At 38.4% G+C, this 67,109-nt stretch overlaps 6 protein-coding genes across 7 annotated transcripts; 2 read left to right on the top strand and 4 right to left on the bottom strand.

The window, feature by feature from the left end:
• Positions 1–9,973: 9,973 nt before the first annotated feature.
• Positions 9,974–18,090, bottom strand: rcbtb1 (regulator of chromosome condensation (RCC1) and BTB (POZ) domain containing protein 1). 2 transcript variants are annotated; one of them, XM_060860139.1, is made up of 12 exons: positions 17,986–18,090; positions 16,660–16,888; positions 16,147–16,297; positions 15,083–15,249; positions 14,231–14,389; positions 13,902–14,009; positions 13,571–13,713; positions 12,978–13,168; positions 12,574–12,700; positions 11,758–11,909; positions 11,411–11,541; positions 9,974–10,461 (listed from the first exon to the last, which is right to left on the bottom strand). In XM_060860139.1, exons 2-12 carry the CDS (start codon positions 16,783–16,785, stop codon positions 10,321–10,323), a joined length of 1,596 nt encoding a protein of 531 aa, XP_060716122.1. In that variant the 5' UTR covers positions 16,786–16,888; positions 17,986–18,090; the 3' UTR covers positions 9,974–10,320. The 2 variants fall into 2 exon arrangements, with proteins under 2 accessions (XP_060716122.1, XP_060716121.1); XM_060860138.1 differs by lacking the exon at positions 17,986–18,090 and adding an exon at positions 17,865–17,972.
• Positions 18,091–18,666: 576 nt separating this feature from the next.
• arl11 (ADP-ribosylation factor-like 11) lies at positions 18,667–19,777 on the top strand. The gene has a single exon (XM_060860141.1). The coding sequence runs from the start codon at positions 18,821–18,823 to the stop codon at positions 19,364–19,366; it is 546 nt and encodes a 181-aa protein (XP_060716124.1). The 5' UTR covers positions 18,667–18,820; the 3' UTR covers positions 19,367–19,777.
• Positions 19,778–19,880: 103 nt separating this feature from the next.
• ebpl (EBP like) lies at positions 19,881–22,559 on the bottom strand. Its single transcript, XM_060860140.1, has 4 exons — positions 22,256–22,559; positions 22,107–22,176; positions 20,809–20,947; positions 19,881–20,316 (listed from the first exon to the last, which is right to left on the bottom strand). Exons 1-4 carry the CDS (start codon positions 22,427–22,429, stop codon positions 20,082–20,084), a joined length of 618 nt encoding a protein of 205 aa, XP_060716123.1. The 5' UTR covers positions 22,430–22,559; the 3' UTR covers positions 19,881–20,081.
• A 1,636-nt stretch (positions 22,560–24,195) lies between these two features.
• On the bottom strand, positions 24,196–45,811 carry kpna3 (karyopherin alpha 3 (importin alpha 4)). The gene is made up of 17 exons (XM_060860031.1): positions 45,659–45,811; positions 38,294–38,338; positions 32,405–32,494; positions 32,142–32,171; positions 31,950–32,002; positions 31,730–31,825; positions 30,682–30,767; positions 30,497–30,583; positions 30,083–30,252; positions 29,828–29,872; positions 29,591–29,722; positions 28,629–28,757; positions 28,162–28,266; positions 27,954–28,025; positions 27,697–27,859; positions 27,171–27,265; positions 24,196–27,038 (listed from the first exon to the last, which is right to left on the bottom strand). The coding sequence occupies exons 1-17, from the start codon at positions 45,725–45,727 to the stop codon at positions 26,940–26,942; spliced, it is 1,566 nt and encodes a 521-aa protein (XP_060716014.1). The 5' UTR covers positions 45,728–45,811; the 3' UTR covers positions 24,196–26,939.
• Positions 45,812–46,507: 696 nt separating this feature from the next.
• On the bottom strand, positions 46,508–50,591 carry spryd7a (SPRY domain containing 7a). Its single transcript, XM_060860839.1, has 5 exons — positions 50,334–50,591; positions 49,982–50,098; positions 49,045–49,211; positions 48,444–48,546; positions 46,508–47,320 (listed from the first exon to the last, which is right to left on the bottom strand). The coding sequence occupies exons 1-5, from the start codon at positions 50,437–50,439 to the stop codon at positions 47,223–47,225; spliced, it is 591 nt and encodes a 196-aa protein (XP_060716822.1). The 5' UTR covers positions 50,440–50,591; the 3' UTR covers positions 46,508–47,222.
• A 1,739-nt stretch (positions 50,592–52,330) lies between these two features.
• LOC132839196 (putative potassium channel regulatory protein) lies at positions 52,331–54,896 on the top strand. The gene is made up of 2 exons (XM_060860032.1): positions 52,331–53,684; positions 53,914–54,896. Exons 1-2 carry the CDS (start codon positions 53,134–53,136, stop codon positions 54,170–54,172), a joined length of 810 nt encoding a protein of 269 aa, XP_060716015.1. The 5' UTR covers positions 52,331–53,133; the 3' UTR covers positions 54,173–54,896.
• Positions 54,897–67,109: the final 12,213 nt, after the last annotated feature.

Genomic DNA, 67,109 nt, shown 5'->3' with positions numbered 1-67,109 from the left:
CCCTTTTCAGCAAAGAAGATTCTGAGACCAGGCTCTTTGATTGAATTCTAAAGCTCCTGATCTGTTCGTTTGAAGGTCTTCGCATTATCTGAGTTGTCTGACATTATATGACCTTGCAGAGTCCCTTCCTTACTCTTTAGTGCCAAAAGGTGTACTTTTGGTGTACTCTGTACTTTGACTTGAGACGCATTCCAAATATATGGCCCTAGTGACAGCACAGGTGAAAAGTGCTATGTACACTGGTGGTGAGTGCTCCTTTTTTCCCCTGTCCCCGGTTCGTAATGTGGGAGACCGTAAAAGGGACCTCGGCCTTTTTTTCCAAGCGGATCAAGGCCTCGGCTCCGTGACGACAAGGCAGTCCATGAGTGGTCCAGCAAAATCCATACCAGCTATTTCAAATGGAGGAGACTCTGTCCCTCAGTAAGGGTGCGGTGGCCTGCTGGACTGGCTTAGCCTTAAACCTCTTGCAGATGGGACACCTTCCGACTATCTGCTTAACAAGCTGTCTACCCTTTAGAATCCAAAATCTGTCTCTGACTTGCATGAGTCTCTTATACCTGAGTGCAAAACCTTTTCATGACAGCTTCAAATTAACAGTTCACAATACCGGTGTTTGGCAGCTAGTATCCATGGGTACTGCTCTCTAAAGGTGAGATCAGATCCCACCCTAATCAGGCTTTGCTCATCAAGGAATGGTTTGAGTTCTTTGATTTTTGAGTCTTTATGCACATTCTGTCCTTCACTAAGCAAATTCATCTCTCTTTCAGCATCTCCTCTTGAGTCATTCTGACCCAGTAAGTGTGTCCGTCTGTCCAGTGTGTCAGTCTGTCCAATGTGTCCGTCAGTGTGGTCAGTGTGTCCGTGCTGAGCTTGACAAGTGACACCGACAGTCGCGTACATTACTAACTTTGCGAGGACCTTCAACACACACACAGACACACACACACATATATATATAATATACATGTATATATATATATATATAACATTGTTTTTTATAAAACCTGCAGGTAAAGTGGTTTGACCAGTGTACCTGCAGGTAGACTGGTCAAAACGCCGAACGCACAAACGCTAATATTGTTTTAATGTGGATTAATAGATACTAATAAAAGATTTGTGCCCACATATGTCTTCACTTCACTTCACTTATAAGACATGTTTCACATGTATAACCATTAAAATGCTGGGTCTATGGCTAATTTGATGTCAATTTAAAAAAACTATGTAGGAATGAATTCAGATTCATTTTATAATTCTTGATATTATATGATGGTTTACGTTTTTTATAAAATTCAGATATTAAATATTTCAATCTAATAAGCACTCTTCTGTGACAGAGTTAGTGATAAAGAACATCTATGTTACAGCACTATAGTTAATTTGTTCAATATTATGGCAATTGGAGTTATAAGTTAGACTAGCAAATCAAGGTAGCTGTTGTCAGTGAAAGTGAATGTGACGTGACATGCGGCCAAGTATGGTGACCCATACTCAGAATTTGTTCTCTGTGTTCCCATCCAAAGTGCACACACACCAGTGAACACACACACCGTGAACACACACCCGGAGCAGTGGGCAGACATTTATGAAGTGGCCAGAGTAGGCACCATGTCTAAACTAAACAACATATCGCCCCATCAGTATATATATATATATATATATAAACTGATGGGGCGATATGTTGTTTAGTTCTTCAGTGTCCAACCACTGTCCTTCAGTGGTTTTCTCAGTCACAGATAAGATAAGATATACCTTTATTCATCCCACAATGGGGAAATTTCACTGTTACAGCAGCAAAGAGTAAGAAAATTTAAATATATAAAAAAGAATAGAGACATAATATAATATACAGTATATACAAACATAAAACATAAAAAATGTATAATCTGACTCCATTAGAGCTCTTTTGAGGTAGAATGAAGTTGCACCAGAAACATTGCAGACATTATGATGTATGTTATATAGTCCATGTTACATCAACATGGACCAGAATCCCAATCTCCTGGTTTTAGGGAAACCCTAGCGATTATTAGTATAGTGTTCCTAATAAGTGCACAGTGGGTACATACACACACAGAAAAACCTGCTGTATATGTTAAATGGAATGTTCAGGTGCAATTGTTTGTAAAGTGAATGCTAAAAAGCAAGTGCACAAGGGTTAAACAAAATGCTTTTAAATGGTAAGAGAAGTAATTGCACAAAGAAAAAATTTGTTATACAAATTGATGATACAAGTGCATATTATTTCATATTTTATTAGCAACTGGGTTAGAACTGAGTAATGCGTGCTTTTTATAGCATCAGTTATTAATTGTTTTTATGGCCTTGTGTGTTCAAGGTTTCAAGGTCCAGGTTTTTTTCTTCCTGTGAAGTTGTATGAGTTTGTGAAGTCTGCTGCTGAATGCTGCCTGATCCAGATGAGGATTGATCAAATTGTGAATCCCACTGATTCGTGTCAACTCTTTCCTGCCTTTTCTGCACCTGGGTGGGGTTGGACTGGCGAGCCACCTGTTGAGTGAATTCTCAGAACTTCTTATGAGCTTGAATGTGGTTGCTGTCAAACGGTAGGAGTGAAATTGCACAACAAACTTTTTACATTCACTCTATGTCCAAGCTGACATCTAAGTAGACTTCAAATTCTCTGATAATTTAAACCTCTGCATGGCAAAAACAAACACTGTACACTTTTTAGTGCCAATGAACTAATCTCACGTCCCACATTGAGTGAAATGGAGTTAATTTTAAGCACTGCTTTGTGGACATGAATGAATTTGCCCTCAACGCTGAATTTGAGGTCTGAAGTCAATGTGGAAATCAATGTGCTCTACAAGCAGAGTAACAGATATGTTAATACACTTTAGCAAGATGACACGTAGACACACAATACAGGGCTCAGCTGTGACCTGGAGAGAAGCTGAACCTCAACCGGAAAAAAAACACAGAACAATGTATTATGAAAAAAGAAAAAAAAAAAAAATCACCGCAATCATACAGTACAGTATCATGAACTGATATGCTTCTGGAATAAATATCTGATCCTCTTACATTTGGACCATGAAAAACTATTAAACAATCTCGCAGCTTCTCCAGACTCACCAATGGACAGGAGTGTTGCAAAGCAGGCAAAGACGTCGTCAGTGCAGCTGAAATGAGTTTGGTGGGGTACGACAATGGACTGGCCTCTGCACTGGCCCCACACATACTCCCAGACGGCATGGTGTTAGCTGATTTCCATTGTTCCCCACAAACCAAGCTGTCTGTAGCGGGTCCCGGCTAGGTCTCCACTGGCAGATATATAGATAATCCTCTGATAGGAGTGCTCTGGAAATATTAGAAATATTACAGAGAAATCAGCGACGCAGGACAACAGTTGCTCATTCTCCATTCACTCGGATTATGAGCTCATCTTGCCCTGCGCACCGCTAAATGTCCCAGTGTAACACTGTTCGTGGTTACTGCCACCCTGTGTCCATTTGATGAAATACATGTCATTGTGTGTTTTTCCCCATTATCTCTCATTAGTATTCAATTATATAAATCAGAGTAAAATAAAATACCGTTGTAATAGAAGGAAAGGAAACAAAAAGAAATAATCTCAACAAATCCTATTTTGTGAGTGTCACATGTCCATTACCATTATATCCCCAACCGTACACCTAAAACACTCAGGCACACACTTAAGGAGCCAAACGTACAATGAATATGAACACGAACAAAACAGACATAATAGAATTGTAAGGATGACTTCACAAAAAATTGATGACTGTATTATATTTGTTACAGGCCCCGTGCAGGAGGCCGTTGTTGGCAGATTTATCATATCAAAATATATATATATATATATTTTTTGCTTATTAATGCACAATGCACATTTAACATTTACACTTTTTTCTTATTTCACAAACATTTGAGCTTTTCACTTTTCTTCTTTAAATCTACTCATACAATTCAAAAGTTATTTTTATGCATTTAAATCATCATACATGACTGAACATATAAGGCCTATGAACCTGAGAAATATATGTAAACCATACACATTTAAAATGATTTTATAATCAGGTTTGCCATGTTATATTTAACATTAAATTTTCTTTCTGCATTAGCAGCAAATATCTGTATTACACTTGATTGCACAGAAATGTCTGTTTAGAACATTTACCGGAGAAGTGCATGAACATTTGTGTCATACATGAACTCTGATTAACCAAACAATAATATATTGTAAATATATATACTATTGAACATATTATCCTGGTAACTGGAGCCTGTATAAATCAAATTAGATGTATTTCTGGAGCACATCTGAGCATTTCACGGCGTTTACAAAATAGCGGATCATCTACACTAATATAAAAATCATCTATTTTTAATAACTTCACAACCCATAATTTTCTACACACTAAATTTGCAAAACAAACTTACATATATGAATTAAATAACTTGTGTGCATAACGGTGTGCTATTGTGCAAGTCATACCTGAAAAAAAAACAGGAAAAATTGAGGATACAGGAACCGACACGTGTCGCACTTAATCCCCAGCAATTGTGAGGGCACCAGCGCACAATGCTCCTGTGTGAGAGTCATCAGCTCATTTTCAAAATAAAGGTCCCGATCTCACTCAGCAAAAGACAATGGCATTTATTTTACATTTTTTTCGGCTTTCACTTGAAATATAAAATATAAGCAAAAAAAACGAAAAAATATATTAAAAATAAAACTTTTCCTTTCAAAAATCACAACCAAAATGTGTACATACTTTAGGGTGTCACATATTGTATGTCTTTATTGTCCACCAAGGTGGAAATGTTTTCTTTGCCTCACCATCATTAAAAAAAGAAAAAAGGACCTGGAAAATAACACATAAAAACAAAGACCAATATCCATTAGAATATCACATTATCACATCATTTATCATAACAGCACTTGTTTTATCAATCGCTTGAGAAATTCAGAAACTTAATAGCATTTGGGATAAAATACCTCTTAAACACGTTTTTATGTGCTAAGGGAACCCTATATCGCCTGCCAGATTTCATAGGCTCAAACTGACCAAAGAGAGGGTGAGAAGCATCTGCTAGAATGTCATCTGCTAGAATTGCCATCAATTTTGCTTGCCATTGACACAAATCTGGAGAGCTTATTCTTCAATTTAGAGTTTAAATGCTCATACCAGAAGTCTGACCACAGGCTATGCTGACCACTACTTTGTTAAGGAGGCAGCTGGAGACCCTGCGTGGTGTGGGCTGGTTGGCCGTGGAACCTGATCCTACTTGACCGCAGTTATTATAGCCCCAAGCAAACATCTGAGTGACCAACCATTTGAAATGATAAGTGTTGTACAAACCAATAAATAATCAACAACTATAAAATACTTGTTTTATTAAGTATTGCTAAAAAAATGTCTTTTACATACTTAAACCAAAAACATTTCATGACATAGTAGAATTTTTGCAGAGGGACGGGGCCAGAACCGTTCCCTGTGGGGCTCAAGTGTTGCAGACAACCATGTCAGATTCACAGTCACAAGTCCTCACATACTGTGGTCAGTCTGTGATGTAGTCCAATATCCAGGCAGACAGATGATGGTCCACTCCCATGTACACCATATTATCTCATAGGAGCACAGGTTGGATGGTGTTAAAAGCACTAGAGAAGTCAAAAAACATGACTCTCACTGTGCTCCCAGCCTTTTCCACTTGCAAAATAGCCCGATTTAGGAGGAAGATAACAGCGTCTTTCACTCCAATGCCAGGTTGGTAGGCAAACTGAAGTGGATCCATTGATGGGCTCACCAGAGGTCGGAGATGAGTGAGCACCAGCCTCTCCAATGTCTTCATCAGATGCGAGGTCAGTGCTACTTGTCAGTAGTCCCCAAAGTCTTTTGGGCGTGATGTCTTTGGTACAGGCACCATGCAGGATGTTTTCCATATCTGTGGCACCTTCCCCAGCTTCAGGCACAGGTCAAACATGTACAGCAATATGCCACACAGCTGGTCTGCACAGGTCTTTAGGACACATACCACTGACGTTGTTCTGCTGCAGCTGATTTTCCATCTTTCTCCTGTAGCATCCTTTTCCTTCCCTGATCTTTCTCAGTTCTCTCTGGACAGTTTTCAGCTCTTCCTTGTTTTCCGATTTAAAATCCCACTTCTTCTATTTAAGGACAGTCTTTATATTGATATTTATATATGTAATTATCAATATAATTATATATATACTTTATCTTTATATTGACAGGGTTGATCCATGGTTTGTTGTTGGGAAAACACCATACAGTCCTGGTAGGTACAGTATTCTCCACACAGAAGTTGATATAGTCAGTAATTATCAGTGAGCAGTATGGAGGTGCTAGGGAGGAACCCAAATGCAGGACAATATCCAAAGAAGATAATTTAATGAATAATATGATAACAATTCAACATAGGACACAGTTCAGGTGTGAATCACACGGGATGTGCAGAAAACAAAGAGGCATAAGCAGGGCAATGTCTCAGCACAAACCTCACAGGTGCAGGTCTTTAATCCACGGACGTTACAGTCCACAATCAGGAAATAATCCACACACGGGCAATGACAATCCACACACAGGCAATGATAATCCACGGGGAAAAAAGGGAGAGCAAAAATCGTGACAAAAATCAAACCCGAAAAATACAATCCTACCAGCAGGAAAATCGCCAGAGCACAAAAACCGGAACAAAGCACTGGCAGCAAAGTGCACAATGATTGCAACGTAACTGGAGAGAGATCATCTGGCGAAAATCTAGCATGAAGGGCGTGCTTAAATAGCGCTGCCAGGAATAAAATATCTTGCAACCCGGAAGTGACGTCACCAGTGAGCGCCGCAAACTGGAACTCCGGAGGAATACGCTGACAGTAATACAGACTGTTAGATTGTCAATATCCTCCCCATGAGTATAGCCTCACTGGTCTCATCAGACCATGTCCTCACTGTGCGGGAGGCAGCTGGTTTCCTGCCTACAAGGGGTTTGTACAGAGGTTGGAGATAAACCAGGTTGTTATCTGATCTTCCCAAGGGGGGGAGGGGTGCTGAAGTGTAAGCCTCCTTTGAGTTTGCATAAAATAAATCCAGTGTTCTATTGTCTCTGGTGTGGCATGAAACATACTGGGTGAACCAGCATACAGGCCTGGACAAGTTTAAGTTTGAGGATTTATCACCTGGGATATAGGGAAAAGACCAACAAACTGGGGGGCAAGCTTCCTGCATGCCAGCATCAATGGAAGGTCCTTAGTGAAAAGCCACACCTTTGTGTGCCTGCGGTTGGCCCAGCAAGAGTAACTTTGGAGGACTTAAGCAAGGCGAGGCAAGCTCTCTTCCAGACATGATGACAGCCTCTCACAAGGAACCGAGGCTTCCAGATCCTGAGTCGAGTACAATGGGGGTTGATAGCCATAGGCAGCCTGAAAAGGGTACAGAACCATGGCAGCAGAGGGCAAGGAGTTGTGGGCAAATTCGACCCATACCAAGTTGGATTCCCAGGAAGAATGATCCTCGGCACAGAGGAGGCAAAGTCCCATCTCCACCTTCTGGTTAAGCTGCTCCGTCTGGCCACTGAATCCCCAAGGAGAGGCTAATGGAGATGCCTAAGAGCTGGCAAAATTCCCTCCAAAAGTTGGAGGTAAACTGGGGTCCTCTGTCTGAGACTATGTTCCAGGGAATGCCATGGAGTCGATAAACATGCTGAAGGAGGAGCAAAGCCATTTCTTTGGACGAAAGAAGTTTGGTCAGGGGAACAAAATAGGTGAGCTTAGAAAAGCGATCGACCACAGAGAGAATAGTGGAGTAGCCATCAGAGAGAAGGAGACCGGTGACGAAATCTAATGAAATATGTGACCATGGTCAGCAAGGAATCGGCAGGGGCCAAAGGAGACCGGATGGGAGAGATCGGGAGCTCTTGTGTTGAGCGCATACAAAGTCTGAGTGAGGGCCACCAGAACCGTTGCTGGAGAACCGATCAGGTCTGAGGGTTCACGGGGTGACAGAAAAACCGGGAATTGTGACACCACTGGAGAACTTGGGACCGGAGGTGATCTGGAACATAAGAGTTTGCCCTCCGGACAGTCAGTAGGAATAGGCAGGTTAGACATGGCTTGCTGAACTCTTCTCTTTATCCCCAGTCAAAAGGCCAGAATAGCGATGGAGTGAGGAAATATGTGTTCAGCGGCGGCCTTGACGGGATTGTGGGAGAACTGACGAGAGAGAGCATTCGGCTTTCCGTCCTTCGTTCCCGGCCGGTAGGTCAGCGCAAAGTTGAACCTCCCAAAGAAGAGGGCCAAACGAGCCTGTCGGGGCTTCAGCCTCTTGGCTGTCCGAAGGTACTCGAGGTTCTTGTGGTCCGTCCAGACCAAAAAAGGTTGTTCAGCCCCCTCCAACCAGTGGCGCCATTCCAGGGCGGGGTTTACAGCCAGTAACTCACGTTCGCCAATGGTGTAGTTCCGTTTGGATGGGGAGAGACAACAAGAAAAGAATGCACAAGGGTGAAGTTTATTGTCCTTGGGGTCCCTCTGAGACAAAACAGCCCCAACACTGGTATCTAACGCATCAACCTCCACCACAAATTGTCGAGTGGAATCCGGCAAGGTGAGGATGGGGGCAGAGGTGAAGAGCTGCTTAAGTTGTTTGAAGGCTTGCTCGGCTTGAGGTCTACAAGAGTAGGATTGAAGGGGGGAAGTTAGCTGGTGCAGGGGTGCTGCGACTGAACTATAGCCAAGAATGAATCGCCGATAAAAGTTGGCAAATCCCAAGAACTGCTGGAGGTGCCTACGTGTCCTGGGGTGAGGCCAATGCCTAACAGCCTTGATTCTGTCTGGATTCACCAGAAAGTTCCCTGCTGCCAACATGAAGCCCAAGAAGGTGGTTTTCGTAACATGGAACTCACATTTTTCAGATTTAACGTATAATTGGTTCTGTAAGAGGGGGCACGGTGGCTTAGTGGTTAGCACGTTCGCCTCACACCTCCAGGGTTGGAGGTTCGATTCCCGCCTCCGCCTTGTGTGTGTGGAGTTTGCATGTTCTCCCCGTGCCTCGGGGGTTTCCTTCGGGTACTCCGGTTTCCTCCCCCGGTCCAAAGACATGCATGGTAGGTTGATTGGCATCTTTGGAAAATTGTCCGTAGTGTGTGATTGCGTGAGTGAATGAGAGTGTGTGTGCCCTGCGATGGGTTGGCACTCCGTCCAGGGTGTATCCTGCCTTGATGCCCAATGACGCCTGAGATAGGCACAGGCTCCCCGTGACCCAAGGTAGTTCGGATAAGCGGTAGAAAATGAATGAGTGAGTGAGAGAGTGGTTCTGTAAGAGCCTCTGAAGCACCTCTTAGCTTGGTTAGCCATGACTCCGTGAACAGCATGATGCTACACTCCCGCAATTCCCTCTGATGCCGGGTAATTCCTCCAGGCTGCTAGCTAGCCACTAACTCGTCCATCTTGCTGGGTAAAGATCTCACATTTCCCATAACAATAGACAGGAGAGTTGGTCTGTAACGTCTCCTTTTAGTCCGACACAGCGCCCCAACACAGCTCCCCCGTCGTCTCCTTCTTAGCTCGTGGGGAATATACGGGTTTTCCTGTAGTAGCATCGCCATGTTTTCAATTGGAATTTATTCTTAAAGGATATCAGCTGCTTCGCTGACCAAAACAAATGACTTCAGCTGTATTAGTGCAGAACATGTTAAATGACTAAATTTACATCCCAATGAAGTCTCGAGTTTATGGTACTATTATGACTTCATAAATTCACATTCGTTTCCTAAAATAGCTTCTAAAAGTCGATATTTTCAAAGACTAAGTGACTTTAAACGCAATATTTTTCCTGACTTACACAAAAAAAGGTTAACAAATCAACATTACTGTAAACGTGGAAAAAGAAAACTCAATGCAAACACACACAATATTTAACAAAACTCATTCCTTGATTTATGTTTAATTTATTCGATTTTAATGACAATTAATAACTTACATCACTGCAGCCTGGATAAATCACTTCACTTTAAATTTATTGCAAAACCTATACAATATATACATTTCACAAAAAAGGAAACTTTTTGCTTTTTCTTTTTTTTAAACACATTCACAAGCATTTACCATAAACACAAGGTAAGTCATACAAAATGAAAATGATGTCTGTGCAGTCATGAACTATTCTATTAAATAGAACAAAAACAAAAATTCTCCTTCGCAGATATCTGTAATAAAGCAAAAGGGCTCAAAGTGCAGGCGGTAACAGTCGAGCAGAGTGCCCTCTAGTGGTGCGGATGAGTTTGTAGTAACAGCTGCACTCATGGGAAAATTTAGCTGATTATTTAGTTTTTAAAAGCTCCACAGCGGCTGGCTCTACAGATAAACTCCTTCAGCATGTTCCCATCAAACTGCCAGAATGCTGCAGTCTGAGTCACCTCAGTCAGATGGTCCACACAGAACTTAAAGCAGAATTCTTCAAGATCCTAATCGAGAAGGAGAGAGAGAGAGAGATTATGACTGATTAGAAGAAGTAGAAGCCTCTATTTGTCACATATATATTACAGTACAGTGAGATTATTTATTTGCATATCCCCTTGTTAGAAAGTTGGGGTCAGTGCAGAGAGAGACAGACATGATACAGCACCACTGTAGAAGGGCTTGAACCCCTGATCTTCTGATCAGTAACCCAGAGCCTTTACATATCCTTTAAACACCACTGCCCAAAATAGATTGATTAGTGTAATTACAGTAAGATAAATACTGAAATTGCCTTCACTCAAAACTAGTTCTCCATTACCTGGAACCCTGGTAAAAAGTGGTAGTGAACAAGTTTACGATTATTTTTCTCTTTTAACTAAATTTAATCTCAGCTTTGACGTGGTGCCCTGCCCTCAGGTTGCACGTAACAGACATGTGAGTGGTTAGTGTCTTTATTTTCTCTCTAAATGTGAGGTGACTGTAACATAACTGTCGTGATAGCAACAGAGGTTGTCATTGTTTCCACAAATCTGCATGCTTCCCATTGTGGAAAGATCATCGTTTCCCCTCAGTCTGATGTGTGCAGTACAGCACACGATGGAATTCTGAACAAACAATATTGAGGTCTCTTATGTGCTTTACGCTTAAATAAACATACCGAATAAAAAGCTTTTATTCTCAAGCTAATACAGCGACCCAATTTAGAATAAATCTCTAGGATAACAGTGAAAATCTATCATCACAGGGCGAAAGGAACAAGAGCTGGGCAAATGATTTTCTTATCATCAAAATGAAACCCAGTGCTTATTTAATGGCTCACTCACATTTCCACACACACATAACAGTTCTACCTGTGCATTTTTTAAAGCTTTAGACAACCCAGACCTAGAAAGTTAAACTTGTCATGAGCCAGAAGTTTTATGTGTCCTGTAAGAGCAGGTGGGTCATTTGTACCTCAGCGTCGTATCTGACTGCAGCAGAAAGCAGGGAGAAAGCATTTTCCACAGTGATGCCCCGCTTTATGATGTGCTGACATAGCCGCTTTAGCCTGTTCTCACAGTACGAAGTTGCCAGATCCAGCAGTCCTGCACAGAAAATAAACAAAAGGGAAAAAAATGACCAGTGAACAGTGATGTAATGATCAATGCTTAATAACTTTTTTTTATTTGCTGGTTATAGCCAGTTAAGAAAACAGAAATATTGTATACTGATTATTATTCTAACATTTTTTTTTTTTGTCATGTACATATTAATTGTGTGTAGATGGACTAGAACCTTTTCATGCTCCATGTTGCACTCACCAATAGCATCCTCTGGAGGAAGATCTACTGTGTCCGTGTAGAGGAACTTGAGGAAGGACCTGTACACTGGGTAGGAGAACTGATCGATCTCAATCACCTCTTTCATATTTTCATTCCAATGGGATTGAAACATGGATCTGAAGTATTCACATCTGTGAAAGCAATATTATGGTACAAATTTTAAATAATTAAATAATAACAAACACATGATAAGTCTGACAAGTGTTTGTACTCTACATCTGTACTATGTATACTGTATCAGATCATTAAGAAGTATTAAACCTACATCATTTGGTTTGGTTACTTTAAATCATGGTGTATTTGTATGTCAGGTGTGACAGCTGAGCAGGTTCATTCAAACTCAGATCAAATCAAACATACAAGAACCAAACAAAGACATGATTGCAGTGTGGTAGCAAATCTGAAATGTGTTTTGCGTGTATAAAGTTCTAAGTGTTGTAATGTTACCAAGTTAAATGTGTTGTAGCTGGAAACGAGGGCTTCTTGTAACAATTTGAGTAATAATTTTATATGCAAAATGCTTGCTAAACCCTTGTACTGAATCTTCTCTATTGCCCTTTCAAAAAACATCACAGAAATGTAAATAATAAAAACATGAGGTACAACTGTAATAATATTTTGCAAAACTATTCTTCACGAGATTTGAAGCTCAAGTCAGACCATGACTCCATGTCCAAGCTGACATCTAAGTAGCTTCAAATTCTCTGAAAATAACAACCTCTGTACTGTACACTTTTTAGTGCCAATGAACAAATCTCACTTCCCACATTGAGTGTAATGGAGTGAAGCATGCACCTAATTTTAAGCACGGCCTTGTGGACATGAATGAATTTGCCCTCAACGCTGAATTTGAGGTCTGAAGTCTCAGGGCTGTCAAACTCTTTCTTCAGAGACTCGGCCACGGTCAGGAAATCATCGTGCTCTACAAGCAGAGTAACAGATATGTTAATACACTTTAGCAAGATGACATGTAGACACACAATACAGGGCTCAGCTGTGACCTGGAGAGAAGCTGAACCTTAACTGGAAAAAAAAACACAGAACAATGTATTTTGAAAAAGAAAAAAAATCACTGCAATCATACAGTACAGTATCATGAACTGATATGCTTCTGGAATAAATCTCTGATCCTCTTACATTTGGACCATAAAAAACTATTTAACAAATCTCGCAGTAATATTAAGCTTCTCCAGACTCACCCACGGACAGGAGTCTCCACATGACAGATGGTGTTGCAAAGCAGGCAAAGACGTCGTCAGTGCAGCTGAAATGAGTGTGGTGGGGTAAGACAATGGACTGGCCTCTGCACTGGCCCCACACATACACCCGGCCACTCTGCGTCTTCGCTGCCGAGGTGTGTGTGGAGTGACAGGCTGCTACCTCCACAATCCTAAAGAATAATCAAAGGAAAGGGAGGGAACAGATAAGGAAACTCATCAGAGGCTAAAAACCAACTGAGGAACCATATTAAAGCATTCCTGAACAGACTAGAGGTCCAAAATTCATCTCAGTAAATTTTTTCTTTTTATAAAATTCTATCTTCCTGCAACTGCAGGAAGCGGAGGAAAAACAAGAGCAAGCTGACAGGAAAGGGATCCAAGACACAACAATGTGGAGAAGTACTGGCATGCTGACCATCCACACACACACAAACACACACACTCTGTCATTAACTCAATGTGCCACACCCAGTATTTAGTCATAATAGCCTGACATGTGCACTTAGAAAAATAGAAAACAAAAATAAGTGCAAGCAAAAAGTAGTCAAAACTACAAATCCACCCCGTCATACCTCTCTTTCTCAGCCATGACCTGAACAGGGCTAAGCTGATTGCTCTTGTTGCCTGTGCCAAGCTGGCCATAAGTGTTGGCTCCCCATGCGTATAACAGTCCCTCGTCTGTTAGTGCAAGTGAGTGGGCATAACCACAGGCTATCTGAAACACATGGCAAAACCATTATCTCAATACAATAAGCTAAATGACATTTATCTTTACATCAACATCAACTGGACATCAACTGTTTCATTACAATAAACTAAAGATTGAATTGTTGTTTACAACTAAAAATTTCAGTACATTTGTGGATTTTGGATAGTGGCTGGTATAAAATGAGCATAAATGACCTGCATGATGCAAACACTCTGCAGCCCTGCTAGACGACATGGTGTCAGCTGATTTCCATTGTTCCCCAAACCAAGCTGTCCATTACCATTGTATCCCCAACCGTACACCTAAAACACACAGGCACACACTTAAGGAGCCAAACGTACAAAGAATATAAAATAGAACAAAGCCGACATGAGTGAAGTAAGAATGACTTCACAAAAAGTTGATGATGTGGTCTGTCACTGAGATTATGATTGAACCAGATGCTGTTCAAAATCTGACAAATGAAAATATGTATATCTCTGGACTAAGCGAAGGAGTAATGCTATGGCATGTTCGCTTTTACCTCTCCGTTGTCTGTTACCGCCATGGAAGAAGTCTGACCACAGGCTATGCTGACCACTACTTTGTTAAGGAGGCAGCTGGAGACCCTGCGTGGTGTGGGCTGGTTGGACGTAGAACCTGATCCTACTTGACCGCAGTTATTATAGCCCCAAGCAAACACCTAAGTGACCAACCATTTGAAATGATAAGTGATGTACAAACCAATTAATAATCAACAACTATTAAATACTTGTTTTATTAAGTATTGCCTTGAAATTTTTAAAAAATTGTCTTTTACATACTTAAACCAAAAACATTTCAAGGCATTTAGGATAAAAAACTGTTTTATTAGTACATTCCTATTGAAAAGTAAACTTATTAATTGCAATAAAGAAATTGCAAACAGCTATAATATTGGCCTTATTTATAAACAGAACTAAAGCGATAACCTTTACAGACTCTAGCGTGAATTTCCTTCTGTTGATACAAATTACAGACAAAAAACCACACACAATGTTTTCAAATAAAATAAGAACTATTGATTTACAAACAAGCACATAGACAAATGCAAACTACCTGGTTTAGCTGGAGCCTAAAGGAGAACAATGACCCTTCAAGCCTACAGTCGTGTATCACAAGTTCCTGCTTACAGTAAGCACAATGTCGCTAAACAGCCAAGCTGACAGATATCTGAAGCAGTTAAGTAATTTATTACTATCTAATGATTTTTAACATGCATTGACCTATGAATGAAATGAACACTAAGATCATGTGGGTTTATTCGACAACCTGGATTTACCACCCATGCCAAAAAAAAAAAGAAAAAAGAAAAAAATTCATATTAAAAAAGGCAGCTCAGACTTCAGACTCTCACCTCTCCATCATGGGTCAGGGCGACTGAATGGTGTGATCCACAAGCCACCTCGATCACCCTCTTGCTCTGGAGGTTAGTAGATACAAGCACAGGAGACACTCCCTGATTGGTGGTACCGTTCCCTAGCTGACTGTATCCGTTATGTCCCCATGCGTACAGCTGGCCTTCTGCAAAGGCAAACAATGCACTGATCAGAAAAGACAATATACTGGCACTAGAATATCTCACAATTTTGGATGTGCTTGGGTGATACAGATATCTTTATATAGACATTTTCATGACTGATCCACATGTGATAAAATGGACTCAAAAGTCTTTATCACAGACAATTTGAGTTCAATGTGGTAAAAGTAAGGGATTTGTACTCTTCCTTCTTTCATTTCTGACTTTCCTGAAACTAAGTCTAGACCCAAATTACAAAACAACCCTAAAATTTCACAACAGTTTGCTTTACAGTTGACATTACATATTGTATTGTATTGTAAATCAGGAAAATGTGAATAGATTGAGCAAATATGGCAACCTGAGTATATTCAGAATAGCAACAAAATCATGATGAGCAGAGCAGGTAAAGCTTATTTTATAGATAATAAATATAACTTAGTATATGTACATTTATGAGAATTGGTTCCCAGACGTTTTGGACAGCTTGTTTTGTCCCTTGGAAAACATTCCATAGTGATGAGAACCTCAAGTAGTGCTTGTGGTCTTTATGCAATACACAATTGTGTCTTTAATGTAGTTGCTGGTGTAACCTAATTGAAACCGGCGGTTGAAGACCTACTTTTTCAGGAAACACTTCAACTAGCACTTCTTTCCTTATCTTTCGCATTTTTAAAAAATAAAAAATAAAAAATAAAAACACCTTTGACACTTTTTCATTGTAACTTTGAACAAATGTTTTAAACTCATGGTATCTTAAGTATGAAACTTAGTGAGCCAGCATTAATGTATTCAATGTTAGAGATTTAAGCACTTATGTACGGCGCTCTGGATAAGGGTGTCTGCCAAATGCTGTAAATGTAAATGTAATTCCTTAGCGAGAATCTTAGTAACAGTCTTACCATCTGTTGTGAGCAGCACATGTGGCCCACTGCCATAGCTTAGACTGACCACCTTCTTCCCACTCAGACAGTTTAGCTTTTTAGGGACGATGGTGCTTGTGCTGTCCCCTGTGCCCAGGCAGTTGCTGCAGTTCAGCCCAAAGACGTACACCTGTACAATAAAACAACAAGAATACACAGGATTCCTCCATATAAGCTCAATATCAACAGAACTGAATGTAGTTTGAGACTTTATATTACATTAAGAACTAGAATGAACTGGGTAAATACGATGAAACCCATATTCAGGTCAACAAATTAATTGTAATTAATTGATTTACAGTCCAAGCTAAATGTATAGTATAGTGTCATTTATGTCTGTATTTTTCAGAATCACCAACAGCTGGAACCAAATTCCTTGTGCGTGTCAACACACTTGACCAATAAACCTGATTCTGATACCAATCTGGTACTGCTTAGCCTCCTTCTAACTGACTGGGTTATGAATCCTACTGCACATCACATCACACTCACCTCGTTATCATGGGTGATGTAGATCGCCTCATTGGCAGATGTTCCAAACACGCACGCCTGACGTATTGAAGCAGTGTCCTGTGCACTCAGGATGCTAAACAGGGGCCATTTGCTTACATCCACCATTGCTGTACAGTTGAAGCTCCAGGGTAAAGGGGAAACAGGTTTGGGTGGGGCAGAAGCAGATACAACACTAGAAGAGGCACTGTGGCTACCGCCACTGCTAACACTAAACACACAAAAGTTACATGTAAGTACAGACAGAACAGCAGAACTACAATCATAACCAGACATTTACAGAATAACATACATTCCAGTCAGTACATCCTACATCATTACATGTTTTTTTCATGTTAATGGCTGCCAAAGGCTCTGATGGAATTTTTTGTTAAAGGGTCAACCACAGAAAGATGATTTCCAGAGCACATTAATATAGAAATTAGCCCTTATATCTGGGAGACAACTGATAGCTGTACGTATCTGTGACAACGAGGGGTGGTTATTTAGAGGGCAGATAGCTTTCCTCTGGATGTGTTTGGTTGCTCTGTGATATTGCATGAGCAGCAATTCCATAAGATACAGTGGTTGTTTTAAATCTCTACATATGTGACACTGACACAAGCACAATGACACATTCTGACTTTTGTCAATCAAATAAAACATAAGTTATATTTATAGTAATGTTACTGTGATCACGTTTTTGTTCTGGTCACTTTTACATTAGATTTCTACACAGTACAGAAACTGAACTCTTACACAATAAACACATTGTCCAATATCCATGGAAATCTATGCAAAGATGAATAGACACCAAAGTGCAGTATTATCTCTTATCTATATGCCTTTGTTTAGAGAACAGTAATATAAATGTGGTGTAATCCTGTTAGCTTTCTGACCTGACGTTGCTAGAAAACACTGAAAGCTTATTATTGATAAAGTCTAGAAGTCCATATGTGATGAGCTAGTGAAGGAAGTGAGGATACAACCGAAAAACAACAATAATGTGTCAAATATATCAACAGCTAACACAAGCTACTAGCTAACTGAATAACAGAGTTAGCACGCGCTGTGTACGTTAGCATTAGCAAACATATTAGCTACTACATTAGCTCATTAACTAGCCAGCTTTATAAATGTCCAGAAAGACAATTGTTAGCTAAGACAGCTATTAGCTATCATAACCCGTATAGTACTGAGGTACTGACCTACAGCATCGCTCCATCAGCAAACTGGATAGAACTGAGAGAGAGAGAGAGAGAGAGAGAGAGAGAGAGAGAGAGAGAGAGAGAGAGAGAGAGAGAGAGAGAGAGAGAGAGAGAGACCTACCAAACAACGAAAGCAGATTGTTTCAGATAATATTACCGACTGGAGCTTCTAGTTTTCAGCGTTCTAATGTTATCAGTTCTCTCTCTCTCTCTCTCTCTCTCTCTCTCTCTCTCTCTCTCTCTGTTGTGACGTCATTCAGTAATACCACCACCACCCACTCCGTCTGACTGTACAAAAGAAAAGACCATGAAGTGCATTTACAGCAGACGCTCTTATATCCATAGCGACTTTATCAAATTTTTTTTTTATATACAACTGAGCAATTGAGGGTTAAGGGCCTTGCTCAGGGGCCCAACAGTGGACCTGGGATTCAAACGTACAACCTTCTGATGGGTAGCCCAACACCTTAACCACTAGGCTACCCCAAATTACTTCAATTCAATTACTTACCCTGTAAACTAATTTAATAGTTTTAATTAATTTGCATTGAAGGTATAGTTTATTCTACATTGTTTACAATACCAAACTAAAGAGCTTTAATATTTTGTTTACTCGATCATCAATCGATTGTTTAATTCAATATAAAAATCATTTAATGCAAAGTGAATATTCAGATAATTTATCGAGCGATTCCCGTCATTTTAAATGAAAGGTTACACCCTTTGTCCAGAGGAATGCTGACTAACTTGAAGTCATGTGGTATGTTGCAATAACTGCCGTGTATATATATATATGACAACAGACTGTGGCTTTTCAGTGCAGCTCTTTACTCGTGTTTGGTTTCCTCTGAACAACTCCTTTCTGAAGACTGTTGACATATTCCTCCTGTGGGCAAAAGGTAGGTGTTCCTCTCAAACAAAACAGGTCATTGACATCGTATCAAGGAATACATACAATGGGGTCCAATCTTCAGAAGCAGTCCAAGGACAAAAAGTTCAAAAAGGTGCCCCATGTGGTCTTAATGGGCCTGGACTCTGCTGGGAAATCCACTCTGCTCTACAGGCTCCACCGAGGGGTCATCATGGAAACATCACCTACCATTGGCTTCAACGTGGTCACTTTAGAGCTGAACAAGAAGACAATGCTGACTGTTTGGGATGTAGGAGGACAAGGTAGTCTGAGGTCTAACTGGAGGTACTATCTGGAAGGATGCAAGGCGCTGGTGTTCGTGGTAGATTCCAGTGACAGGCCTCGCATGGAGGAAGCAAAAATGGCTTTGAAGACCATTTTAAGTGACCAGCACCTGGAAGATGTTCCACTGATGATCTTGGCTAATAAAACAGACCTACCAAACTCAATGGAGTTAAATGAGGTGTGCCAACAGCTGGACTTAGAGAGCTGCACCAAAAGGATTTGGGAGATCCAGGCATGTAGTGCTTTAAAAGGACTGGGACTGCACCAGGCTTTCCTGTCTGTGGCCAATCTGATTCAGAAACAGTGAGGGAATATAGCTTCAATAAACATGTCTAATGTTAAATATAAGGTGTTAGAATAACCAGAATTCTGAATTCCAAAAAAAAGGATGGTAGAGACATGGCACCAAAAACGTGTAATAAGCAATGTCTGATTTATTTACGTGAATAGCTTAGGATAAACTGAAATGCACATATTAATGCATTATACTAACTAGGTAGTTTAAATAAATTATTCTAGACTGTAGCAATACAAAGATCATAATATAAAAAAATCATTACTTCACTGTGTTGACATGTTGCTGTGTTGTGTGTGTTTCTGCGGTAGAGGTAACTTCATGGGTGTGTTTCAGGTACACCTTGTCATTTACTTAGTCATACACTTTGTCTTTTGTTCACCAAAGCAAGCATTTATTAAACAACTATTTATTAAAATGTAATCAAGTTCATAACGAGTTCATGTGCATCAACAATCTGTGCAATTATTTTACAAAAAAAAACAAAAAACAAAAAAACCACAATTGTTAAGATCTATTAAATGAACTGCCAAATAATCCACTTACTGTTAGGACTGGGTAATTAGTGCAAAAATCACTGTGTGGTACACTTACAATTGATAAAGAGCATTAGTATCTGACAAAAATCACAAAAATAAACAATATAGTGAATCACTTCTGAATCTGCTCACTGTCACTGTTCTGTCTCTCAATGTTTCTGTCTAAACAAACAGACAAACCTGCATATCTACTTCTTCTTATTCTTCTTCATATATTGATGTGATTTCTGTAGATCTTTCCATGACTGCCAAAGCAAGAGTCCAGGCACCACAACCCACACTCCATTAAAGAAGACCAGGTAGACCCAGAGGTAGAGCCAATTCTTGGTATTCAGATTGGGACTTCCTATAAGCCAGTCTGGGCAGAAGGTCATCCAGCCTCCATATAGCTCACACACACACAGGCTGATTTGAACAAAGTGCCTTAAGTATAGAAAGAGCAGACAGTGATGGTGTTACACAGATGTATGGTGATGACACAAGGCGGCTCACTTTGTGTTTTACTTTTTTCACCCATAGAGATGACTGGGATTTTACTCCATAGTTTTGTTATTTTTTGTAAAGAATTCAGTTTAAGTGCATATCAGTCTTTCTACAAGAGTGTGCAATTTACTAATTAAAACAAAACTAACACAGATACCTGAATCTGATTTCAATAATCAAAAATGTTAACATTTTTTCAATGAAAATAATATAATAAACATACCAATATTTTACAAATGATCTTGAGTGTTAAAAAAAAAAAGGGACAGCGATACTATTTGAGAATATTTATATGATAGCCAAAAATAGAAAAACATTTTAAGACCTACAATTGTTTTCTTCTAGAAGAGGATGCTAACTTTTGTGCTGAATTTTAGCTTAAGGCCAAATTTTGTATTAGGTTTGTATTAGAAATTCTGCTGCCATTTGTACCTGTAATGCTTGTCTTTAATAATAGCGTAGACCAAAACCAGTGCTAGAAACCCATCCAAGACGACAGTCAGCAGCTCCAAGGATACGATGGTTGGGTCTGAATGAAGCCAGCGCTGATCTGCCTTCCCGTATTCTTTCCCTACAAGATATGATATACAGCAAACGCCCTCATTCCTGCATTCAGGGAGTCCCAGCCAGTCCATATCCTATTCTGTACCAACACTAAAGCCACCTTAAACAGGTCATCACTAATCAAGAAAGGTGATTATCAATGGTAACTGGTCAGTAAGGCACAGATAAAGCTATCAATGTATTCTTTGTTAAAACATATTTTTTTTGTGTGTGTGTGTCTGCAAAAGCATCTGCTGTTTCTGGCTTAAAATGACACACTAAAGAGCAACACACAGGATTCCAGTCAAAGTTAATTTAGCGTACATATAAAATACACACTCAAACACAAAGCTCTTTTTCACCGAATTTTAACAAATTTTTCTTGCGATAATAATCAGCCCATCTGCTATATTTAGACAATACAGGATGTACAGGAAAAACTTTAACCTTGGCAATTACAACATGCCTTATTTATTTTTAATATACATATATATATATATATATGTATATGCATGTTCCTATATATACATATAAGAAGTTGATTAATCAATTTGTAGCTGTAACTAAAAATGATTTAGTAATGACACACACACGGACTATGTAGGTGTACAGACTATGTTTTCTTAATAGACCTCTCTACAGCTTGTGTACATGATGCTGGGGTCATGAGGGTGAAGTGTGGAGGGATGGAGGATTGCATTTGTTAAAGTAAAATCCTTCACTTTCTCCTGTTAAACGATTACCATGTAGTTTTACTATCTAAAGTTTTAAATGTTTTATGGATTTGTTTCTTTTTTTTTCCAAAATTTTCAGTTTGTTTAAAAGTTTGGTGAGATTTAGTTGTAAATATCTCCATACATTTCATTACAATTTTGACTCACTGTATCTGTACTTTCACTTTAAATCTAATCTCTTCCATGCTCTTCAAAGCCTAGGTCTCATTTCTTCTGTATGAATAATGTCCTAAAGCCACAGAAACACTTTTTTTGGAAAGATTCTATAAGCTTACCTTTTACCCACTCGCACACTACCATTATTCACCACTAGATGGCGCCCAAATCACTTTTCTTATTTTAACACGTGGACTAAACTACTATAGCTTCATCCGAACAGGTTTATTTAAACTTAAGACAATAAAAAACAGACCTTGCACATTTTATGTAAAAAGCATGCGATATAACACTTACACAACTCGGCAAAAATACCATCTGATGTTGCAACAGTTCCGACCAGTGACATGTAAACAAACGAACCCTCCTGAAAAAACCCCAAAAACAAAACATGTGACTGACGTCCTCTCTAATTCCTGATCTAAACACTACACACACCTACTTACCAGAGTGAAGTGCACGATGGCATCGTAGAACAACCAGACCAGGACCCACCTATCGGTTGCTGAACATTTCTTGCCGCAGATTTGCGCCAAAATCAAACCGACGCCAAACTGTGCGGCGCAAGCGAGAAGAGAAACGACTGTGACTGGGGTAAAAAGTGCAGGATCCTCTGTCATCGCGGCTCCAGGCGTTTTACATCAAACAAAACTTAAGCAGAAGTTGCAGGGACGTGATATGAGGAATCAACGAATGAACTTTCTTCTCTCTTCTTGGTTGGTTCAACCATCTTGCGACTTTAAGCTCCTCCCAAAAAAAAAAAGATGGTCAGAGTCCAAAATTCAGTTCCATTCATTTCTAATTAAAAATGTCTCAAAGCAGCTTTTACAGAATATAAACATAGAACAAAAGGTTATTATAAAGAATAATATAAAGATTAATATAATACATATATTCAAGATTGTTTGTATTTATCCCCAATGAGCAAGTCTGAGGTGACTCAGGTGACTGTGGGGAGGAAAAACTCTCTTGAATAATAAAGGAAGAAACCTTGAGAGGAACCAGACACAAAGGGGAACCTCGTCGTCATATGGGTTACACTGAAGGGTGTGATTATAAATATACAGTCTGATAAATGTTGTATTGATGCAAAAGACCACATGGAGTTGATGTCACCTCTTTAGTATAGCAGAGTCCTAACTGGAGCTGGAACATCTCTAGATGCCTCAGGATCCTCACAGAGTCACCCTCATCTCAGTGGAGGTCCAAAATCTTCATCGCATGGAAGACAGTTGGAGCTGGTACAATTTCTGGATGCCTCAGGATGGGTCGAAAGAGAGAAGCAGTGGAGAGGGATTAACGTAGCTGCTGTTCCTAATATTAGCAAGTAGTAGATGATAATGTGCAAAATCTGAAGGTACAAGAGAAAAACTTTGTTCCAAAAGCCATATTTGGTTTGGATTTTTTTTTTCCGCAGAGAATATTTTAGAGCGAAACACAAAAATAGGTTATCATTGTTTATTTTGGATTTGTTCAAATCAGAGACGAGTCCAAAAGGTCCTGAATAAACAACCATTTATTTTCCTTGACCATCTTTATTACCAAGGACCTTTTATATCCAGCTTCCCAGTATGGGGTGATGTCGGCTTCAGGGTCCCAGGTTCAATCCTGAGCTCACAGCCTGGGTTTCCTCTCACCTCATAAATGATACTGATAATTAGACCAGTTACTGTAAACTGCTCATACATATGAGAGTGCATGAATGTGTGCACAGTGACCTGTGATGAACTGCCATCATCCTCTGTTGTATTTCTGCCTCAAACCAAATAGGCTAAACTCTGAACAGGATGTGCAGTACATCGAGAAGCCGGAGGTTCGTTGCGTTGGGTGTAGCGAGAATTTTGTTCCCTCTACACTTGACTATGATGATCTTTATTCCTTGGGCAATCATCCACACACATTCCTGGTACCACCGCAGGGACCCAAAAGGAACTAGAAAATGAAATTATCTGGGGCTCACGGCACAGTTAATAACCTGTCAAAGGGGCAAACACACACTCAGGCTACAAGATGGAGCTTGTCACAATGTACAGCATCATTAATGCACCATATCCTTTGGTCAAAAACCTGTAAATATTTATAGACTTGGGTCGTTTGGGGAATATATTGATACACCAATTGTAAGAATCATGGGCCATATTGTTTGAGAGGAAAATATAGGTCAGGACCCTGGACAGCAGCCATGTCACCTCATAACATTGGATCATTAAATGCAACAAACACTGAAGGACTAGAAAAAGAAAAATCATTTCCTACTTTTGGAGAGGTTCCACATTGTGTACAGTTGTAACTGATTGTTAAGACACAGTTAAAAACTCCACATGCAAACACAGGAAAGAGAAAGAGTGCAGTGCAACTATTGAACATATGAAACAGGACAGCGCAATAAAGAACAGATGGCTAACAGCAAGTTTATTTTGGTTAGAATAATCGATACATAAAGCACGTCCTGAGGGAGTGAGGAGTGAAATATGTCGTGTTGCCATGGAGAATTGTAAAAGTGGTGAAGTGGATAGCAGTGGAATTGTGGGCCGTGGAAGTGCATAGGGGAAAACGTGTGAATGAAGGAGGAGAGTGAAAGGGAACAATTACAAGTCAGCCAGGAGAATCAGCATAGAATTGAAATAGAATTACTGTATAGTCCAGAGCACAGCAAAGAGCCTCGCTGTAAAGTGGCTCAATGGAAGAAGAAAAGAAAAAAAAACAGATGACAAAGATGACACCCGACAAACCCCATTTTTTTAAAAACACCTCCACTGCTTAGCACTACTAAGATTTGCTCTGCTTTTAGTCCTTTTAATCAAAATGAAAGAAAAAGGCACAATGAATTTCAACTCGTTCATCTTTAATATGCACAGGAGTTGAAAAAATACGATGAGCCACCTTAAAGAGTGTTTCAATGCTAAAATTTATAAAAAGATACAAACAATCGGAGGCCAAAATGCGATCTGTCGCAGTTTTTTTTCATAGTTTTTTCCCCATATTTTCTTAAGCAAGTAAAAATCTTGCAACCAGCAATAAGCTTGTATTCATTTCTGATACAAGACAAAAAAAATCTTTAAAGTGGCTCGTTTTTTTTTTTGTTTTTTTTTAAATAAGTGTCTACATAAGTTCATGAATTTCACACCTATGCAGGCCTTTGTTCATCAATAATAAATGAATAATTTCCCCCCCCCAAAAAAAAACAAACAAAAAACCAGGGCTGCTCTTTGTCCTCATATCCTCTTCAGTAGTCTGCAGCCAAACCACAACTACATTAGTCCAAATGTAAATGTTTGTTTTTCCATATATCCCTTTACAATTACATGCCAAGGGACAAAAACACATAACTGTCCAGTCACAAAAGTTAAAAAGCCCATTCCAACACAAAAATGTTTGCCCTCACAAAGTGAATCTTAAAACAAAAAGACAAAAAAAAAAAATTTAACAAAAAATAAAAAAGTCCCCAATTAACTGTGAATGAGTAACACAATGTTATTATTGTTCTCACGTGTCCCATCAAACGTCTAACGTGTGGCAGCTTTTTCTGTGATACTTTACACAAGAAAGATACTTTTTTTTTTTTTTTTTTTTTTTTTAAGTTTTGTACAGTTATGTTTTGTAGCAAATAAATCTAGCAAACAGAAACTGCACTGCCGTGGAGCTCCACTTTCCTTTGCTTGTGTATACATATTAAGCGAATGTCGCTTTCCAAGTACATTTAGCCAAAATAATATTAATAATAATATTCATATAAGGATGACAAAAATGTGCATAAGACAGAATCAAAGCTGCAAACGTGGAAGCTCCACCACAGAAAACGAAAGAATAATCACAGTTCAATCACTTCTGCAAAGATTCTCTCTGCTGATTTAAGCCCATGGTGGTGTTTTATTTTTAAACAGAGATAATATATACTCTCCATGTGTGATGGAGGGGAGAACTGTTAAAATTGCGTATGAACATGTCGATCTTTTGGCATTTGTCCTTATTATGAACTTCTGTTGGTTTCTGAAGCAGAAAAATTGAAGAATTAATCCTGAATCGTCAAGAGAGCGATACTGTACTTAAAAATCGAGAACCTCATCACTGTTGTAAAAGTCCACAAACACTTTGAACAGGGACTGTAGCATCCCTCAAAATTGCTAGGTTTAATGTTGACTCAACCTGCCACCAGTTCCTCTTCTCACATGGCACTGTTTACCATGCCATGATTTGATTATTTAAAAAAAAAAAAAAAAAAAAAAATTGTTTATATTTTAAGCGTTTTTTAAACGTTTAAACGTTTATATTTTAAGTTAATCCGCTTGGGGTAAACTAAAATATGTACATTGTTGTGTGCGATTTCTTGATTTTTGTTACTTTCACTTTCCATCACGCATTGTTTCATGATGACTTCATAAAAGAAAAAGAAAAGAAAAAGACAGATCAGTGCTAGCGTACATGCCATTTGCACACAATTTAACAAAAGAAAAAAAATTTATATATATATATATATTGACCCCTGCTTGCTGAATGAACTGCACCACAGACTAGTCCATAGACGCCTCAGAAGGAGGGGACACATGTTCCACATGGCTAAGCAGAGCAGAGGCTGGATGTCTTAATGTGGGGTGTCTGTCCTAGTGCTCTGGAATTAACATCGACTGCGACATCAGGGCTGTGATGTGAAATTTGCTGGAAGGAGAGAAATAATTACTGACGAAAAGAAAAAGAAAAAAAATGGGTTTGTCTTTTTTTTCCCCCTCTCTCATTTTTCAAATCGGTTGATATGATGGCTGGTAGAAGAACAATATAAAGTTCTAGTAATGTTGATACACATATGACTCAAGTCTGTTTTTGTGTATGTGCGAGTGAGCAGAACAGCAGAAATTTTTTTTTCCTTTTGGCAATTGCAGTGTGACTAAAAGAGGTCGTCTCCTCCCTCTTCTTGCGAAATGTGTAGACTTCACTCTGACTTCGGGTGATGTTCAAGAGAGATATTCGTATCCTTCAGTGCAAGTTACACCTGTAGTTTTTTTATGCATCGTGATTTGTTTTGTCAGGTTAGTGAGTTGCAGGTTGATAGGTGATGGCTGGATCGTGGTGGGGGGTGGCGGGGAAGGACAGCAGCAGGAGATCCCGCCTGATTCGAGTTCTAACTTGGCTCGATTAGAACTTAAACTCCTTGGTTTGGAGGTTGGATGTCGGGTCAAAGTTGAACGTGCCTCCTTGTGTGGCTTCAGGGATCAGACTCGGATCCTCGTCAATCTAATCAAATAAAGAGACGAAGAGGAATATTTCAGGGTTATGAGAATGGAATGGAAAGCTGGTCATGTATCCGACTCGTCATCAAAGAAAATAAAGATTCGTTTAAATAAAACGCCACATTGAGATACTCACGTCGTCCCCTGAAAAGTACTGATCGATGATTTCAAACGCTAGTTTGTAAATGTCCTCATTTTCATGCTGTTGCAGGTTTTCAATCTTTTCCAGTCCTGATGAACAAAGATAAGGTTTAAACCTTGCATGAGTTTTACACATGGCAGCAGACAGTAGGAATAATTTCATTAAGCTTCAGGAACATTTTAAGGAACTTCCTGGTCCAGCAGGTGTACCACAGCATACATGAAGGCTGAGAATCAGGATGTGGTGGTTAACATTTTACTTACTGGCTAAAATGAATATATAAACTGCAGGGGAAGATTGGGGATGACCAATAGGTGATGTTTAATAAAACAAACTGCCACAATTGTCCCTGATTTATTAAAAAACAAACTAAAGTTTAAAAAAAAAAAAAAACTCCTTAAACTAGGACCCAACAACTAACATGGGTTCTGATGCCTTATTGAAAGCTTCTTGAAATGAAAAATAGTGTTGGCTTTAACCCTTAAACCAGCCTGTAGTCTGTCCTCTGTGCTCCATTTACCTCCGCATTCCTCAATGATCTCAGCGATGGTGCTCGCCTCCTCGCCGGCCATGATCAGGATGTTCTTCAGCCCGTCTAGGACCACCTGCACCACCTGTGAATCCTTCACTGCGAGCAGACTGCAGAAAGGCGGGATCACATTCTGCTGCACCAAATACTCCACCTGTTAATCATGGCACATAGGAACAGGAACTGATCTAGTGTTCGTTCTGATACAACGTGCTTTATAAATCACTGTGCATTAAGTTAACACAAACCTGATCCTTCCTTCCGCTTATTGTTAAGTTGCTGATGGCCCACGCGGCCTCTTTCTGTGTGCCAAAATCTCCCTGGAAAGAAAAACGTGATTGTTTTATTATTCATCGGTATCATGGAATACAAACTGCACCTTTGTAGCATCCGATGTTAGATTATTACGAGAACGGCACGGTTGTAGATTCGGTGAAGGATAATTATGTCTCTTACTTTGGCCAGCTGGTGGATGATCATGGGGATGAGCCCTGCATCTATCACAGCCTGCACCTGCTGCTGGTTCCCTGCAGTGATGTTGGACAGGAACCACACGGCCTCCTGTTGGAGAATACCAGAGTGTAAAGAGACGCAGTCAGATCATTTGCATCCTTAGATGAGATCTTTAAAAACATGAACTATGATTAGGATTTTTGGCCCCATGTGTTTAAAGTATTAGAATAATCTTCATAAAAAAATAAATGAAAATAAAAAAATATTTCAAATACTGGCTAATAACTGGACGTGTCTCTAGAGAGTGACCTGCAGCTCTCAGTCAAATAATAAAGTTGGAGGAAAGAAAGCCAGTGTTCAAATATAAGGATTCATAGGCTAGATGAAAGAAGGGTTATCTCCTACTGCAGGTTATATTGCATTGTATACATGCGTGGTGTTCATACTGTTTGTGCTGTGTGTGTAAGCACCTTGTTGATCTTCTCTTTGGGGTGTGTGAGCAGATTGGGGAAATGGGAGAGCACGTCACAGTTGAGCACCACCTGAGTCTGCTCGTCCGTCCCTGTCACAATGTTACCCACTGCCCTCAGTGCAGCCGTCTGAGGGAGAGAACAATTTATCCTAAGCATGCAGACAAGTGTCACTGTGCAATTTCTTTAAACAACAAAAAGACACAAACCCTTTACTCATTTTTGTTACACAGCGTCTTTCTAGCATGTTTACATTACACGGTTACATAATTACGCATTAATTTACCAACAGCAGTCGTATTTGTATTCGTGACATTACTGTAGAACTGTTTATACAAAATAAATATTATAAAGGTTACCGATTCTATTATTTGATTTCACAGGATAAAAACTAAATAGTGGAAATAGCAAGCTGCACTTGTATCAGGGAAAACAGTTGCCTATACCAGGAGCTCGCAACTCTCTTGACCCTGAGGAAAGTGTGTGTGATGCCAAATACTTCCATCAATATTTCTCCCCTAAACAACATCCCAAAACACTATCTCAGGCTAAAAGCTCTAAATGCTACAGCAAGGTGGAGTTTCTGAAATAACAGGCAACATGATCTGATGTTGGGAACCAAATCCACCTATTTACAGAGTCTTGGGCACCAGAAAAATTGGAGAAATTACATCACTGTATGTGAGAAAATCATTGACACATTAATCTCAATTAAAAATCTGTAACCGGCATTCAAATGATAAATAAATGCAATTTTGTTTTTCGCTGTACTAACATCCCTATGTAAGGGATTTAATCTCACAGTTTTGCCTAAGTATCAAGCCTGAGGATCTGTTCCTCAACATAGACTTTGCACTTCTTTAAGTCACAAAATGTGAAGGCATCTAATTTCTTTTGTTTTTTAATTTTTTTTACATTTTTTAGATCGTACTACAAATGTAATCGTTTCTCTGTTTATTTACCTGAACTTTGACCTCTTGGTGGCTAAGCAGGGGGACAAGGAAGGGGACGACACCTGAGTCTATGACCATTTGTATCTGCTCGTTCCCTCCGTCTGTTAGGTATGATAAAGCCCATACTGTATCTACAAGAATCTGAACAGAAAAAGAAAGTGATTTCAACAAAAAAAAAACCTCAGTATTCAATTAGTCTGGTCAAAACCTGTCATTTTTTTTTTTTAAACCAATGAGCGTACTTACATTTATATCTGTGTGGTATATGAGGACACAAAGGGCAGGAAGGATCTGTTCAAGAGAAAGACCGATATATTAATCTGACTAGTCTTTATAGATCGACACCTAACAAGTTATAAACAGGAAGTGGTTTGATAACGCTCGTCTCGTCTCTAAAGAGGATAACAGCATGAGATAACACAGAGCACGACCCATATTACAATAAATATTAAAGACCAAACAGACTCTCTCTCTCTCTCTCTCTCTCACACACACACACACCTCCTGTACTGTTTCCATGGGTGGGGGCGGGTCTTTGTTTCGGCACAGGTTGACAATGACCCAGGTGACGTTCCTCAGGAAAGTGATGGGGATGGAGGGATTGATGAACGACAAGAGGGGTTTGACCACGCCCAGTGAAATGACATAGTCTCGACACTGTGGCCCATCACCTATACAGGTCAAACACACGTGCACAAATTTGCACTCTTCATTCAGTTAGGTTCCCAAGTCTGGTTTTATGTAAACTAATTAATTTGTTTAACACAATTTAAAAACAAGACAAATATACTATGCTAGACTCAAACCCCTGTGCTGTTAGATTCTTCATACGAACAAATGATCTACTAGCTAGCTGAATATTTAATCTACTGTCGGTCCCCTAAAGTACAAGGCATCCGAGATGTGATAACTTACCAATGATGTTGCCCAGAGCCCACACGGCCTGCTCACACACATTCTGATGAGGGGAATGCAGCAGTCTCAAAAACAAGGGGACAGCATCTAAACACACAATGAAAAAGAAGGCATGAGAGGTCAGCTGAATCGAAAGTTCACATAGCTGAGTGAAACGCTCAGAGCCTGGAAAGCAGCCATCTTACTGGATTTGACTACAGCCTGCGTCTGTGCCGAGGTCCCTGACGCGATGTTAGTCAAAGCCCAGGCAGCCTCAAACTGCAACGAGGGACTGGAGAGATATGAGAAAAATTAAGAAATGACTTAATGATTTTTTAATGTTTGAGAAATGACCCAATGAAAGAGATCAAAGGATCAGTAGCAGCTCCAGACTCCCTACAAACCCAAAAACAATATGAGAATCGAGAATACCTTTTACTAAAATCCCTTAATCCTAGAATCTAACAGAAAACCTATTCTCCATCACGGTTTTGTAACGGTGATGTATTCGTCTTCTGATATTAGACATAATGAGGATCCTATTATAGATGCTAATTAATGCTCGGTGTTCACACAAGCCACCGTACAGGAAGTAGCAGTAGTAGGTTGAGAGCTGTGCATGAGGCATCGTCATGCTGGACTCCGCCATATTTGGGTTTCTTAGTTCTACTGAAGGCAAACTGTGATACTAAATCATACAAAGACATCATATACAATTGTGTGCTTTGAACTTTGTGGAACCAGTTAAGGGAACGACTGGTTTCTCTGCTAAACAATGGTCTGGAAGGACAGACTACATATTAGCATTATGCTATATTTATGATAATATACTTTTTCTTCATTAAACTGTCAAACTGGTGATAGAGAATATACATATATACTATGATACCTATTCAAAACAAGAGACATTAAAACACACACACAGAGAGAGAGAGAGAGAGAGAGAGAGAGAGAGAGAGAGAGAGAGAGAGAGAGAGAGAGAGAGAGAGAGAGAGAGAGAGAGAGAGAGAGAGAGAGAGAGAGAGAGAGAGAGAGAGAGAGAGAGAGAGAGAGAGAGAGAGAGAGAGAGAGAGAGATGGGGGAGAGAAAAGCCTGAAAAACACTATAGAATGAAGAGTACTCAATCTCCTTCACGCTCCAAATGCACTCTCTCTCTCATAGTATTCACTGTTTTACTTGCCCGTTCTTCCATCTATCCATCTCATTTGACCAAATCATCCTGATATGTTGGAATGGTGTATTTGGGAAACTTACTTGTCGTCCCTCTCCAGGCATTTGACGAGGATGGGTAGGATCCCAGATTTTATCAAGTCATCGATGGGAGGGTTTCTGTCGCTCGAGAGTAGTTTTCTGCTCACAGAAAGATGACATTCTTCTGAAGATGGTATAGGCACTAAAATAGCCCGCTTGTGACATTCACATCAGCATTTGATCCTCCAATTAGCAAGGTTTGTCAAAGAAACTCAATTCTTACCTGGCTGCTTGTACAGCGCTGAGCTGTACCACTGCGTTGTCACTGGTGGCATTCTAAAGGAAAGAGGGAAAGCAGGTGAGGCAGAAAGAGAGCAAAAGGTTGAGCTACAGAGGTAGAGACTACAGCCTGTGCTGCATTTATCACGTTCCACCATCCATCAACTGGCTCAACCAAAACTCTTGAAGCACTTACCTGTAAGATGGCATCTAGTGTTACATTTTGCTAAAATACAGAAAAGGAGAAAAACAAAACAGGGAGAAATATTATGATTAGGTATAAAGATTTCAGACAAACATCTAGGGTCACAAAAGGATTAAACATATCACAAGATTAATGTAACCTTTACTGCCATCAGCTTGCAGACAGAAAACGAACCGGAAGAGGAAACCAGTGACAAGAGGATAAAATTGCAGAAAGTGAAAGGAAAGAGTCGAGTGTGAGAAAAAGATCCTCACCCCCTTGAAGTCTGCGTCTACGTCCGAGTCCTCGAGACTTTCGTCCTGTGGAACGTTGCGTTTCTTCAGTAGGTGCTCATCTCTCTTGTTCTGTAAAGGAGAAAGGCAGAACACATGTGATGATTAATGGGATACTTACAATGCTGATCAAATATGTGCACATTTATATGGTCACTGATCTACTGAAACAATTAATCAGTCAAACCTCACTGGTATAAATGGAATGAACTTCCAACACTGATCCATTGATCATAACAGGTTTTCCTATCGCTGCTTTCTAAATTAAAAATAAATGCAAACCCAGCACAATATTATTTATATTTCACCACAAGACTGAATTTCCTCCAAGCAGCCAGCTTAATATACTCAGGCCATTAAGAATCACCAATAACTTTAGCTGCAAAGATTTTTTAATTCTATGGCCAAAGAATTAAGCCCCTAATATCCGAAATAAACAAGTTGTTATATAACAAGTGTTCTTTGTATTAAAAAAAAAAAAACCAAAACATTAACTGGTTTATTGGCACAAACGACACTGATGCAGATTAATACTTAGTATGGGTTGCTTTTATTGGCCAATAACAATTACTTTATTCGCCATTCTTTCAGGGTGCGTTGTTGGGTCTACTGTATGGTATGTGATCTCACTGCTGTTGGGAATCTGAGCTTGGAGGACAGTTCCTTCCTCTGTACTACACACGCAAAGCCTCCATATTCCCTTTCCTTCATCCAAACATCCTTTTATAGCCAGAAACCACTGCTTCACAGATCTGCTGTTAGCCTCAACACTGCCTGGTTGCTGTTCAAAATCCTGCTTCCTGTCAAAACATGCTCCAGCAACGATTAGTCCAACATCCGAAACAGCTGCAAGATTGGAACGGTTCTGTGGGCTGCAGATTCAGGACACTACTGTACTCACAGCGGGTGAGTTCAATGAAGCGGCAGTCATTTTTCTCTCGTCTGTATGCCCTGGTAAGGCCTATGTTGGAACAATGAAATCCCCCACCCCAACTTTGGTCAATCAGGACACCCCTGTTTTTGCAGCTCCATCACTTGTAGTCTACAGGCAAGACTGTGAAGGCTTGGACCTGAACCTGTCCTTGAGGAATGGAAATTGTTCAAAGAGGCTGCTAGCCAGGGTTGCATTAACTTTATCGAGTATACTTTACTTCTTACTTCGTTGACAAATGTATATGACAATTTTACTGACTGAAAGAAAAGTGAAGTCTGGAAAATCATTGGAGCTTCACAAAACTGGCAATGAAAAAGAGCTTGAAACAGCAAACAAACATCTAAAACAAGGTCTGCAAAGAGCTACAGCTTGGAGACTCCTTCAAGTCTGATTCATGGCTCATGGCTGAATGAACTCAAAACATTCTAGGCAGGCTTTGATTCCAACAGCCATAAGATCCTCTGATGTTTCCACTGTCCACATATAAGAAGAGCCTGAGGACAATAAGCACATAGAAGGCTGGAACAAGCACAGAACAGCTAGAAGGCTTTGATGATAAACATCTATATGGCCGACGCTACGGTTCCCATCAAACAAGTCTGCTGTATGAATGACCAGCACTCAAATCACATGAAGCAGAGATTAAGTCATGACACACATCATCGTCAGCATACCTGGCTGTCATTGATTCGCTTCAGTTTGTCTGACAGAAGACAACCTCAGCAAAACTCAACCATTTTACAAGTGTAATGTTTATGCAAAAAGGTTTATGCCTTGATGTATTCTGGTTCTTAAACATATTCAGTGGCAGCAACCAGTCTGTCATGATGGCTGACCACACGTCCACCACTCATCCTGAATTCTCAGGCTGTGTACTCGGTTCACTCATGTTCTGTGATGAGCCCACCTACAGGAAGGAAGTAGAACCTCTAGTAAAATGGTGTGCTGAGAATAACTTGCAACCTTAACCCAGCTCAGCAAGATTTTAGGTTGATCAGTGAGTGTGTGAAGCACAGAGATGAAACAGCTTCCTGCTTAAGGTTCATGTAACTCAAGGCTTCTCATGGCCTGTCTTCATCTTCACCGTTACCTTGACAGCTCACCAAGGGCATCATTTCCTTAGGAGGATATGGAAGATCAAACTACAGACCACATCCTCACCAATTTCTTTTGATGTGGAGAACACATTGACCAACTACAACAGAATTGTACAGCAACTCCACTGTCTCTAACCACAATGCTCTGCACTGCGTAGCCCGCTGCATCATCTGGTAAGCTCTATCAGCCATAAAGAACATTTACACACACTGGTTTTTAAAATGTCAAGCTGCTGGTTTCCACTCTACACACATTTCTACTCAGAATTAGAACTGTTGCAATATTGTCACCCACTTAGCCAAGATTGTGCAATATGTTTGTCATTCATGCAATCGGTGCTGTAAGCGATGATCATGCCTGAATAACCCAGACTGTTTTCACCATGTGTCACGAAACAGTTTTACCTCCACCCCCTTCTGAATACACAATGTACACGCACTTTTTAAATATTCATGTATAGTTATGTACTGATGTCACCGTCTGGTATTGCACTTGTTGCACTACAGTAATGCATCCAGGATATCATGTGCTGTTTGAGTTTAAGATGCATACTGCATCAAAGAGAGCAGCAAGGAGGCTTTTCATTACATTGTACTGGTATAATAACAAATTTGTATTGAAGTGAACAATAGAGAGCATCAAATACCCCCATGAGGCATTGCAAGGGTCCTCGTTCTGGCTTTAGACCAAGAACAAGTACCCAAGTACTCCAATAGCAACAGTGCTAAAGAGGCCTGGGCTGGGAAGGGAATACATCAAGGAGAAAAATATTCACAGTGGAAGGAGAACAGGAGAACTCCAGAAGGTACCAGAATAGTGTTGGGTATCAAAAGAAAGTTTCCGGTTCCGATTCCGGTTCCAGTTCTGCCTTACGATTCCCGGTTCTGATTCCGATTCCATAATAAAAGAAATGTGAAAAATAATGCACAATTCCATTTGTGTTTATTAAATCACTCTTTAAATATTTTAAACAGAACATTTCAATTTCACATCAATTTAAATGTAAATAAATCCAACATCAAATTTAACATCCAGAATTAAAACTTAGCAAAACAGTTTTTTCTGAAGAAAAATTAACATGTCTGCGTTCCCTGGGAGAAGACGAGACCTTTCCTGGCTTATTGTATCTCCAGCTGTGGAGAAAACCCTCTCAGAGGGGGTAGATTTGCTTCATTGTTGTAGCTTTGGAAATGAATCCACACTTTAGACTTTTTTTAGACATGTTTAACACAAAGCGTACCTCAGCACAGCAGCGCAAGCCCGTCATCACATCGGAACCGCGTTTGGAACCGAAACTTAAATTCCGTGCGGTTCCGGTTCCTGTTAAAAAACAGAACCGGTTCTGAATAAGAACCAGTTCTCGGTTCCCAACCCTATGCCAGAAACAGAAAGATGTAAAATGCCACCATAAGGATATAAAGGTTCGGAATAAGAAAACGCTTTATTTCAGTAAGCCTCGACAAATCTGGTTTAATTCAAAACAAGTTTTCCAGACTCAGGCTATGTCCATGTTAATCTGAATGATTAAAGTTAATGTTAACCTGAATATTTGGCCTTTCAACCACAATGCTGCAGCTTTTTTGTTCACCAAAACTCTTCCAAGTAGACAAAGTTGTAAGTGTAGCATTTGCATCATAGTGTGGACTGAGAAAACAGAGATATTTCCAAAACAAAGATGCATTGTTAACCATGTGATGCAGACATTCAACTCAAAACAACTTTATAGCCTTAGTTTACCTTCAGCAATATCTCCAGCTCGGTATTTGTTTTAAAAACTCTGCTTTTTCTCAACATTGCTGAACCAGTTCAAAGGAGATTAAACGTATAAACGCCTGACAGAAACAAAGCAGCCAGAACTTTAAAAACTAATTTTCAAAACCTTTCAATATGCCATTGTGCAGGGAGAGCGTTTTAAAATTGAAAATCAAGTTTTCAGATCTATAATCTATCACTATTATCATGGATGCACTGTACTGAACTGAGCTGTGTCACTACAGCTTAATACAAATAGTCAAAAAAAAAGTGAAGTAAAATAACACTGCAGTAAACAAAAAGAAAGAACTGAAGAGACCTTGAAAACCTTCAAGATCTTAAAACAATTGCCTCGTCTCAAAACACACAAAAGTAAGATGTCTAATCATTTTACTGCAGTCTGATTAAAGGAGCGGTCTGAGGTGAACTGTGATTGCGATTAAAGGGAGACGCTGATAAACCATGACGCTGATCAAACTCCGCGTCCTGAGACCAGTTACTGCACGTGGATGAATGAGAATGACGTTTTTACGCCAGTCTAGTTACTCTTCTTGCCACACTGTGCTATAATTATTTTTAATAATTAACTGAGTTCGGTCTTGTCATCTTTCTGACATGATCCCCCGCTGCGGTGGGTCTGAAGTCAATGACAGAAAAACGTACACAAAACGTCTTAATGAAAAAGAAAGAAAAACAAATTCCAGATCACTTGAGGTTGAGAATAATTAGGCAAAAGGATAAAAAAAAAAAAAAAAGAGAAACACCTTACACCTACAACCTAATGTTCTATTATTCTATCTATTCTATTGTTATATATAAGTGTCTAGATCACAAGTGTTATATACAAGTGTCTAGATCGTAGCACTAGCTTGGTGTAAACCTGTTTATCTGAATTAAAACTGCAACTAAAACAGCACTCTGGGGAAGGATTTGGAGTCATATAACCAACAAACAGCACAGCTCACAACACTATACCATGATAAGCACAACATATTAACGTAATGATATAAAATCATCAGACCGTACTGAGCAAAAGAACTCTTCACAGAGAAATCTTAACCCTTTACATCTTTTCGTTGTCTCCAGAACTCACTTTGGCCATTTTCTTTCCTGGACCCTTTTCTTTTCCACAGTACTCATCGTTCTCTCGTCAGCTTCTTAGAAGTCATGGATAATCGCAGCGGACCTGAAAGCTGCGTCTGAATATCGGCCGTCTTTACTGTAGCCTCCAGAAATTATATCAAGAAATCTGCTTAAATACTCGTCTCATCTCTTACTTAATAAAACAAGCCAATAATCAATAGAAATGAAGCCTCCCAAATGAAACAATCCTGTGTGTTTTTGTAATCTCTCTCAGGCAAAGTTAAGACCCAAGATTGTCGCGTCAAAACTGCTTATAGCCCCTTTAATGTCAGACGTGAAATCGCTTCACAGACTTTTACTTAAAAAAAAAAAAAATCAACATAACATTTTATTGTGAGCCTGAAATAAAGCACAAACTCCAGACAACACCACACAGTCTGTTGTCACAAACCGAAGTGTATGAGATACCTGAGGAGACTCATGCTGAGCTCAGATTAAAAGGACCCTATGTGGTCTCTCCTATTTCACCCACCTACACATCCACCCACACACGCCTCCACCCAAATGGAGCTGAACTGAATCACAAATTCTCTGATCAGCCTTAAAAAAAAAACCTTCAAACCTGCGTCAGTTTAATTAAGCTAACTAATTAAACACAGGGCTGATGAGACGTGGAAGGATTTTGGAGAAAGAAAGAAAAATCTGTGATCCGCCTCAGGTTCCCAACCTCAGGCTCGCAAATAACATCCGAGGTCATTTTTGCTCTCAGAAACAGTTAATGATTCACTGCTATTACATCAACAAGGGTAGGTCACAACATGCTCTATTTTTACCCAGAGTCGTGGGGCAACTAGCATCAAACAGACTTCGGTGCACTCGGATCAGCCTGACATTTATGAGAAAAATAAATAAACATAGCCAGAATATCAGGAGTTTACATTTGCGCTCGATAGTAAGGCTAATCATTTCTGAACCTTGTTGAGGAAGCTGCATGGTTTACTTACCTTTCTTAGTTCGACTGTTACTTCGTTACGATGTCTTCGCATAGTCTGAAAGAGAAGAAACAGCAGCGCGTTAATGCTAAGACATCAACAAAACGGAAGCTTAATTTCTACATGGAATTTCAGTACATAAATCTCTGCTTCGTTTAGCAGATAAGAGAAGAGCAGAGCGGAAAAGCGGAAAGGGAATTACTTATTTTTCAGAGTGATTCATGATATAAAATATCGACACTTCTAATCCGCCATAAAACTCTACTGTCCAGTCTGTAAACCAACAAGAGACACGTTTCTAGCAGGTTCCCCTTCCTACAAACCTGGACATTTGTCTGGTTACTTTCTCCTGATAGTAGATCATTTATTTACAGCAGAGCGTGCGGTGATATTCTAACATGATGTTCATCTAATCAATGAAATAAACTGCAGTTTAGGTCAGTCTCCTCGTTGAATGATGTATTTCCACACTGACCAAATAAAAGAACTAAAAACAATACGGGAAAAAAAACCCCACCACATTATGGACTGCTCAGAGTTGAAGAGGGGATAAAACGCTCAGTCGTACAATTATGACTTAGTAAATGAAGTGCCCAGGGAAAGCTTTGCTATTCGGGTGGAGAGAATTTTTACAGAGCAGCGCTTTCATAATATGCATGAATCACTAGAACCGTTCCAGGCCGGGGCGAGAGCGGCTTATAACAAATGAGGTGTAAAGCTGCATCCACAACGAGATGAAAAACAAGTCCCAGACTGGCTACTTCACAGAACAAAGAGGCAACCGGCCGCCGTAGTCATAGCAACCCGAGAAGCCCCACAGTCACGCAAGTCTGGATAAACTGAGCAGCTACTATTGCACCAATCACATGTTGAGCACAACCGGTCAGAAACCTCACACTCACTAGTGAGTTGCTGGGTTCACTCAGTATTCATGCTCACATGTGACTTCGCTCCATGTGCGTGTCTCGAGGCTGGGTAGTGAGTGTTACTCCTGGCGCTCGTCCATCTTTTACACATTTCCTATAAGAACTGGAAAGCAGCAAACTGCACAGTGCCTACTGGACTTGTTATACACACACACACACATCAGTATGCCTCTTTTCTTAAAAAAATAAATAAAAAAAAACAACTTTGGGGACGTTGAACATCCTGCGCTACAGAACTGCTCTCAGACACACGTGCGCATGAGATTCAAATCTAAGTCTGCATCCAGCATCATCCTCACCACCTGATGGCAGCGTCTGATAGTTTCTACATTTTTTTGGCATCAAGCTTCATTGTAAACTTGATGATTCTGCACTTCTTTATGAAGCTTGTTCGTGCACAGAAAGCTTTACAGCATTGTGTACTTAAAAGTTGGTAGTTTGAGGGCGACATCGCAAAAACAAAAACAAGCCCCATGTATGCTTTAATTGAAAATTTTACAAAATGCAACTGAAAGATTATTTATTCAATTATTTCTAAACGTTTTTCATTAGACTCATATTTGGACAATGTAGACGTGCAAAAAATGGTAAAAATGTGCAAACAGATTTTTCTGTTATAAAGTTTGCACTCTGTTACAAATGGTGTCATTGCTGCTTTTGCGCAACTTGGCGAATCTTTTTCTCGACAGAGTAAATACTGCATCAGAGAAGTCTAACGTGAAGTGCTCTTCTCAAATTCCATTTCCTTCCTCTTTTTTAGGAGTGACAAAGTCGGCACAGCATCCGATACAAACAAAACTTCCTAGTTTTTCTGTATACACAAGCATGATCTTTAAGTTATGATTTAGAACACAGACATATTTATTTAAGTTTAAAACACTTGACTGTAGAGTTTGCTGTTTGAGAAAGAAAATACACATCATTCATCTGAGAGAGCAGCCAAGCTTGTTGCTAACAAATTATGAGCACAGGGACATCGTGGAAATCGTGGATTTTCCCCACTTCATCGGTCAATAGTGCAGACTTTTTTTTAACTTGGGGTTATAGTTACACCTTTCTTTACTCCAAGGCTCGGTCTATGATGCAGCTGCCGGTTTATCTTGACCCAGTTTTATTTTTTATGTATGCATGGATTTATGGACAGATGGATGGATGGCATTTATATGAATTAATCATGAAAATTGAGCAGCACTTTTTAGTGGTGAATAAACAATATCAGTCCATGTTTGCTGACATGGCTCTGGGGTAAAATGTGGCTTTGTCCGGTGAATGCATTTCTCATGACAGTCCTCAATCGTTCTCTAGAGAGTTTTGACTTAAGACTAGTCCTGAATTCGAATGTAGCCCATCACAGTGTTGCTGGAATGACAGCTCTGCATCGCAGAAAATGAATAACATCTCCTGTCAGCTTCAATTCACACGACCCGGCGACAAACTAAGCACTTCACTACACATTTAAAATGTTTCTTTATTTATTTTAAAGCTCCATTTGGCAAAGACAAGGTGGCTGATGACAACCTAGTGTACGAGCTTATCAACAATGTACAGTTGTTGAGAACCGAAGAGAAAGAGCAAAGGGGGTGGCAGGGGGTATTAGGTGCTGGTTCAGGGGGGAGAACTCTGGAATGAACACGTGGAGATTCCACACAAGGGGGATGGAGGGAGAGATCGAGTTTTGGTCTTATGACTGGGCATCTTAGTTCAGGTTACAGCACTGGAGCCCAAGCACTTAAGCAATCCAAATGCCATGAACACAGAAAGAAAGAAACAGACCAGAAGTGAGGGGGGGGGAAAAAATCAAAGAAAGACAGAAAGACAAGAAATAAAGACAAAGAAAGAAAGAAATAGAAAGAAAGGAATAGAAAGAAAGAAAGACAGACAGACAAAGTAATAGAAAGAAAGACAAAGTTATAGAAAGACAGACAGAAAAACAAAAAGACAGACAGAAAGAAAAGTAGCATGTGGGCATCTTCAGGAGCATTACAATGAAATGTCCAGCTGCATGAAGAGAAGAGTGTCATACAGGAGCAGAAGTGTGTTAGCATTAATCTGTGTTGTAGTAAAAAGCACAGAACGGCCATTCGCTCGGTTCATTAATCACAAACTGCAGCCTTTCAACAACCACAAAAACAAAACAAAAAAACGCTTAATTGAATTTGTGTTTTCTAAGTAGAAATGAAAAACAAACTGGCTGGTCAAGTAGTTAAAAGTTGTGAGAACACGGTTGCTAGGCAACTGTGAAACGTGAACCCAGGGGCTAAGGCTAGCTAACTAGCACATCTTCGATACTGTAAAGGCACCATGCTTGCTCATTAGAAATAAAAATCATTTTACATTATTATTTATATTCTAAATTTCTTTATTGCTATTAAAGCTAATAATATCCATTGTAGCAATTGTTATAGAAATAATATTAAATTGAATACATTTCTTCCTTTAGATACAACCTGAGATCTGATGACTAAAATAACACTGAAAGAGAGATACCAGAACATTTAAGGAAATCGTTTGCAATACAGTGATATAAATGCATCTGTTATTTAAAAAACAAAACAACAAAAAACAAAAGGAAAGCAGATTGTTAAGAAGTCAGAGTAAAAAACTGAACATGTTTACTGAGAATTCCACACATAACTCCCAGTCATGACTAGGGTCACTACAACAGAGATGTGTTTTAGCTTGAAGAGATGTCATGTGAGTACAGTCCATAGCTCCAACCAACTGAGTGGCTCATTTATGGAAATGAAGTAAATACAGACCATGAATATAACGATATTTAGCAGAGCTTATTTAGAGAGCTGCAAAGCATTTACAAAGCATCAGTGCAGCCCTTCAGCCTGGCATGATGTTTAAATACTGTATATAGCCGTGTGTGTGTGCGCGAGTGAGATGAGTCAGACTGAGAAGTGGGCTGAAAGCAGGGCAAAGCATTTGGGAAACACTCCATAAGCCAGAAGCCTGAAGCTTCCCCTAGTGACATGACAGCTTGGCACTGCTGAGCTGTACATAATGGCACAGTGTGTGTATCTGTGCGTGTTTGAGAGAATGAACGTGAGTGTTTGAGACTGCTGATCGTTTGTGAACACACGCCTGATGTGCTAATCAAGATGTGAATCTTGTATCATTTGCTTATGGCTTATACATAAAAGCTTTCTCTGCTCCTGAACATCACCTTATGGGTCCTTCGTAACCCCGGCCATTACAAGCACTAAGGGTGGTGCTCTGTTGTGATTTCCACCTTGTTAGCAACACAACAGCAATAAATATGGGGCAGTCTATGCAATATTGCAGAAGAGTTGACTGTAGACTGACTTAGCTGACTGTAAATCCATTTGTCTCATGATTTGCTTGATTTGACTCAATTTGAAAAAGATTCGTCCATCAATTAATTACCACCAATGTGGGTGCAACGGGAGAAAATCTTTCTTTTAATGTTTTACCTTTAATATAATTAGCAAAATTAAAAAAGCACCAGCTTCTCATGCATTTCTGTTACCAGCCTTAATGTAAAATTGTCATAGAGTTCAGTTTAAAAGTATTTGACAGGCTTTAAGGTTTTGGTTCACCACTCACTGGCATCAGCGCCATAACTTGCTTGAGTTCTCCACATTCAGAGATTTGCAAGACGTCCTGTTTGTTTTTGAACCGAGGAACTAGTACACAAGGATGGCATTATACTGGATTGTGAAAAATGGCACACTTAGTATAAGGTTTGGTTTTTAAACCCCTGTAGCCTCACCTCTCCTCATCTGTAATAAAGTGGCAGGATAATTGTGGGATTGATTAAGTTTAAATGTTTATTTCACCTTACATAATACGAGCGGTATTAAGACAAACAGCCTACTAGATTATGCAGCCTTCTGAATATATTGTTCAATATTATACAGATAAAATAAAATATTACAATGCTACTTCCTAATCGAAACAAGTCTCCACATACAGCCAATCATCAGTTAATTATTGTTTGTTCAGCTAAAGCGTTATTTCATAATTACGTAAGCGATTCTCAACCAGGCTGTCAACGTGATCTCAACAAGGCTGCTCACACGGTGAAAATGCTAGCTTGTGAACTCCGGGTGCTCGGATTAAAGAGCAAAGTAATAATGAGCTTTCACAGAGAAATTTCCTCGAGCATCTTGACGTGACTTGTGTGAGAACTGTGGACTGCAACTTGAATGGAATAGCTGAAACAAGAGGAAGAGTGATTTTTTTTGCTTCATAGTGCATAGTAGCTTGTGCACATCATAAAACAACAAACCCCTCTATGTTTGTTACCTCAGACAGAAACAATACACAAATATACACATATACAGATACACATAAGAATACAGCTAATCCCCTTTTAGTGCATTTGCAGCTTGTGTGATTGCTACCAGCAAGAAACCTGACATGGCGATGATTTAATTTTTATTATTTTAATAATGAAGGGAATTATTGCAAAATATTCCATGCTGCAGAACATGTTTATAAACTCTTCATAAATCCAAAATGTATTTGTAACTTTGTATTTGTAAGCTCTACAGTGTACGTATGCGTCTTTATGAGGAATAAATTATTACACACGGGAATGTGTTTATGGTATCAACATAAGTGAAGGGCTTTGTGATGTACAGATACTATAAAACCTTTTGGAAACAATTAAGAACCAGATTTCTCTCCAGTGCTGAAAGATAAGATATTTCAAACTATTACAGATAACTTTGACTGTACAGCCACTGTATAGACACTCAAACAACTAATGAGAGGTTTTGCGCTCCCTCTCTCTCACACTGTAGAGAAATGGGGAGAAATTATTGCCCTTTTCTAGTCATATTTAAACTTGCTATACAATAGACGGGAATTGTAGTTGTATGCCTTCGTGCCCGTAAGCTGTACTGATACTTGCTGAGGTTGTGCACACGATTGATGATGTTTACTTCCTGTGGAAACACACTGTCCATATTATGTAGCATGTAGAGCCACCAATACTCAAGATGCTCAGTCGAACTAACCTGAAGATACTAAAAATAGAAAACAAGGACATTACATCAGGTTCAAATCTCCTTAATCTACGTTCTTACTAGCAAAAGACAAGTTGCTTGCGGTTTCTCTCACAGGTGTGTAGAGACTACGAATGTAGAGCGAAAATTAGTTGTTTGATAAACGTTACATAACTAACCAACTCTGCTACTTCTTTTAAAGCTTTATTTTTCTTCAGAATGATTCTACATAGGACATCTTGGATAAGATAAAAACTATGGGTTGTATGTTTTCAATCCCATTTAAATGTTCAATACCAAAGCTCTGTCTGGAAACGTCGGACCACATGGCACAGGATTGGTCTGATGAATCATTTGAGTCATTCTCTCAGATTGGTTGCTTTACTGTGTCATTTACATGGAACTGCTACATCAATTCAAATCCATGTTTATTACAGTTCTTACACTAAAAAAATGAACCTGTCACGTGTTAGTGTAAATGTAGGGTCTGGTGTAATTATGATGATGTTAACCAGCTAAATATGTAAGCTGTTCTACTACAGAAAACACGTTTGGGCTGCAAAGCAAAGCTGGATCATATCGAGTCTTTAAAACAAAAATAACGCCAGTTTGATTCTTACTAGATACACGGACACAAAATACAACTCATCTGAAAGCATGCCGTCCATCGCATCCTCTGTTATTTTCCATATCTCGGCGACAGAAGATTGCAAAGAGTCGCTCGGTTCCTTCGAATCAAAATCGCCTCATCGGTAAAAGCCTGATATTTATTCATTTGTCAGACGGTTAGGTTTCATCCGGAGCGACTTACGAGAGAACACGATCTAAGCACCGAGGAGATTTGTGACCGTAGCTGTCTGGCAGTGTCGACTCTTAAGCTTTTGATGACTAGCACTGAATCATTACAGCTGGGCCACTAACTTCCCCAAGCCGCTCATTTCATTAAGCTAACGGTACTAGTTAGTAACTGCTAACAGGTTAGCTACTAAGCTCACCGGCTCAAACGCTTTCCTTCTCATATCTGCTTCGGTGTTATTATGAAAACCTCGACATGTTGAATAACTACACGGTTTGTAAATCACTCACACTAACTCTCTCTTTCTCGCTAACCACGTAACCGGCTACGAGGTAAACTAGCTAATCTGCGTTAGCCGCTTTAAGCTAAACTCGGTCTCAACGGTCACTGCGAACGCAGCTCGAGCTCAACGGTCACACACAAACCGACAAAATAACGACTTATTCCGTTTTAATAACCTTCTTTAACAACAAATGGTCCTGGTTGTGCACGTCTAGAGATGTATGATTAGTGTAAATGAGGCCTTTCCGTGTAGGCCGCGTGTTACACTCAAGCAGATTCCGGATTCAAGCTCAAAAAATCAGCTCAGAATCTGAGTAAAAAAAATGCTAATGCTAATCAGTACTGCGGTGAATCAGATCAGTTAGCAGCAGCAGCAACAAGGTTTCTGACTCACCTCGACATCTCGGCCCTTGTTTTTAAAGCTCTTGATGCGATGATTTTCCAAGCCGGCGTTTTCTGCCATGGCTGTGTGCGTCTTCTCCGTGTGTAAGTCCGACTGGCGGAGCTCCGCTCAGACACCCAACTCGAGAAGTGAACCACGGGCGAATAGACGTGACAGCGTTGTTTTTTTCTTCCCACCGCTTTTCCGTGAAGTCCCGCCTTCTTCCACGTTAATTGGGTGCAGCAAGCTGAATTCGATTGGACCGTTCACTTTCGTGCGTAGATGTATAAACCGGTAGCCAATTAAAACGCAGGAAGTGGAATAGCAACTCCAATCCTGGTTTAGGAGGCGGGATTAGTCGGAATGTATTGGGAAAAGAAAAATAACTCGACGTAACAACGTTATGGGGCTGAAGCAGAGGAGTAAAGAGGAGGAGCAAAGCGCTGAAACCGTGAAACTTTTTCAGAATAATAAATAACTCCCTTTTTAATGAGTTGTCAGGATAATATATACACAGTTACTATTATACTCTGTAGCGTAAATATAGTCAAAGTTATGCCACGATAGATAAACGTTAGAGGTTAGCAACGATGCTAAAAGCGGTACAGCACGTCGTTTACGTCAGTCCTGCGTAGATGTTGCGCATGTTTTACAGGATGACTCGTTTATCCAGTGTTGTGTGTTCATGCGCCAAAAATGTGGAAGAGGATGCGTCAAAACGCAATATCAATAGTTCAATATCCTGCACATGGCAAAATCAAGGATAAATGTATTAGTTAAAAATCTTGATCTAACAAGTGATATGCAAATGATAAGTTTAACTGATGCGTATGTATGTAAGAATGATTGGCAAACACTAACAAACATTAATATTTTTATTACTGTCCCAACAAACAATCACAAACATCATCTGACTAATCAGTGCACACAATATAGACTTTAAAATAACTTAAAACCAAATATAGTAGACAATATAATATATAGGCAAACCGATACTACCATCTTATGACATTATATGACTCTCACACATGTACTATTCAAGAAGAAGTAAGTCATGGCTTGTTTTGTACTAACACAGTACAAATATTTGTGTTCAAAAATATTCAATAATCCATAAATAGGCACAACGTATGATTCCACATTTGGAAACTTTCCTAACATTGCAAATACAATTCACATTTGACTTCCAGTTAGTTTTAATGTCTCATGTCAGTTGACAAAATTATACTAAAACCAGATTAGCTTAGTGTTCATTATTTGTAATGCAAAAAGTATGAAGAATTTGGAAGATTTTGTGCAGATACGTAATTGGAGTCCTAATAACGATTAAATACATAAATTAGGGCAAAGTTGGAGTGTTCTGACCGCCAACATGGATAGATTTTACATCACCAAAGAAATTACTGAAGATATAACACTGTTCAATTGCACTTTTGAAACTGCTAGAGTAAAGAATCATCTGCATAATCGTAGGAGCACGTCGTTTTCACCGCTGGACTTCCCCAGAGACGTAGTAGTGGGAGTAGACACGATGATTGCTGTCTGGAAAGCTTACGTGCTCAGAGTCGCCTGAGGATCAGAAGATCTGCTGCTCAAAAAGAATTTTTTGGTAGCCTTGAGGAGGAGGATGGTAGAAGTCACTAAACTGACAATCCAAAATTGCACTGTCGTCCACTGCATGATGGGGGAGCAGAAACACAAAATGAAATCATTTACAAATTACATCAACACGTCATTCATGCTACAGAAATAACATATATAGAGTAATAAAGGGTTCATACGGTCTTATACCAGTTCTTAATTCTGATTGGCCAGATGGTGTAGAGTCATTTTCTTTAACAGCAACTCTGATAACTGACAGTGACAGACAACTTATAATATTTAATGTACTCTTTAATATTTAATTGTAAGCTGTCATCATTTCTATAGTAACAGCTCATTCATGGGGACTTTTATAGTTTGATGCAAATAATATACGCTAAGGCCATCCTTAAAAATATTTTGGTTTGCAGTAACAGTAAAAAAAAAAAAAAGGGTCGGTAGGTAGGTCTATATATTTTTTTTTCAAGTTTCAATGTAAAAAAAAAAAGTAAAATTTTAGTGATGGTGATTACGTAGGTATGACTTTAAACAAATTAGCATATCGTGACGTCACTGACTGGGTCTTCAACCCGTGCCTTCGGGCGCATCATTGCAGACTTTATTTTGATGCTGGGCACAGTTTTTCCAAAACTTCGTGCCAAGTTAAAGCGGTGTCGAGCTGTTTTAATGAATTTTGTAGATGTATTATGGTGCCCGAACCTGTTAATATTATTTTATTGCTTTTGTATTAGTTGTTTGAAGAGTAAAAAAAAAGGTCGGTCTTAACGCAAACCAAAAAAAAAAAATAAATGGAGTCGGTCCTAAATTGACAGGGTCGGTCGGGTTACGGCAAACAAGAATATTTTTAAGGATGGCCTAATGTAAGTGAGATTCAAACATGTGCTAATTAACAAAGAAAATATATAATTGTTGACATGCTGATGATTTCTGGAAAAAGACTTTTATATCCATAACATTTATGGAATCCATAACATTTATGGAAGCGTTCTCAAGTTTAAGAACTGATTTGCTTGTACAGTAAATATTGAGCATTTACGAATGAACTGGTCACCTCTCTTTCAGAGCACCGAAACAAAATACAACACTTGTTAAAGGAATTCATGCTTGACTGTATGTGTGAAAAAGATTACTAATGCATATATGGCGAACTGCATTTCGTAGAAAAACCATCTGCTTCTACAACATGCTGCCTCACCATATACTACTGGGAAAACAGTTCCTCGAATGCCTAATGCTGGACAGTTCATGTTCTTCCCGTTCAGGTATAAATTCATCTCCACATGGTCATACGAAACGCCCTGCAAATAAACAGAAAAATATAAATGAGGTAGAGGGAAAAACATGGCATCATTTTAAAAAAAAAAGAACTTTTTTTATATATTTCTTTTTTATATATTATAGATATAGTATATTATTAGCAAATTGTTGTGGTGTAAGAGGAATAAAAACACCTGAGGATACACTGAATAATGTGCAACATAATCAGCTTCAGAGTAGTAACAGGAACCTCATGCTGGGCTGCACTGATTAATTTCCGCTCCCAGGACACCCTGTTGTATTTTATTTCTTACTGATATTCCTGAAGTTCTGAAGTCAATGAATTGTCTGTTATTATGTTATGAAATAACAAAAACTATATGTATATTAATCTTAGGATGCCATAAATTTTGACAAAATGCATCGTCTTGAAAAATGTGGCTCTCTGATTCATAGTTGTTCATAGAGAATTAGGCGCATGGCATCACTGCAGTCAGCTTTAATTATCTCGTACCAGCCTTGTTGCCTCAGAAACTCACCACTACATCTCCTTCCTGCGGTAAGCTGTTAGCCGGTAACCGATTCTTCTCCTCGTTATTATGATACACGGTTCCGTCTTGCCGAAGCACCAGGCTGTGTGCGTCTCTGCCCATTGGGACCTGGTTAAGGTTAACTTTCTGTGTAGCCACCCCTACACCCCAAACACCTGAAGGAGCCAAAGGTGAAATAATTACCACCAAACTAGCAGGTGAGTTAATAACATTTGAAATAATTAAAACTATTGACAATTATGCATCACTGTTAAAAAGATTTTTTGTCAAATACACACTGCTACGGAATTTTTTCAATCTATGGTTGAGTAATGAAATCTCATGGCCAATGTCATCTCTATTATTTTATAATATCTATTATTTTATATCAAACATTTAACATTTTAAATTTAATTGTCACATGCAAAGTGTGTAACACGTGTAGCACATGTAACAGGTGTAACGCGTAATAAGTGTAACAGGAGTAACAGGTGTAACAGGAGTAACAGGTGTAACACATGTAACAGGTGTAACACATGTAACAGGTGTAACACATGTAACAGGTGTAACACATGTAACAGGTGTAACACATGTAACAGGTGCAACAGGTGTAACATGTGTAACGTGTGTAAACGGGTGTAAAAGGGTGTAAACAGGTGTAAACAGGTGTAACAGGTATAACGTGTAAATAGGCATAACGTGTAAATAGGCGTAACGTGTGTAAACTGCAAATAGGTGTAACATGTACTACATTTACAGCATTTAGCAGACGCCCTTATCAAGAGCGACTTACATTTTTATACAACCGAGCAATTGAGGGTTAAGGGCCTTGCTCAGGGGCCCAGCAGTGGGAACCTGGTGGACGTAAGAATCAAACTCAGAACTTTCCGATTGGTAACACTTTAACCACTAGGCAACAGGTGTAACTTGTGTACTTTAAACTTACCTGTGGACTGAATCTTAAACTCAAAGTAGCTCTTGTTTTGATGAAGAGGGGCGTTTGCGAGACAGGCCCCTGTACCACATATTCTTCTCCCACTTTTTACAATAACAACATCAGTGCCTGGGGTATAAGCAGACATATATAAACGGAAATAAGAAAATATATATATATAAAATATGTGTGTGTGTGTGTGTGTGTGTGTGTGTGTGTGTGTGTGTGTGTGTGTGTGTGTGTGTGTGTGTGTGCACAAATCTACCTACATAGTGCACTTACAGGCCAGGCATCTCTGTGTGATGTTTATGTCTCATGTGTGATTTCTCCTGTATAATGTTCTGTCACTCAACACATGTCTTACCCATGTGACTGGTGTCCAGCTGAACCGTTGGCATTTCTTTCAGTGCGACGTGTCCAGAGCTTCCGCCATCACAGCAATCAAAACAACACGAAAATAAACCCGCCATGATGGTTTTAAAAGCGCTCACCGGTTAATACCACGTGGATTCGTCCTTAATCTGCGGCACTTAAAATATATAAACAAAAATCTATTTCTTTATCGCTCTAACGGAGGTCATTTTGCTCCCCGGATTCACATCCGTGCTTGTAAATACACGGAAATGACGTCAATGCGGTGCAAAGTCAAGAGAAGACAAACAGCGACCTCTAGTGTCCATTGTGATTGTTGGACTCATTTATTTTTATTCTTGTTTTGTGCTTCTGCTATTATTATTATTATTATTATTATTATTATTATTATTATTATTATTATTATTATGTTACAAATTCGCATAAACTCCATACAAACAAAATCAGTATTATTTATTAGTTAATGATTATTTATGTGCAGAAAACACAAATAAATCCTTCCAGAAGTGTAAACATTGGTGGATATATTAGAAATAGTTTAGTTGTTTTTATTTGACCAAACTGTCGTATCTGTTGGAGGTACGTTAACAATGAATCAAATGAATCAAACAATGAATCAAATTCACATTAAAATCTGTGACGTCACAGGATTTGACTCCCAATGCTAAGTTTTGCATAGCAACACCTCTTATTGAATCGCAGAGAAAAAATAGAACGTTTTGGGGCCTGTTTAATGCGCTGCTTTAGAGCTCACTTACTTGTTTGTGTCGTATCCGAGTGTTCGGAGTGTTTTAAAGCAATAGTTTGGGCGAACTTCACTCAATAATATGTTTGAAATCTGCACAGCAACAGTCGCCATGATGACGCTCGTGAAGCGCCTTAGTAACTGGCGCGCGCCGTTTCTGTCCAATAGCAGCGCGCTGCGCTTCACCCCGCGCGCACACCGAGCCTCAAACTGGAACCAGTGCTGTTTTTACACCAATTCTTTCAGGATTTCTTTTTATAGTTTTAACCCACCGTTCCATGCATATATCATTTCGGGCTAGCTGTAAACAGAAGACAAGGTAAACGGACAAGAAAAAGGTACAGTAGGTTGATGCTGTGTGATTGTGAAGATGTGTCTGCCCTTAAGAGTTTCATCTATTTCCAGGTTGTGCCTTTGTTCCAGGGCTGATCTTTGCTTCTTTATATCAGCAATTTGGTCAGAGATTTGGAATAACATCAGACAACTTTTTTGCACCAATGTTTAGGTGATGATGCACGAGCAAAATGCAGCTGTGGGATGTTGTGAAGTCTTTACTTTGATGTCAGACGCGGCGGCTTCTTCAAACGATCGAGAAAGTCGATTTGGAAAAAAAACAAAACACTGATTTGCTAAGAAGCTTTGTCTTTTGAATTGTAGTCGAGCTGCTGTCGTTTTTGAAGATCACTATCTAGATGTCGCATCTGTATATACCCTAAGGTTGGGCTGCAGATGCACTTCTTTGCCCTTTACCCAATGCACAGTCACAGACCTTTACAGACCAAAACATCTTTTTATGAGCTATGTACATTTAACAGCTGTATTTCTTGCTATTTGCTGTAAATACATATAACTAGGGGAACATGACAGTATGCATTTTGCAGGTATGGAGTGACAGTGCACACAACTATCCAGTGTTCCTGTCCTAAAAGTTGCAGGCAGGGACATGGCACAAATATATGCACCGACTTTTGTGTGTGTGTGTATATATATCTTTAGTGTTTCGGCATCCAAGTACTGAATTAAAACGCGCGCGCAATCAGAACCCCTTGCGCGCGCATTTCTTCTCTCTTGCTGTGTGTGTATGTGTGTGAGCTGAGTCATCATCTCTGAAACGAGGACATGTCATTTTCCTCTCTGCAACCATTATTAATTTTCTTGACACAAAAAAAACATCTCATCACATAAAAAGAAATGAGAATTAAAATCATGGCATTCTCAAAAAAAAAAAAAAAACAAACAAAAAAAAAAATAGATACTGAACTATACTTTACCTGGTCGCTAAGGTGGTTCCTTATATTTTATACCATTAATATGTAGCTTTCACATGGAAGATTTTTTTTGCAGCGGTTGCAGTAAACATTGAAAGCTAAAGCTGGCATCTTTCTAGGTAAATGGTGTGTAATAGAGGATGCTACTTAATCAGCCACAAGAAAAGTAATTCAGTACTTTTATTTCTGAGAGTGCATGAGGTTATAGGACGTACACACAGCAATATCTTTAGATATTATTAAAATAAGCACAAAGTCTTAACAATGTCCATCCTGGACACGACAAAGTTGTACACACATTCCTGAGTATTGTCCTGTCACTTAAACAGATCTGAGTCCAATCAAAGTGACAGCATTTAAAAAATCATTAATCCAGTGACTAATTCAATGTTTGATTTGTACAGTTTTACAGAGTACAAAACTAAACCTTTACTTGTTATTTGGTGTGATGCACTTATTCTTTGTATCTCTAAGGTATGTTAAATCTATACAAAAGTTTATAAGGACAATATTTCAGCAAAATGACCTTTGCAATGTAAAACATCGAAATGTACACAATATGAGATCCATAGTAAATGTACTATATGTAGTAGGAGAGTGTACCTAAAAATCAGGGTAATTAATGATCACAATAACTTGATCCTCATTCGTCACTGCTGTTGATACGGTGTTTATCCTGTCCGTACTGTTGCTAGGTAATGGATAAACAATACAACACCTACCCAGTACATTAGCTTATGGCAGGCTGGTAGTGCTCAAAAATCAAATACTCTGTAAAAATGAAAGGCCAGGATTTTATTACATTTAACGTTGGAGGGCAAATTTTCATCACAAAGGTGTCAACGATTAGAAGACATCCACAGTCAAGATTTGCACACATGCTAGATGAAACAGATCCTGAGTTTAAAGTTGTAAATAGCCAGGTGTTCATTGACAGAGACTGGGGGCTGTTTCGGTTTATAATGGAGTATCTGCGGACCGGCCGAATCACTTTATCAGGTGAATTTGAGACTGATGGACTGTTGCGTGAAGCAGAATTTTACAACATCAGCGCTCTTTCTGATTTTCTGCGCAGCAACAACTGCTATGCAAAGAGCGAAATCCTTGAACTTCGCTTTGTCATTCAAGATGCTCAAAGTTTCTTTAAGGTGTTCAGTTCCAAGAGCACAACTCTTGATGTGCTGGCTTCAAGAATATCCGTGTTCATTGAACAACCCAAAAATCTCACTCAGAATTTGATGGAATGTCTTCCAGTGCGTCGACCCTCGCACCATGACCTCGTTTTTCAGTGCGGTGCTGATTGTTCTGATGGAAAACAGTTGTCTGCAAGGTGAGGCGAGAAAATAAAAACTAGCATTGCATACAATCTAGTATAAGTGTTATGATGCACTTTACTATATTTTATTTAAATGAATATATGACAGAAGTCAGCATCTTATTTATGTTTATTTGACATTTCAATAAAGTTAACCAAGTCGATGTACGCTGGTGACAGATATCATGTGCAAGCACATCTGTTTTCCCATCTCGTTTTTGTTGTTCATTTCTTTTCTTTACAGATATGTCACCATTGAACCAGACGAACGAAAACTTGTCAATGCCACAAATGTTCTTGGCCTGCTGGTTGACACGATTCTGAGGGACGGCTTTCGCCTGATCAGCACACGCACAGTTTCTCCGGAAGAAAAAATTGAGTGTTACACTTTTGAGAGAAATGAGACTCAAAATATTCTTATCAACGACCTCTGTAAAGCAGATGGATCGCATGTATCAAAACAAACAGAGAAAAGTACAAAAAAGGCCAAATCACAGAAGTGATTAAACCAAAATTTCACATGCATGTGGAAAAATCCCCAATAAGAAAAAAACAACAAACAACAAAAAAAACAATAATAATAAATAAATAAAAATCAGCCAAAGTGAGAACCTGAGGCAATTTGAGGTTTCCCAGAAGATGGCGATGCTGTGTTAGTTAGGGCATGATGCATTTGTAAAAAACAATATATATATATATATATATATATATATATATATATATATATATATATATATATATATATATATATATATATATTAGATATTTTATTATTTGAGACAATAATGTCATGTGTTAAACAATCACCAGCAATGTATATTTAAAACATTATTGATATGTTATTTGCTCAAACAGACTGACCATTTTTTGCCTGTTATGTTCATGTCCAGAAAGGCCTTTAAATGTCTGCTTTTTTTTGACCATTTATTCTTCTGTTAATATGAATGATAGCCTACCGCATAGTATGTAGATGTTTGTAATACCATTGTAGTGTATTCTATAATCTACACAGTAAAACAACCAGTTCTAAATATCTTCATCTTTATTTGAATGTAACTTTCTTTTTGTACACAATAAATCATCTGTATAAATTCCTTGCAATTTGTCACTGAATTATAAACCCACAGTAATCTTTTCTGCCACATAAAAAGGTTAAGGTTATATATATATATATATATATATATATATATATATATATATATATATATATATATATATATATATATATGTGTATAAATAATACTTCCAATCAATTTTGAACCAAGGGTCATTGTAGAAAGAAATGTTATGTGAAGTAGAACCACTACATGCTTTAAGACCCCGGCAGTGATCAGAGTGCTGAAGGAGGTGGTCGGACTTAATATTTCAGGGTTGTTGGCAGACTGTAGTGAGAGATGACCTACCTCACCTCACCTCACCTCACCTCCCCTTCTCCGTGCCTGAGACTTGTGCAGCGCGAGGAGACCCAGAACGGAGACGGTAAACGGCCCGCCTAACTTCAGCAGCACGGTCAATACTGGAGGATTCACTATTGGTTTAACTCCAATATTTACGTGCTGCTACAGCCAGGCAGCCAGTCGCGGCGATGGTCAGGAGAACCCCCCCGCCTCTCCCATGCACACGCACACACACACTACCGTTTTTGTATATACTTTCCTTTTATTCCCGGAACGCGTTTGTCCCGGTGTTGCTGCCGCAGCACAGCACGGCCTGCACCCTCTTTTAAAAAAACTCACAAACCATTCTGTGCTGCTACGGCACCGCCAGGCCCCCCGTGCAAGCGCGCGCAAGCGCAAACGCACTCGCGCGCGACCGAAACCCGAAAGCGCGCGCGCAACCGGACAGGATTCCAACCCTGCAAGCACAAAGACCAAAGAGAACTTTTTTCTTCTCTTTTAAACCGCCGATGTCAGGGTGAATAATAATAATAATAATAATAATAATAATAATAATAATAATAATAATAATGACATGGAACAACCGAATTTGCGCGTGAAAATACCGGAGACCAAATATGAGACCATCAAGAAAAAACCCCCACTGTGTTATCATGGTGGTGATGCTGCTATTAAAACACCCCTTAAAGTTAAACACCACAAGCACATTTATATATTAAGGTAATCTTTTACACACACACACACACACACACACACACACACAAACAATTATTTATAAGGTTAATTCACTACCTTTTTTCTTAGGACTATTTCATACTTTTTTAAAACACTGTATTGAAATATAAAGGTGTGGTCTGTACATCATATGGTAAAAGAAAAAAAAAATCTTCTGCCTTTAAAATTCATCCACTGCTTTTTATTATTTTTTTGTGTGCATGTACATGAGTCAGAATGAGCCAGAGCTCATGCAAGTAATATAAAAAACCCTTGACCACTAGACTTGATCTGAACCCGTTTTGAATCCGTGTATTAGTCCTCACCACCTTCTACACACTCGAACTGTACTGAAAGTGAAATAAACTCTAACCAACTCCAGTACAGGTTAGAAAGTGGAATTAAAAAAGATGATGGATCTCTCCTTTAATGACTAAATCGAAATAAAAGCTCTTCTTCACCTAAAAAGGATAAAGTAAGCCTATTAAAAACCTACACAGGATACTCTGAACCCTTTTACAATTAGACCCATGTTTAAAACAATAATATTCATATTTTTAATAACCGGTTACAAGTAGTTACAGCGAATAAGTTAGTGCTTTATATCAGGCACAACTCTAAAATGGTGACTCTCTATTTATCAGTACTGCCTTCACATATCATGTAAATACCTGATAAACACACACACACACAGACACGCACACACAGCCTCTTTGCCTAAAGGCATTCCCCACTCCTCAGCAAGCCTATTGTACACAACACCTTACAGCTTACCAACTGTTCACTTCCACAGAAATAACAAAGGCACACAAGAGCACACCTGTAGTTAAAATATTATTTTATTTTGCCTCACTAACTCACAAAACTAACTAAACAAGACTGACAGGTTTCCCCACACTGTGGTGTCACAGTGTCGAAAAGTTTAAACTTTAATTACTAATGGAAAATTTCTAAATTTTAGCAGAATCTTAATATTGAAGCGATATTGCATGTATTATTGCTCACGCTCTGAGTGATCTGATCAATCTTGCATCTGTTTCTTTGTGTGAGTGACGGTTGTGTAATACCGACGTGTGGTTGTGGAGTGAAGTCAGACAGGGAAATGCACTGTCAACTGTATAAAGAGGACAAAAAAAGGGGCTAATGTGGTCGGTTTTAGGTGCTGCTCTACGATACAGATAAATTACAGCATTTACCCTGACTTGCCTTTTCCCCCCTGCCTCCTTGAGACAGCAGCAATTACTATTACATAATCTATTCTGTGGATAATCTTTATACTCCAACATACATCAGATATCCAATCTCACTCGCTTTTCATTGATAGCTGTTGATGTATTGTTTAAGTATATTTTTGTACACACTATTCTTGGACGTGGGGCATCCCAGACATAAACCCTTGAACAATGTGTGCTTGCTCAGGAGCCTCTCTCTCTCTCTCACACACACACACATACACACCAACATATGATTTAGAGAAATTAAATAATCTTACCATGGCATGGTTCAGAGATGCCGCTGTCTTTGGCTGGCATTGTGTGTTTAACTGTGCACTTTAATTGTTCTGTGGAAAAAAAACAAAAATAAAAAACCCACATTACTGGAATGCATGGACTCACATCACTGGCTTGTCTTTCTGCTACCATTCAGTGACTGGTTTATATCTGTTTTAACTACTTTTACAGCTACACGTGGCAATAACACATGAGCTAAATTGTTTCAACGATTGTTAAGATTAATCATGGTTTTATAGTTTCTATGTGCCTCTGTGTGTGTGGAGAAAGTTTTTTCTGCACTTGAAAACTGTTCCTTGTTTTTGTATATGTGTGTGTGTGTGTGTGTTAGGTTTGGTTTAGTAGAAATATAATTAAAAAAAAATCCTAAAATTTACAGATTTATTTTAGTCAAAATTCTGCTGCTGAAATACTTTCTTAAGGTGACACGGCCATATCGATGGCTGGAGAAACTTTAAACAGACTAACTTTGAACAGAAGATTTATTTGACTTTTTTCTCAATGAGCAAAAAGGAATACAAATCTGGTACAAGCGGATGCACCAGAGCAAACTTCTGTTCTTTTCTTTTTATCTGTTTAGATAAAAAGAATCATATAGAAAACCGGTGCGTCATCATTCTGACCTTAACAGCAGCACTTTTAACATGACCCTGGTTAAAAACTACTAGTTTTAAACAATTTAGTTATACTCATGTGGATTAAATGCTGTGTTCGTGCATTTATTAACCAGCAGCAGTGAAACCCAACCGTTAAGACAAACATCAGGGTGCGAAAATGTGTTGCGAGGTATTTCACCACCATATCAAAGTAATCCGCAACCAGAGTACAAAAATAAAATAAAATAAAATAAAATAAAATGTAATTAAATTAGTCACGCTAAAATCCTTTTGCAATTTGGGTGGATTGTAAAAATTAAAATGTTTTCTTCTTACATCATGCTGCAGTGTAACTTTTTGGGTGCTGAGAGAGTGGTGTAAGTGTGTTCAGGTTTGTAACTGTATATGTCAAAGCTTACAGACAAAAAAAAAACAACAAAAAAACATTTTACTTCCTACCACAAAAAGGGAAGTATTTTTTTTTACTAAAGTCATAAGCAAGGGGGACGACATGTTACAAAGTACTGAGTGTGTCAGAGTGTAACTTTTGCATGATGTGTATATGAGTGTGTGTGTGGCATCAGAGATTTTTTTTTATTTTTTATTTTTAGTATTAACAATTATCAGACTGTAGTGCACCATAATGTCCAAACACACCATCCACAAAGGTTTCTGCAACTTCCTATTTATTCTAATCATTTCTCAAACTGCACCACTTCCACTTTATCACACAACACCAGAAACCCTTCAGTTATAAAAAAAAAAAAAAAAAAAAAAAAAAAAAAGGCAAGGAAACATTAAACTCAAATGAAACTACTATTAGGTCTAAAAAATAAAATAAATTACTTGTATTAGCATTAAAAAGTGTGCAAATCAGGAATTAGAGGGTACATACAGGCCTCTCTGGAGCTTTCAGTCCCAGCAGTCATCAGACACACACACACACACACACACACACACACACACACACTCCTCAAAGGTAAAGCCAGTCTAAGTACCAAGTACCGTTTACCTTAATAACATCAGAGAAGAGGGGGAGTCCTGACAGACAACACGTGCTGTACTGAGGACAGCTCTAACGCAGCATGCTTACATCAGAGCCACATGTTCCTCAGAGCACACGCAGCTCTGTAATTGGCAATCACGTCGAGACTTTCACTGCTGCACTTCACTCGCCGAAAACACACTCGAAGGGCCAAAACCTCTGAAGCAAATGATGAGTTCACAGACAACCAACTTGTGCAACCGAGCCCCACCCCCACACTGCTGACCTTCAAAGGCTTCCTACTCTCGACACTTTATGGCCTTAAAAATAACATGCAAATCTTTTTAATGTTCAAACTACTTTTAACCAACTTCCTCGAATTTTACATGCATGCTTACTTGAAAAATACTTTTTAAATTAGAGAGTGAAATTTTCTTTATTTTATTTTATTTTTTTTACAGATTTGACTAGTGATAAACTGTAAGAAAATGGGTAGATATAAACTGTTTATGGACACTTAATAAAAAAAATAATAATAATAAAAAAGACAATGATAGAACTCAAATCAAAAGGCTTGCTTGGACAGTCTGTATTATTTACAAGAGAAGCTTCCTCTCAAAGGGAGATTATAACGTGATCCCTTTGAAGTGAACACAGCCCTTAGAACTTGAACCCCACGTCACAATCCAGAGAGCTGTATACATTTTGTAAGCGGCGCTTTACTAACAGCAAATCTTTTCTATTAGAAATATTTGTTACGATGGGTGTAAATGGATATAGTTTGATTATATATATATATAATATAATGGATATAGTTTGATATAGTTATAAATGGATATAGTTTGATTATATATATATGTGTGTGTGTGTGTGTGTGTATATATATATATATATATATATATATATATATATATATATATATATATATATATATATAAAACAAAAGTATATCATTGTCCTACATAATCTCCATTTTATTCAATACGAGTGTCCGAATTTCAGAAAAATATTTCAGTCAATTTATGTCACACTATTCGTGTTGTCAATTTACTCACTCATGCTCATAAAAAACAAAAACAAAAAACAAACAAAAAAAACCACCTACGAATAGAAGTACAATGCCAAGATTTAAGGTCACAGAATTTTTTGAGTCATATTTCGGCTACTAGCAATACAGAAATGACTGAACGGCAGCAGAAAAGTGAGTGACGGTTGTGACCTAAACAACAAATCTGTCAAACATTAATAGCCTCTCTGTAATTTTGAGAGACACTTGAGTCAAACCCAATATTGTATAGCTTATATGTAAATGAGAAGTGGAAAATTTAGTCATATCATTCTAGCTAATATGAACTGACATTTGGGCTTTATGAAGCAGGATGGGCCTGTATTAGCCACTTTAAGGGTATCGTTCTGGACGTTTGCCAGGAGGTTACAAGTCTATCTGAAGCCTGACTAATCTGAGGGGAACAGAATTGTGTGGTATTTCACTGCACCACTAGTCATTGTTGGTGATCATTATTTCTACTAATTGGTCACAGTGGCTGTGCTGCAACAAGGCTGCATGTGAAGGGTGGATGTCCATAAAAGAACTTAGTGGAAAAAATTTTATCTTTTTCCCCATGTCTTCACAAAAATCCAGAAAAAATGTCCAAAACCGATGTCAACCTGATGAGTAAAATTATAGGTGAAACTGAATGTCATCACTTTGTGCTGTAACTATTTTGCATGGTAAGCAAAGTGGAAAGAAAAAAAAAAAAAAAAAAAAAAAAATTTTAAGAAAAATTTAAAATATGTATACACACACACAAAAAAAACAATTAGAAATAAATCATGCATTTTTAATTGTTTACTGCTAGGCTTTAATCTAATTAAGATTTTTATTTTTATTTATAGCATACAGTCACTGAGGACTTCTCTTTCACAGCCATCCTGATTGCAAGGAGGGAGAAGGACACACGAGGGACACTTGGGTCTCAAATCGGCAACTCTGACTACATCACATATTGTGCACCTGCATTTAATGCATCTCTGTCTATTATTGTATATGATAAATGCAGTGGTTGGTGTTTTCTATAAGTGTAATCAAGTACTAGGTGACAGTATAGCCTAAATTCATATTTGAAATATTATGTTTAGTATAATATAACAAATTGCTTTAAAATGTTTGTTTAGCGTGGGGTTAACGGTGTGGTGTTATTACACCTTGTGTAAAGCTGCACTTAACAGCAAACAACATTTAACTTCAGTGAAGAAGATGGCTGTTCTGATTAAGGCCTACATTATGAATGTAGTTGTCATGAACAATAAGACAAATACAACAAACCCTTTTTTTTTTTTTCTTTTTTTGTGGCAAATACTGAATAGCTTAGAAAGATGTTTGTGTGTATTAAGATTATTAAACATATATTTTGTAAGGTTTGTAAGACAAATCACAAAAAAGTCACTCCTGGGCTTAAATAATGAAACACACACACAGTGTGTGTGTGTGTGTGTGTGTATATTTTTATCTCCAAAATTTGGTCCAGACCCAAAACCCAATCATTTACAAAAATAATAATAATTATTAATATTATTATATTTTCAGCAAAAACAGCACAACAATTATGCAATAGAGTAATATCTGGACACAGCACATTTTACTTTCTAGGTTACACTTTTGGTTTAAGTCCAAGATCAGGGCTTCACTTTAGGGAGAACAGAAGGGTAGCTACATAAAACTCGTTCAAAATTTGGACAAGTCAGTGCTAAGCCCAGAAAACTGACATCGTTTAGCTTAACAAGTAACACATAAACAAAAGTCGTTGTTACCATGGTAATATCAGCCAATAACGCCCATCATATTCTTATTTAATAAGGCCTTAAATTGAGTGCTTTCTTATTTATAGCCATTTTTTTTCCCCTTACTAATGGGTCGTAGTGTGTCAATAGAGATAATATTTTTGTCTAATAGAAATTAAGAATCTTATACACAGATGTTAATGTGATCACTGAAAGTGTGTTGGTGTGTGTGCACACAAGTTTTAAAGGGTGTGTAACCCGTGTGAGTATATTTAGTTACACAGGACTTCCTCAAACAACCGACAGGAACAATAAGCTTAAAGTAAAACTGTTAACAAATAGGAATGAATAAAATAGAAAGCATGTGTTACTATTTTTAATGTATAATTATTATTTAAATTCAGATGGGACACATGCCAGGAGACTTTTCTGCTAGTCACTTCTAATTTGAGAACCAAATGAATTTTTTTATTTTGTGACAACACCCACACACACACTAAAGATATCTAACTTTTACTACATGAGTATTAGGGTGTAATACACTCACCTAGTAATTATGTGTGGCTACATGTATTATTTATGATCTGTCACAAGGAAATAGGATCCACACACCATGTCGTTTTACATACAATTTCAAAAGCAAATATTTCAATCACCCTCCTGTCAATAACAACAAATGGACATGCAATAACTTGGCCAACATTCAGCTTGTGGTAATATTTCACTTTAGCATCTAAACTTGTGTTGATTACAATTTTTTTTTTTTAACAAAAGACAAAAAAATATTTTTTAACTTTATGTTTCCAACATAATTAGTCAAGAGAATTTATATTCACTAAAGAGACTAATTTTTAAAAGTTACATGGACATCCAAGAAACACTAATTATGGTAAAAAAAAAAAAAAAGGCCTGAAACTATGTGTGTGTAGTCGAAAATGTATTCACAGTGTGAGACCACAGGCCAACAATAGAATAACAACTGGAAACTTGTTTTTTTTTTAATGCTAGTAAACGATATTACAACTGAAACCATCTGACCTGGATCACAAAATGACCTTCCCCAAACATCTACAGTATCATTATGTATAGTTAGAGGTTAAAGTACAATAAAAATAAATAAATAAATAAAAATAAAAAGTCCCTCCCTATTAAGATCTTAATACGACCAAAAGAAGGGGATTCTTGCCAAAAGTTAATACTATTAACAATAAATATTTTTACAGTTCAATACTAGTTATTCCTGTGTATACATTAGGTGGTGTGAATCCATTTAAGTCTTAAATACAAGCAGGATAAGAATAGACAAGCCAGGTTACACATAAGTGGGGAAAAAGTTCATTATTTAAATATATTTCTGCAATATATCTGTACTTTGAAGGCACATGAAGAGTCTCCAGGTGCGCAACACACACCCGGGGCAAGCAGGGCCCGAGCTGAACGGTTAATGGAACACACACACACACACACACACACACACACACACTCACACCTCTCTGCCAAGTCTGAAACTTCTTTTTCTAGCACTTTTTCAATTAACCACTCCCACACATTATAAGCTACACAAATAGCAAATATATATCAGACTCCTTGATCTTGTAATGTGGTAAAAAAAAAAAACCCACAACAGTGTTTTCCCATTTTTCCCAATAAACAATCAATATAATCAGTCCACAATACAGTAATGTAAAATCCAAAGATGAAATATATAAGAGATAGATTAGCTTTAAACTGACTCAACTCTATTTTATGACAGAAAACAAAAAGTAATCCAAAGACTTAAGATCAGGTCACAAACTAAAAGCAGCTTAAGCAAATCTACACCCACTAAAAGTAACAAAGCCATCACAGGAACACATTTGCCTCCTTTACACTCCCCCCATACTGGATACATCATTTCAATAAAGCAGTATTTTGTTTTGTTTCCCCTTCATTTTAGTGTCTCCTGCATGAAAAGATACACGTCAATGTAACACACTGGAACAATCATGTCACGTTAACGAGACCATAGTAGTAATGACTGACTACATGGAGAGCTGCGTAAACACATTGGAGCTCCAAAGCGACTTTGTTGCAACTTTCCCAGACGCTTCGTGGCTGGACGTAAAATGGCGCAAAATAGCCTTAAAGAAACTTTCCCTGAGCACTAATTTATGCCTCGACACGGTTTTAGATTCACATCCCGCTCCTTTTTGTTTTTGCCTTTTCTACAAACTCGACACAAACATGTAGGTTAGTTAGTAAATGAGGTTGGAAAGCCTTACCAGCCCGGTTTGGGTGAGTGTGGTGTAGTAGTTTATGCGGCTCGGCTGTCAGTGGAGTGTGTGTGTGTGTGTGTGTGTGTGTTGAGTGCATCAAGGCAAGCGGACTGCACCAGCACATCCGTTACTCCCGCTCAAAATCGAAGCTGAAAAAAACACCCAAAACGACCGTTTCTCCAGTAAACCGACGGCAAAACCGAACCTTAAAGCGCTGCTGCATTTTCCAGAATTTTTCCAGATTTTTCCAAGCATCGCCTGATAATTTTAAGATTTTTTTTCCTATATATATATAAATGCAGCTCCTTTTCCATAACGCAGCTCGAAAAAAAAGTCCTTTCCTCCTATCAGTTCAGAGCAGCTTGATCTGTTGGACCGTCGATGACTGTGCGTAAATACGCGCGCGGAAAAAAACAACCCAAAGTGTCCGTTTTTTCTTTTTTGCTCGTAGGTAAATCGTAGGGTTTTTTTTGTTCTCCATTATGCGCAGTCTCGGTAAGGAGCTCTGGTGCGCAGTCAGTGTTGATGTTATCGCGGCTCACTCGAAAATGGCGCCGAAACTGACTGTTCATTCAAATCGAGAGGAGCCGCCCCCAAACTCGCATGGGCATGCCGGGAACATGGGCTGACTTTAAGAGCTTTGAAGGTGGCAGACTTTTCTTTTTTATTCTTCTTCTTCTTCCTTCTGGCAACTCAGGCGCATTTTCACTCGAATGGAGTCGTTTTTACTGTCTGTGTGTCTTTGACAGAGTTCTTTTCACTCCAATGTCGCCTCAGTCACAAGCGTCGATGAAGTGAACAGAACATAAAGGATCATGAAAGCAGCCTGTAGTCTCATGTAGCACTGAGGTCAATTAGGCTAAAACCATCAGCCCCTATCTTTATGGACTAATGCAAATAAATGTATCCCTTCTCACTAATGGTCATCTGTGTAAAATATCCTTTATATTCATTAACATCTGCACCAGAACCAGCAGGTTCAGACACAGCTTCTTTTCCATCCACCATCACACTACTGAACTCTACGCTACACTGTTAGAACACTGTAAAATTACTGTATATAACTCCTGTACAATTATACATACAATGTACATATTACATACTGTATTTTTTATACTCCTCATTCTCTTCACATATTGTGCCTTACAAACGACTGCACTATTTTATTTATGTGTATCTATATATACACCTTACTGTACATTCTGTTTAATATTTCACATTATATTATATTACTTATTATTATAATATATATATATATATATATATATATATATATATATATATATATATATATATATATATATATATATATATATATAGTGAACCTGTATATTCAGCTTTTATATAGTATCGTTTTATATAGTATACAGTATATTTAGTGGACTTAGTATATTCAACATTTTTTTAATGCCATAACCTTATAACCATTTACTTCTACTTTTCAACAATGCCCACAAGTCTTTGCACTGCTATAGCCTTTATATTTATTTACTGTACATATGTTTACATATATACCTATATATATTACACACTGTACATATGTTTACATATATACCTATATATATATTACATGCTGTACATATGTTTACATATATACCTATATATATATTACATGCTGTACATATGTTTACATATATACCTATATATATATATTACATGCTGTACATATGTTTATATATATACCTATATATATTACATGCTGTACATATGTTTACATATATACCTATATATATATATTACATGCTGTACATATGTTTATATATATACCTATATATATTACATGCTGTACATATGTTTACATATATACCTATATATATTACAATCAAAGCTGCTCCCAGTGAACCAGTCACCATAATACACACTGTTATTACTGTTTAACTGCAATAATAAACAACATATATAATAAAAGTATTTTAAACATGTGCAATAACAGAAATTTTGAAAAATGTGCAATATTACCTATGTGCAATATGTCTTCAGTGTAACCACTACTCTACATTTTTGTTTTTGTATATACTGTATAATATATTATGTCTTTATTTTTTATTCTTTTTATATATTTTTGCTGATGTAACAGAGAAATTTACAGAGAAACAGAGAAATAAAGGTATATCTTATCTTATTACACACTGTACACACACACACACACACACACACACACACACACATATATATATATATGCAATGACGATAAAGTTCTATCTATCTATCTATCTATCTATCTATCTATCTATCTATCTATCTATCTATCTATCTATCTATCTATCTATCTATCTATCTAAAAGAAAAAAAATGACCTGAGACACACTTGGATGGCAGATTATACATTTCATTTTGCTGGCATATAGTTACTAATTCTTATTATTTTTGCGAAATAATCTGCAGCAGTGTGTAGATGTTAAATAGCCTTCAAACTTTTGTCATAACTAGCTGAGGCTCCAGACTTGCAGGCCTGGTTTTACATTGATATGGAGACAAGTTGAAATAGCCGAACATTAAGGCAACACCAAATCACAGCTCTCTTTCTTCATATTCTGGTATACACCCTTGTTCAACTGTAAACTCTGCTTCGTGACTGTCATATGACCAAACATATACAAATCTGTATGCACTGTGATACATGAATAACATGCAATAGACAATAAATATGGTCTATAATTTATAAATAAACACAGTACAACTAATTCTAATTCTATTTTGACCTGTTTTTTAGTTTTAAAGGAAATGTGTATTCTGAATGTGTGTTTAAGTGATATACATACTGTACAACAGCAACATCTACATAATAATATCATCTTTTATTCAAGCAAGCTTTTTTCTACATGCATTGTTAGTCAAAAAAATGTACATGAATTTCTTAAACTTTTTCAAAAATAGTCAGAACTACATACTAATCATGAATGACTTTATGGTACATTATTATGTTATATTATGCTATTATATAACATGGACTATGTAGATTCATGATTTTTATAAGCACTAAATGTTCATCCATACTCTATACAATAGATATTTCTTGGAATGTATTTTTATAGTGAAAATTAAAATAATTAAATAAAATAAATTCAAATTAAATATCACAAATGGATTGGAAACCAGTATTCTTCATAAGCAAAGAAAGAACTGAATTCTTATTCACACATTTTGGTTTTCCATCACTAATTATTCTATTCATTTAATTTCTCACTTTGGCAGAAAGGT

The sequence above is a fragment of the Tachysurus vachellii genome, chromosome 24, assembly GCF_030014155.1.
Source record: "Tachysurus vachellii isolate PV-2020 chromosome 24, HZAU_Pvac_v1, whole genome shotgun sequence".
In the NCBI taxonomy this organism is placed as follows: domain Eukaryota; kingdom Metazoa; phylum Chordata; class Actinopteri; order Siluriformes; family Bagridae; genus Tachysurus; species Tachysurus vachellii.
The sequence above is the reverse complement of the archived record's forward strand: the minus strand, read 5'-3'. Positions and strand labels throughout refer to the sequence as shown.

Bases quoted from the DNA above. Each gene is read 5' to 3' on its own strand.
- rcbtb1 (XM_060860138.1), bottom strand. The intron at 15,250-16,146 runs GTAAGACTGTTA...TTGCCTTTGCAG, and splicing joins TGTGCTGCTCACAACAGATG to AAGGCCAGCTGTACGCATGG. The intron at 14,010-14,230 runs GTAAAAGCGAAC...TGTGTGTTTTAG, and splicing joins CGGTAACAGACAACGGAGAG to GTGTACGGTTGGGGATACAA.
- arl11 (XM_060860141.1), top strand. From the start codon at position 18,821: ATGGGGTCCAATCTTCAGAAGCAGTCCAAGGACAAAAAGTTCAAAAAG.
- ebpl (XM_060860140.1), bottom strand. From the start codon at position 22,429: ATGACAGAGGATCCTGCACTTTTTACCCCAGTCACAGTCGTTTCTCTT. The intron at 22,177-22,255 runs GTAAGTAGGTGT...GGGTTTTTTCAG, and splicing joins CCATCGTGCACTTCACTCTG to GAGGGTTCGTTTGTTTACAT. The intron at 20,948-22,106 runs GTAAGTGTTATA...CATATCTTGTAG, and splicing joins TGGTATTTTTGCCGAGTTGT to GGAAAGAATACGGGAAGGCA.
- kpna3 (XM_060860031.1), bottom strand. From the start codon at position 45,727: ATGGCAGAAAACGCCGGCTTGGAAAATCATCGCATCAAGAGCTTTAAA. The intron at 28,026-28,161 runs GTAAGAGACATA...TTTTCTTTCCAG, and splicing joins TCATCCACCAGCTGGCCAAA to GGAGATTTTGGCACACAGAA. The intron at 27,039-27,170 runs GTGAGTATCTCA...TTATTTGATTAG, and splicing joins AGTACTTTTCAGGGGACGAC to ATTGACGAGGATCCGAGTCT.
- spryd7a (XM_060860839.1), bottom strand. From the start codon at position 50,439: ATGGCGGGTTTATTTTCGTGTTGTTTTGATTGCTGTGATGGCGGAAGC. The intron at 50,099-50,333 runs GTAAGACATGTG...CTTATACCCCAG, and splicing joins GCTGGACACCAGTCACATGG to GCACTGATGTTGTTATTGTA. The intron at 47,321-48,443 runs GTGAGGCAGCAT...CCCATCATGCAG, and splicing joins TGTTTTCCCAGTAGTATATG to TGGACGACAGTGCAATTTTG.
- LOC132839196 (XM_060860032.1), top strand. From the start codon at position 53,134: ATGAAAGGCCAGGATTTTATTACATTTAACGTTGGAGGGCAAATTTTC. The intron at 53,685-53,913 runs GTGAGGCGAGAA...TTTTCTTTACAG, and splicing joins GGAAAACAGTTGTCTGCAAG to ATATGTCACCATTGAACCAG.